The 58273-nt window shown below is 36.7% G+C and overlaps 1 protein-coding gene across 1 annotated transcript; it reads left to right on the top strand.

The window, feature by feature from the left end:
• The first annotated feature begins 17684 nt into the window (after positions 1 to 17684).
• LOC100891371 lies at positions 17685 to 54394 on the top strand. Its single transcript, XM_030989406.1, has 35 exons — positions 17685 to 17786; positions 18862 to 18989; positions 20485 to 20621; positions 21804 to 21919; positions 23447 to 23595; positions 24038 to 24183; positions 24852 to 24970; positions 26431 to 26555; positions 27203 to 27517; positions 28255 to 28536; positions 28929 to 29063; positions 29842 to 29991; positions 30303 to 30434; positions 31381 to 31551; positions 32235 to 32366; positions 33595 to 33891; positions 34414 to 34788; positions 35289 to 35400; positions 36091 to 36164; positions 37106 to 37356; positions 37838 to 37925; positions 38409 to 38485; positions 38965 to 39001; positions 39591 to 39688; positions 40412 to 40531; positions 40978 to 41126; positions 42655 to 42790; positions 43345 to 43500; positions 44063 to 44162; positions 44455 to 44528; positions 45039 to 45167; positions 45965 to 46093; positions 50203 to 50357; positions 50878 to 51013; positions 53355 to 54394. The coding sequence occupies exons 3-35, from the start codon at positions 20532 to 20534 to the stop codon at positions 53646 to 53648; spliced, it is 5049 nt and encodes a 1682-aa protein (XP_030845266.1). The 5' UTR covers positions 17685 to 17786; positions 18862 to 18989; positions 20485 to 20531; the 3' UTR covers positions 53649 to 54394.
• The last annotated feature ends 3879 nt before the right edge of the window (positions 54395 to 58273 follow it).

Genomic DNA, 58273 nt, shown 5'->3' with positions numbered 1-58273 from the left:
CTTGGGCAAGATTGACCTCATCCCTCGAGTAAGCATCGCTTTTCATGCTGTGACTACAAATAACGAATGTATTCGAAAGTAAGAAAAACATCACAAACCTAATAAATATGTTTTCGATATATTGATATTTATAATAGAATCGAATTACCCTGATAGGCTGTTGTTTATCCACGTGTATACACCGTCCCCGTCATCCAAGTCATTCAGGCCAATCCAGTAGTTATATCCTCCATTATCAGCTTTCCGTGTGAACGTATTCAGAAACGCCTTTCAGAATGGATATAAATGTAATCGATCAGAATGGTCAGGCAAATAAACGTATTTTGTTATACAAGGACATTGAGTACTACATAATCATAAACCACGCATACTGTTTGGCTGCGCTGAGGCGACGCCACTAATTAGTGGCCTCCATCACTGTGAAACTCCTGGGTTTATGATTGGGGTGTGTAGCTAATGACACGAATTATGAAAGAATACTTGTGATCAATGTTTGTATCTCGTGCATAAGTGATATGCATTGCACTAGCTCGGTACAATCTCAAGTAATCGGGATAATGACAAGTTTCGTTCATTATCCGAATGTTAATAAATCCTGCCTGTACTTGCAAACATTAACTGTTTGTTTGCAATTGTTAAATTTGTTATCATAAAACCACTGAAATTGTTGCTTCTTATGTTCGTCATTGATGTAGTTTCTTGTCAACTATTGTAATTAATAATATTTACATTTTTACCTTTGTTGTGGCTTTTATCATTAGCTTCATCATTAATACTTTCTTTCTTCCATTGTTAATTAGTACTAGATATTTCGTTATTTGATTACTTGATTATCAACTGTTGGAGCATTTTCGTTAGAATTTTTACGGTTAAAGGTAACAACATTCAACAGCGACGTAGTTAAGTTAAAAGGAAATATGTAGAAAAACAACCACTTACGTTTTGTTCGTTGGAAGTGATAACTGCTAGGTCTCCACCTAATGATCGACAATATGTCATTGCATCACTGTATGATCTACCATAGTTCACGATGAGATACTGGTTGTTACCAAACTCCAACCAATCAGGCGTGTTGCATATCTGAGCACTTCCTGCATCGACACAATGAAGCAGTAAAAGTATAAGAAAATACTTGTTATGGCTGTATATTGTATATGGAAATTAAAAGTATATACTTTGTATCACACGAAGAAAAAAAGATATCTTGATAATAAAAAAAAATCATTTTAGCCCACAAGATCGCAAGAGCCAGTAACCAACCAAATGTTGCTGGCAAATTTTTTTTTTGTCAATCTGTATTAAGTGTTGTTTATAAATATAAGAAAACAGGTGTTCAGGGACGAATCCAGAATTTCCGTAAAGGTTAGGAAAAAAACTAATTAGAGAAACAAAGTATAAATGGGTTATCACATTTTTGATGTGCATTTTGAAGAAAAGGTCCGTGAAAAAGGGGTTATCACTATTTCAGGTGCATTTTTGTAGAGGGGTGGACACACGGTCCCCAATCCCTTATACAGACAGGGCATGCAATTGCTACGAAAAAAACATTACCCAACCAATTCAACAGATTATGCTCAATTGTGAACCATAGACAAGAGGTTGTAAAAACTGTTGGTCCTTGCCTTTCTATTAGTATAGAATTTAAAAACGGACACACACACACACGCACACACGCACACACACACACACGCACGAGCGCACACACACACATACACACACACACACACACACATACTTCTGATAGGCCTATCGCTCATTCTATTCTTTGTATTTTTCATGTTACACCATTTGTAATTAACATTGTTAACGAAACGCTTTGTATTTTATAGATTGATGTCAGTTAAAACATTTTTTGGGGAATTCCTACCTTGTCCTGTAACTAAAAACAGAAGTGGTATGACTACCCATAGTGTTGTAGTAAGAGGTGACTTCAGAAAATGATCTTTCGAGTATAAAACCTTCATAGTTCCTGATACCAATCCTTGCACTGCCTTAAGATGACGATTCAGCTTGTTCTTCTACAAAATCCAGCAGGGTTGAATTAAATTCCATAGCTTGATGAAGTCAGTCGAAGAACAGTCTTGCACGTTGCGGCTCAAGTGAGCATATTCCCAGCTTAACAACTGTTTATGTATTCTTCGTATGTGAAATATGAGGTGTGCATTTAGCCACAATTTAGTATCGTGTATACTTCCTCAAACTTACAAGTACACTCTTGTAAAATACTTTGAAGTGTGGGACAATCTATGGCCGTTCATTCAAGGGGTCGAGTCTGCAGACACGGTTGCATTTCCCCTGAATATGAGATAATGGCTTTGCTGCATGCATTGTGCTATTTACGCAAGGTCATAATATTGTACAACATTGCCCCAAATGCTATGATGAGTAATTGCGGTATCATTTGAACTTTGAAGCAAACCAATTTCATGAAACAAGGACAATGCTTCACGCTCTAAAATTAACATCAGTAAAAAGTTGTGATCTGTTATATTCTTCCGAGCTGTAAAGAAAAGTAACGTGATTAGGGATTAAACATTTTAATGTGGTGTGGTACCTATTTTGAAACTGCGCCAAAAATACCCCCATGACTTGTAGCTCGTGCGAATGTTTTAGAGATGTTGATAATTTCGTTTACTTTTACATGACTGCTAAAGTGAGATTTAAAGGAAAAATTTAGTTCTGGTAAAGTTAAACAGATAATTGAATAACCTTTCCCATATGTATTAAAGGTTTAATGTTGGAGAATGTCATTATAGAAAAAAAGGATCCCCATCAAATTCAAATTGAACGAGAAACCCCTGATAACTTTTAACAGAACAAAGTGTCATGACATATCATTATTAATAATCCATATTGGCCTACCAAATTCAGTGTGCATTGCATGTGATATTTTGCATGAGTGAGCACGTCTTCGATATTTTGATGATTTATTAGACCCCAATCGTATGCAAGAATCCCTTTACCCTACTCACATAACTTCTTATCCCTAATCATTTGATAATTTATTCATATTAAAAAAAAAAATCATTTGGTTAATTTTTATTATATTTATAATAATTCTTATTTTCAATTCATTTTGTATATATATATTTTTTTTAAACGGGGGGGGGGGGTGGAAGGGGCTGAAATCTCAAGTATGTCTTTGAATAGCTAATGTGAGTGGATATCAGGAAGAAATTGATAAGCGACCACTTTCCGATAGTTATAATGCAAATAATAACTCACTCTGATAAACAAAATGTTTGTTCATTCTTATAAAAATATAGATATGAAAAATAAATTAAATCTCTGCACTATTGTCCGAACATGAAAGAATAAGTGAAATAAGAATATTCATTAAACAAAACTGAAATAACATTACAATGCAAGATATATTTATCAAATAAACAGGCAACCAGAACACCAACTTGAATCCCAACTGTATTATTATATGAAAGGTCGAAAAAACGAGATGTTTATATTAGGCCTATCAAATAACCCAATATTGCCAAAGTAGAGTTAATTTATCAAGGACACTTCTTGACACTTCATGACACTCATTGACATTTATGGACACATATTTTCATTTATTGACACTTATGGACACTTATTGACACTTGTGGATACTTATTGACACTTATTGACACTCGTGGACACTTATGGACACTTAATGACCAACACAAACAAAACATATACCTTTCTCAACACATTGTGTAAACCACAGATTTTAACCTTTTATGTATTTTAAGCATTTTGCTCCCCCAAAAATAAAAAAAATCGCAAAGATTCAGAGCCAGCCGCTGAATAAGCGGGGGGGGGGGGGGGGGGGGGGGGGGGGGGGGGGGTAAGAGGACATTTAATTATTTTTTTTTTGGTCTCGAAATTTGCAAATTTGACATTTTGCTCCGTAAGGGGGGAGGGGTAAGGTCACTTTTTTTAGGTCAGCCATTGGCATATTTTTTTTTTTTTTTTTTTTTTTTTTTTTAAGAATTAAAAACAAAAAACAAAAGGGGGGGGGGGTTGCTAAAAAAATACACACATAATACACACATAAACAAACTAAAGGGGGGGGTTTAACCCCCCCCCCCCCCCCGCGTACGCGTCTGCTTTCAGGTAGGTTTCCATACAAGTTTCCCTCATCGGCGCCATCTTGGACTTGGGCGATGTCGTACACGCTCTTACCCGTTGGAGCTGGGGGAGCAGACTTGATGTTCTTAAAGATATGTTCGTCTTCGACCGGGACTCTTTTTGTACTTGTTGGCATACAGATATTCTATTCAGATCAACTCGTAGATGAATACAAATTCGTCCTACATTACACAAGATAGAAGTGAAAATGTATGAAAAAATACCATAGCCGTATAATCATATCATTCTCATATCATATCAGTAGGCCTATCATATCACACCATTTTGTCATAATAAATCACACAGGCCTATTTTTTATATTTCATATCATATTCTATCATATCATGTCATGTGATACGTATCACATTGTTTAATATCATATCAATGATTATGGCAACATACTTGCAAGATGAATATTGGGCATATACCAATTCGGGCTGGGGGGTTCGGCAAATTCAGATTTACTTCATACATGTGACACAAACCATTGACAACCGCAGTAGTAGATAATTCTAACAAAAGGACCTGAGGAAACACATTTTTGTCTTTTTATTTTCCTTTTGGTTAATCTTTCTGCTTAATGTCAGTAAATAATTCCGAGCCCACCCCCCCCCCCACACACACACACACAGCAATATGATCTGGTGATCTTCTAATACCTCGGTTTGTACGAAGTGCATCCTCTCATTTCGCAGGATCTTGACCGTTTGGAAGACATCAACAGCGTCCTCTTCGTTTATCTGTGCGATGCACTCAAGAATTGTACAGAACACACCTGTGCGTTCCTATGTATTGAAATTGACAAATGTATACTTTAAACGATCGCAAATTCTTAACAAAAGTTGAAAACAATATCATTCCCGTTACATTGCAATATGTGTGAACATGGCAATGACTTATTACGCTATCCGAACATAATACAATAAGATATTGCAAATATTCTGTTCATTTCTTGAAAGTCTTTTAGATCGTGTTAAATGAATAGGATGATGCGTTAACTGACCACAAGGAAAAGAATTGGAGAAAGATCTAAAAGTGGAAAACACTCCGTCCCTTGGATATGACGTCGACGGAATGGACACCCCGATGGAGGTTCAGAACACACCCCTACAACTCTTTATCTCTCGTTCTAACTTTCCGGATGATTTGTTGAGAATTATTGGGCACTTGAGTGTTTTATACCATATATCACATGTAGTGGCTTATGCACATAACAAATTAGTTATATTATATTAGGGTGATTTTACTAAAAATACCCAAATAAATAGATAACACTATAGTAAAAATATGGTGATATAGTAAAGAAATATTATTGTATTTATTTTGAAAAGTGCGTCGTTTGTCCAATGTGGTGAGTAAATTGCTCCACCTAATTTAGTGACTAACGCTTTACTTAATCACAGAGTCGGTTTATCAGGATGTACCCCACACATGAATGCATCAGTAACAAATAATTTCATGCTTTATATTACTCATTCACTCAAAATCAAATTTTTAACTGATGACTCACTACATGCACGAATTCACTCCACATGAATGCAATACATGTCCTAAAATGAAAATGTCATTTAAAACAGAGATCTTTCTTCAATTCTAAGTTTGGACAATAGGTGTAATGACACAGCGTTTGTTATGCGCCATCGATCTAGTGAACTATCCTGAGGCGCAGAGGAATAGAATTAGAATGAGTTACATAGAAGAAAGAAAGAAAAAAAACATGAAGAAGTGTAAAACATGAACAGTACTAGGCACTTAACCTTTGTGCACATGACTTTCAGTATTACAACTTGTAATGGAGAGAATGAACAATAATATGCAATAAAATGAAACACAAAACTTGTAAAGCCACAAAGTAATAGCAGACGGCTTAAATCAATTAAAAGTAATATCTACAAGACATCTTGATAAACATAATGTAGGGAGGCAAACTCAAGCTATTTTGCAGGGAATTGCTGGTCAGCTAAATTGCTTCCCTTTAGTTTAACACATGGAGGTGAGCGCCTCTTTGCTCCCCCGTATCAAAATTCGATTCACATTTTGTCTAATGTTTATAATTATAAGTGTTGTTTCTATTGTAAGCACTATAAAATATATTTGATATCATTTCGAAAAGCATCGGATGTACTCTGATGAAACAGTACATTCAACTTTCCTTTTAAGTGCATTAACCTTGACGTTATATCAATTTATTAAAAGATCTAATATTACAGGAAACATATTTGGAAGTTGTGCATTCTTTGATTCAACATTGATTCACTGGAATATCATTGAAAACTATACTACATGGAACATTACGCATAATCTTTACCATGTTTTCAATTACTGTTTAATGCAATGTTAGGTAGTAGGAGATGATTTTCAGCTGGCATGAAAAACATCGATTCTGTGTGTAGTATACATTTAACAGTTTTTACTTATTTGATCAATGGTTGAAATGTAAACATTATGCTAGAAATACAGCCTAGGTTTGCGGGTGCACCATGTGAGAGAGAGAGAGAGAGAGAGAGAGAGAGGGTTGAGGAGTCCTGACTCTGACTCTGACTCGGTAATTATGCTAGAATTAATAAAGGAATACATGATACAACAGAAATATGCAATGTACATTTTTTCTTCTTTCTAGAAGCATACTGAAACTCATGCAATTTGCTTCTGTCTGTTATAATTTGTTGAGGCTAGTTATGTCTAGTTTCCCAGTCTCGTTTGTAATCTTCCCACTACTTACTTTACACATGCCTGACTTTGTAAACATTAAGCATAATTGTATTAAAAGCAAAGTGTGTACATCCTATGACGGTTTCAAGCAGACAAGTGCATCAAATCGCTTGGAGCCTACTAACAATTAGATTGAGGTTTATTAACAACAACAATAAGAACAAGTAAAATAAAATTTATCAATCGTGATTACATAAAATATAACAATATAACACAAAATAAATAACATTACACATGAATAAGATGAACCTTGTTTTACAAAGTATGTTATAAACAAATAAAAGAACAGATTATGGGTACACTTTTGTTGTTAAAGGGAGTGCCAGAAGTTAGCACAAATGCTAGTCGAGTCTGGTTCCATGTTGTTGGTACTATACTATCACGTATATAGAACATAAACTATGTAATGAACGTAAACAAGGAAATTAAATAGTCATTTAGAAATATTCCTTACTGAATGTTTACATGTAAGTCAAATGTATGTCGATTTCCGTATCAGGAAATACAAAAATACTTTATTATCTATTCTTTAGAAATTCTCTACTCTGAGATTTCGTATTCGCCATTTTAAGAATTCTTAACTTTTGTTAAACTCAATACATATTTAGTTGATTCATTAACCCCCTCTAAAAAAGTATATCTAGATCTGTTTGCTCTAAAATCATATAATATACTATTCCATATTTCGCGCCACATAAATGATATTGAGAATTGACCTAGTGTGATTTTGCATTTAGGCACATTTAGTACTTCATTTCCTCTGTTAATTGGGCATAGCCTTCATCACAGTTCCCCGACAGTTGTTTGACAAGCCAAAAAAGGAGTCATGATGAGGTTTACAAGGTTTAATTTTTCTTTAAAGATTGATGAAATTGTAGTAATCTGCATATCAAGTTATCGGTCTTATCATCCAGAAATTGTACACTTTGCCTCACCTCTCTCTTTTCATTTGGTAACTTTGAATGGTAATATCAAAAGGTCAATGCACTTTTGTTTCGAGGTCATAAATATGTGCTAAACCCATTACGATTGGCTGATTTTGGTGGGTTTTTTTCTAAACTTGTTCCCTGGCACGAATAATTGAACCTAACAACTTTAATCTGCCGAAATAGCAGTAAAACATAAAAAGCCCCTATCAACAAAAAAGGAGGGGATGGTGTTACTGAGTTCCAGTGAACAAGAACAACACTTGAGTCGTACAACCTTTTAGCCCTTATTTTATGACAGTTGTTATATTCTTACGAATTGAAATTAGATATTCTAATTACCACTAGACAATATTTTGCTTCTTGTGTAAAGGTGATGTGGTAACACTCTTCCTTACCTCCCCGATAATGCAGTACAATATTATTTGTGTTTCTCTTGTCAGAGGTAAATGGGCACTAAGTTCTAAAATGCACTTCTTGTACCTGAAGACGGGCACTCAACAAAGAAGATAAGGGGCACTTATTACAAAGGAAAAAGGGGCACCTATCACGACGTTTAAAAGGCTGTCATAAGGTTGTAGATTTGGGATTTAACTATCACTCTGAACACTCAAAACATATACAATTTGTTCACGGAACCTGATTTTGCCATGACTCAAAGCATTACAATTGAGGGTCACCTTGACGCTCTTTTGTTTACGTTCGGTATTGTGATTTTAATTTGTAACCGTCACACTTTCAATACAAATATGTTACATCCTCGAACTTTTGTTCGTAATTTTCTGTGTCCTACGATGAGGTACCTGATGTGTTTGATTTGTTTATATAATCCATAAATCCCATACATCACATTTATATCATGTTTTATTGACCAATTATACTCAATAAATTATCCTGAATGTGATTTTTCTTTGCTCATCTTCTCTTGAAATTATTTTCACTTTTTACTTACTGTGTATATCCAGTTGTAAAAGCAAACACAATAATATATTAATTTCTTGATTGTAATACTAGCATGCAGACAGGGACATGCAACCCTCACATTTTATGTATGTACCTGATATTTTGTAATTCATTTAATGATGCTTATATAGATACAAAGTGTATTTTTTCTGCAAAGTTACAATAGGAACAAGAGGAGTGTCAACAGCACACACACACACACACACAAGCCTAACACGCTAACCTGGGGAATCCCTACATTAAATCGGTGATACACGTCCATATGGCAACACACTACTTGCTTTCTAATCGGAAGGTAAACAATTTAAGCGGCGCGTGAATGATACAATATTTTTCCAATTTGATATATCCAAGAAACATGCCCCAGCGACTTCCCTTTCATTAAACGCATCAAACCAGTCAGTAATTACCGTATATAAACAAGAGGCGTACGATGGACTGGCTAGGACTAAAATGATTATTGATCTACGTTTAAATAATGATGTCATGTTGGTGCAAGTAACCGGGGATGGTTTTGAACCAATTTCGTCTCTCTCGCTCTCCCTCTCTCTCTCTTTCTCTCTCTTTCTTTCCGTTTTTTCTCTCACTCTCTCTCTCTCTCCCTCTCTCTCTCTCTGCCTCTTTCTCTCTCATTTTACTCGCCTCTGATTATGAATTGTAAACTCTTTCGTACTTGTGATTGTTCATTTGTCATTATTTCCTGTTCACCGTTTCCTTTGTTTTTCGATGTTTTCCCCTTAAGTTAAAGTTGAGCTCTTTCATTATGACACAGAAACGGTCCCCGGCAATTTGCCAGCATTAATTTTGTAGTACATGTTTTCGTTAAACCCTGTGTTTACTGTGAGGTTCTGGAATCATTAAAATAATAATAAATGTGCAGTATGTAGGCAGTTGAAGAGCAATCGTTTCAGGACATTTCTAATATATATGTTCAAACTGATGTTTAAAAAATGAGAAAGCTCACCATTCCCAGACCTCTAGATACCTTCTAAGAACACTCACGTAAAACTATCCATCTTTTCCACTGTCCTCCTCAGTTTTTCTTGATTAATCAAAATGGAAATGGAGACAGGGGCGTCCCGTGTTATGACTCCCACAATGTAATCGCTTTTCTCGTAACTATTTTAATAAGGTGACAGGTAGAGTAGATTGATATCACAGAGAGAGAGAGATAGCATGTACATTTTGTCCACTTTGATATTTCATTATCTTTCCATCTATCTATGTCCAATAGCTTGGAGGCCGTTTGGGCGACACTGAAATGGACGTGAGGCACATGTTCTCCTTAACTTTCTGTCTTCAGCTGTTCTAGTTAGCTGCTCAAATGACACGCCCGTCCGTTCACTCCCCGTCCATTTTCTTGGTTGTTGGTAAACAAATTAGGTTTGTGTTCATGCTGGGTTTTTGTAAAGGTAAAGACCAGTTATGGTTGCATTTGATTGCATTGTGAAAGAAACGTTGTGGAATCGATCAGAAAAGGTTGATCCTCTAGCATCTAGCATCTGCAAGGTTCTGGAATCATCAAAATGATGAGAAATTTGGCCCATTCTTCGTAAAGTTACAAGCACTATACAGAGAGAGATGTATATGGGACTACCCTATATCTCTCACAGACCATGAGAGAAACAAATTTACCAAATATATGAATTAGTAGGCGGTTTCCCGGCAAATTCTTTATCATCATGTATTAGTCAAAACATATTCTTTTACATGATTGGTAATGAGAGGTTCCATTTCAATTTTTGAAATTGGGGCGTTTCCAATACTGGTCTTTACCTTTAACGTATTTGCAACGATTTTACGTATAATGGTCAATACTTTCTTTGGAGAAAATGGAAATCAATGATAATTTTGTGAACAAATTTGATTTATTCACAGAGTATTAATAGCGATTTGTGTTTGATTGATTTCAACTCCAAAAATTAAGAATATGTTATTTCCTATATATCGTATTTTGCTCAGTGCTCTCACCTCAACTGTCCTTTTCCTCTCTGTCTGTCCTTCTTCTGTATTGAACAACCAACGAAATATCAAGGTGGACTTCCCTTTTAATGGGAAATCCTTCACAAACCATAACGAAATTAGACTTCTGTTGTAAATACCAATTGCCCAAGGGCAAACTCACACTGTTTTTCAGTGTGAGTAATTATTTGTATTATTATTATTATTACCGGAAAGTGGTTGCGGATCTAATTCCTTCCTGATAGTCGCTCACATAAAGCTATTTAAAAATTAGATTGAACGTGGTTCTGCGATTGCGGTTTGACAAAAATTCCATAGGCAAATAAGCAGAGCCTGCTACATATCAGGTTTATTTTTTACTTTTGACGAATCGCAGGCTTTAGTTGATGGTTACCGGGTTTCGTTTTACTATAATTGTATTTGTTGCCGTATTTTTGTCTCGTCTTCTTTGTCATTGTAACACTATTTTATGATCCTGGAAATAAAATACCCCCCCCCCCACGAAATAATTAATAATGATAATGATAATAGTAATAATATTAGGATATAAAGAAATTAATGAATAAATTAATTAATTAATTAAATGAATAATATAAGGTATGACATTTAAATAATCATAATGAATAGAATAAAAATATATAGTTTAGAAGTGTGATATATTTAATTCAGTAGGGTATAGGGATTTCTGTATACTATCGGGCTTTGTAATCATCAAAATGGCTAATTTAAAACTTGTTCATTCTTGCAGAAAATCATGTACACCATGCACCCAGAAATTCGTTCGCAAAATTGAGATTACACAATTTGGTCTGTTAAAACTTATCAGGGGCTTCTTGTTCTATTTCGAATGTGAGGGACTTTGAAGAGTTATCTTTTTTCAGGGGATTCCATTTTGCCTTTAAATTGCACTTAAGCGGCCATTTAAACCTGAAAGAAAGGAGTAACTATCAATGTCTCTAATAAATTTGCACTGGCATACATCACATGGGTGTTTTTTTTTTTTTTTGCACAGCTTCGAAAAAAGTTCTAGACTGCATTCAAGTGTTTTATTATTAATCATTTCAGTCTTCTTTGTAGCTTGGAAGTAAATAATAGATCACAACTTTTCACCGATGTTAATTTTATAGCGTCAAGCAATTTCCTTATTCCCTAATATAGGTTTTGTACAATTATACCGCAATTACTCATCAAAGCATTTATGACCGTGTTTGTACAATATGATGACCTTGTACAAAAGCACAATGCATACAGCAAAACAAATTACTGATATTCGTTGGCAAAATAAACCGTTTGCAAAGACCCGACATCTATCAATAACAGCCATAGATTGCTCGTTCTAAATTCATGTACATGTGTGGTGTAAGTTTGAGGAAGTAAACAGGGAACTAAACTCTGGCTAAAATGCACTTTACACATATATCATATTTTACGTATGACGAATACATACAAAGTTGATTAGCTGGGAATATACACACTTGAGCAGCAACCTGCAATACTGTTCTTCGACTGACTTCATCAAGCTATGGAATTTATTCAACCCTACTGGAGTTTGTAGGAGAACAAGCTGAATCGTCATCTTCAGGCAGTGCAAGGATTGGTATCAGGAGCTATGATGGGTTTATACTCGAAAGATGATTTTCAGAGGTCACTTTTCACTACAACACTATGGGTAGTCATTTCACTTCTGTTTCTAGTTACAGGACAAGGTAGGAATACTCCAAAGTTTCACTGACATAAATCTATAAAATACAAAGCGTTTCGTTTGACAATGTTATTTACAGAATTAGAGCATGAAAAATACAAAGCAATAGGCCCTTCGGAATTGTGTGTGTTTGAGTATGTGCGTGTGTTAGTGTGTGTGTGCGTGTGTGTGTATGTGTGTGTGTGTGTGGGATGTGATTAATATACCCTCCCCTCCTTGGGTCAACACGTGGAGGACGCAAACTGCTGATGACTTTTTTCTGTGTTTGCTGGCCAGAGAATAGTCAATCTGTTCCTTTCATGTGAGGAGGCGTTTACGCTTATAATAATTCGGTGAATGAACCCCTTTTCTAAAGGCTCTTTCACACTAAGAAAATAAAGATACAAATCTGCAACAATATAGTGTCATCCTCTGCCAAATACGCGTTGGTGGTTACGTATCTGCACCCAATTGCATCCTTATTTCTTGTACGGGCACATCGAACAAATATACAAACCAATTATTTTCGATTCTTGCAAAATTAAATTTCATAAGAATGCTACATCCTTTACTTCATTGTTGATATCATTTGTGTTTCAAGTTACAGGACAAGGCGGGAATATGATATTACATTATTGTTCCGATATACAGTGCGTCCCAGAAAAAACGAAACCGAGCAGTATCGATGTTCTATCATAACTTAATCACAACCATAATTAATGAATGATACATATTTGGAAAGCTTAGAGTCTCCTCTTTCATGTGATGCTACTCAGATGATGCATATTTCACGCATGAGTGATTAAAAGCAATCTGAAGGAAGGAAACCAAAAGACATTTGGCGGGCGGTATCTGAATTTCGAAGAAAAATTCACATTTCTAGAAAGTTGAGTTTCTGCCCTTTCATATGACACCTTAATCAGGAAAAATGAGCTACGAATGACAAAGTTCTGTTTGTTTAAAGTAGTGCTTGCATTTCCATAATTTTATTTTCGTTTTTTCACTGGCTGCCTGCCGTATCAATAAACGAAATTAACAAAAGACTTAACTCCGTTTCGTTGACAATCAGCCGTAGACGAGAGTCTTCATGCATGGCTGATTGTCAACGAAACGGAGTTAAGTCTTTTGTCAAATCTGCTTTTTGCTACGGCAGGCACCCAGTGAAAACGAATTCGTTTGTTAAAATTATGAAAATGTAAAACAGCAAATTGTATGAATTGTATGGGTTTTGTGTATTATTTCATCTTCTTCATGTTAACACCTACAACTTTCAGCACTCGTGATAAATTCTTGGTTCTGAGAATGTTTGGGTGCGACATTTATGCTCCGCCGGCAAATGCTCCTCCAGGCTATATTTCGTCAATAGCATAGGGCTAGCGTTAGTGTTGCCATGTGTCTTTATAGTTACGTTTAGGGTTAGGGTAAAGCACAGTTGTTAATTTCAAATTTCGCCAAACTTCTTTGGACCTTGCTTAATTGGCAAAGAGGAATATGATCTTGGGTAAACCTAAAGTTCCACACGCCGTCTTTCTTCATCGACATCGTACATGACTTCCTCGTACTAAAGACAGTCTTAACTTAGTCTAAGTCTCAATTTCACTAACCACGTCTACATGGCACTAACTTACATTGCGTATCTCGATCATGATATCGACGTTCAAATAATGTATCTGATTATCAGTCCAAACGTGCCTTACATGTTACTTTTATTCGTCCTAATTGTCACGATGACGTACAACTGAATAATCATGTGAAGTGTCAAGTATGTCATAAAAAACAAGAGAAGAGGTTGAAAACTGTTGTGCTTTCCGTCTCCAAAGATCAACTTCCCGTTCCATCGTGTTTCCTCCAAACCTGGTATAACCTTCACCGTAGATTGCGTTGAACTATTTGGGTTATATCAACACAGTATTAGATCCTTGGTTAAAGTTAGGATTAGTTTTCACAGGAGCAAGTGTTAGACAACGGTCCTCTTCATAGTGGTTAAATTCAAATATTTATTTTTGAAACATATACCTACATGCATGGGATCTTGTGGACTCGTAGCAATCTCTCAATAGGTGGTGTCACGCAGAAAAAATCCCTTAAAAAAGAGAGAATTTTCTTGCTTCGTTAGAGGATTTTTAATGGGATAATTGGTGACAGACAGCAATAAAGAGGATAACTAAAATCCGGATGTTGGGCCTCTGTGTGACACCGCCTATTGTGTCAGATCGAATCCTGGGGGGAGGGGGGGGGGGTACTTAACCTCGGGGGTAATTGTCCTCGGGGGTAGTTGTCCTCAGGGGTTAATTGTCCACGGGGGGGGTAGTTGTCATCGGGGGGTAATTCTCGGGGGGGGGGGTAATTGTCCTTGGGGGTAGTTGTCCTCAAGGGGGTGGGGTTTTATTCTCCGGGGGATAATTTCCGAGGGGTTATTGTCCTTGGGGTAGTTTTCCGGGGGGGGGGGTAATTGTCCAAGAACCAGTTCTGGAAAGAGGTGAAAAATAATTTGTGAGCGTTATCATTGTTATGTGGCAAGTGTGGAAGAACATCAGATACAAAGTGTTCCCTGAAAAGCGTGGCTCTTCAAATGCCTTAATATTTTAAATATGGCATGTATATAACAGCATAAAGACCGGGACAGATTTTTACGCCACATGTTCGTGTAGTGCCATATACATATTTCTTCGTACAGTAAGTGTAAGTTTACCAAGACCCCAAGACTCGGCCAAATTTCTTATCATTTTGATGATTCCAGAGCCTTGTAGTACACACCAATAGCCTTCTCAACTGGCGGCGCGCGCGCCACTTGTGGCGCTTGCGGTCAGTTGGAGTGGCGCGCGACTGTTGCAACAACAAAACAAAACAAAAACAGAAAGAAAGAAAGAAAATATATATTTTAAAATTAAATACTCAGCTAAATCAAAATGTTGCAGTCGAATTTGAGCCCAAAATGCCTGCTTAACAAACAGGAAGAAAGGGGGAATTTATCATTTTTTACCATTTTATACGACTCTAATTTCTGAACAACAGTTAGCTTACCATGGGCTACCAATGCTAACATTGCCAATCTCTGGAAACATCTTGATTTGTTTGTTTGATTGTCACTTTATTTTGACATTTCTCTTGCTTATTGCACCCCCCAAAAAATACATATAAATTTACCTCCAGTGTAATTATACCCAGGAATTGTACTAATTTGTTCACATCAACATGAAATTAGGATTGAATATATTGTGGAATGAAATGGTGTTAAAAATGCTCCATTTAGGCCTTAAGAAAGCCCTAAAATCCACCAGCTTCAGAGGGCTCCGCCCCTGCTACCCCCATTGGGGCTTCGCCCCTCGACCCCATCCGATTTCGGCTCGGTCGCTACGCTCCCTCGCAGCACAGTCAAACATACAGGGTGGCACTTCAACTACAAGTTCTTTTCGTTTTGGCACTTCTAATAAACCAGTTGAGATGGCCTGACTGATGATCAACCTTTTCTGATCGATTCCACATTGTTTCTTTCACAATGCAATCGCATGACCAGAACTCAACTTTATCTTTCAATAGAAGGTTGAGTCCTGAGGAGAGGTGACAAATTATTTGTGAACGTTTCCATTGTTATTATGTGGAAAAACATCAGAGTAAATGTTTCCTGAAAAGCATGGCTCTTCAAATGCCTTTATATAGTAAATGTGACATGTAACAGCTTAAAATTGTCCGCCTCATTGTTATGCCACATGTTTGTGTATATTCCCTTATACATATTTTTGTGTAAAGTTACTTTTACCAAGACTACATGGGCCAAATTTGTTGTTATTTTGATGATTCCAAAACCTTGCAGTTTACACCAATACTTATATGCTTAATGATTAACATTTTCTGATCGATTCCACATCGTTTCTTTCCATGGACATATATTTAAGTGTGTGCGGGTGCTCGTGTGCGCGCGCGCGTCTATGCTTTAGAACGTTCAATTGTACTTAATTGATAAAGTGTCAGTTTTATAGTTTGGGCAAGCTCTTGTCTATGTGTCACAATCGAGCGTAATTTAATATATTGATTTACTTGGGTTGATCTTTGTTCGCCGTAGTACATGCATGCCAAGATTTAGTGCCGCGGTTTGATCACCCCTTTCACAAAATCCTCCTGAAAAAAAAATGTTTACCCATTTCCACAGACTTCGTATTCAAAATAGTTTTTAAAAAATGTGATGACCACTTTGTATTTTACTTTCCAAGACTTTTCTCAACCTGTACGAAAATCTTGGATTCGCCCCTGAATAGTCATAATCTCCATTTCAGACTAACACTTAATAAAAATTGACAAATCTTCATTTTACCAAGAACGTTTGGTGTGAATACTGATTTGTTATCTTCATGTAATACAGAATATTGATATATATATAACATCATTTTCAAAGAAAATCTATAGCAAGAATAAATCTTTGCATCACTGTTTCCATGCAGGAAGCACTCAGATATGCAACACACCGGCTTGGTTGGAGCATGGTAACAACCAGTATCTCATCGTTAACAAGCCCGGTAGAACATACAGCGAAGCTATGACATATTGTCGATCATTAGGCGGAGATCTGGCTGTTATCACTTCAAACGAACAAAACGTAAGTGGTTGATTTTCTCTCTATACATTTGTTAAAACTTAACTACATCGCTGTTGAATGTGGTCAATTTCAATAGTAAAATTATAATAAAAATGCTCCAACAGTTGATAATCAGATAATGACATTTCTAGTACTAATAACAAGGAAAGAACAAATTAGTGTTAATGATGAAGTTAATGATAAAAGCCACATCAAAGGTTAAAATGTTAATACTATTGATAACAATGGTTGCAAAAATGATACAATGGACAATGATATTGTTTTAAGAGCAAACGATGATTATAATGGTGACAACACGAACAGCAGGAGCACCAGTTTCAGTAGTATTTTAATTAAAAAAGTAGCATTTGCATACAAATAATTTATTTTTGCAAGTGCATTTATATAGTGCTGGCATGTTTTATTCACAAACATATAATGCACGAGTAGTGTCGAGTTCATTATCCTCATCATGCGTCTTGAGACTTTACCGAGTGCAAATATTTGTTTCTTAACACGGGTCTACGATTCAGGTTAAATTCGAGACATTGACTTCAAACCCCAATAAAAAAAGTCAAGGGTTGTTCTGTACTGCTGACCACTATTCAATGGCTTCGCCTATGCACAACCAAACAGTATGAATGTTTCATAATCAGCAGAATTGTACTCAATGTCCTTGTATATACAAAAATGTTTATTTGCCTGACAATTTCGATTGCTTACGTTTTTGTCCATTTTGAAAGGCGTTTCTGAACACGTTTACAGTGAAATCTAGTGGTGGAGGAAATAACTACTGGATTGGCCTGAATGACTTGGATGACGGGGACGGCGTATACACGTGGATAAACAACAGCCTATCAGGGTAATTCGGTACTACTTTAAATATGAACATATTAAAAACATATTTATTAGGTTTGTGATGTTTTTCTTACTTTCGAATACATTCGTTATTTGGAGTCACAGCATGGAAAACGATGCTAACTCGAGGGATGAGGTCAATCTTGCCCTAGACATAAGCGTATAGTAGTGCAATGATGATTGGATGTAAAAAAATGCTTTGCTCTTATAGACTTTAACTAAGAAAACATCAAATCTATGAATATGCTTTGGAATACATCTTATGAATACATCTTTGGCATGATTCTCAAATGGGTATGTGAGGGTAATAAACAAAAAATAATCGATAATGTTATAATTTATTTATTCTTGTCCGCAAATGTGAAAATAAGTTTTCCTCCAGCAATAACAGGCAGTAGGAGAAATCAAGACAGAAAGACGTACATGTTTACATAAAAACCATCTAAACTTATGTTATCTGTTCACAAAACAAAAGGGGCGTAACTTTACCGATTATTATTCATCTTCTTAAACGTCATTCCTCATACACAAATTATTTAGCGCTACTTCTCTTCCTTCATTTCTCGTGTAGTATAATTTTTCTTTACACTTTACATTCTCTGCTGCTCTTGCCTACATCTGCATCTATGATATCTACGGTATTATTCATCTTCGGTTCATGTCAAAAATCCTGTACTTCTGTTACTTAAATGATGGTGTGTAAATAAGTTTAAGGAGATAAATATAGTTTATATTCTCTATTAAGAATTGTGTTGAACGTGAGTAGGGTACGGTGATTGGCAGAAGCGTGTTCGGTTGCTGCGTGGAATATTCAATCTGATACGATTGTAACAAATATGATAATGAAAATATAAAAAAATAATACAAAAGTGGTGAAATAATGTTAATAACAATTATTAAAATAGTGATGATAGTTTAAAATGTCATACAATTATTAATAATAATGTCAATGATAATATTAATACTAAATATAATAATAATAATAATGATTAACGTACTGATTTGAAATAATTCATGACATATTTCAAGCACATAATAAGGGTCATTACTCTATATTACCTATTTCCCCTTTGTATAAGGTATTCAAACTTCCATTCAACACCAGGGCAAGGGAGGTGCATACTGCTAAGAGCTGGTCTTCAAGGACAGTGGGAGGACTTCGGCAGTTGTACCGATCAGCGGGTTCACATTTGCCAACGTCCAAAAGGTAATCTATCATGAGAAACTATCCAACGTGAAGGAGAAGCAAGGAGCAATATGCCTAATGACAGATGTCCAACAAGGAAACTAAATTCAATCACCTTATACAAAAAATTAACAAAACAAGTAGCGATCAGCAAAAAATAACTTTCTTTCAATAAAAGCAGAAAGATCACTAAAGCCAATCAAAAAAGTTTGAGCAAAATTTGGTAACTAATGAAAAAGTTATGTATATTTAATGACATGAAAAACTTTGAAAATCACAAGACAAATTGGCAACTCACTCATAAGTCTGTGACGTCATTGCCTCACGATCCACTTATTGTTTTCTTTATATTGATTATATACTGAAATTTCCTATTCCCCCTAAAAATCTTAATCTTCACACCAGCATCCAAGTTAGATTGATAATAAATTATGTTTTTGTGTGGATGCACTAATAAAGAGTATTTTTCTTTCAGTTAAATCATAAAAAATGTGAGTTTTGATAAACTTTTTATATAAAAATCAATTCTTCAAAGTTCCTAAAAGATTTTGTGAATTGTTATGCACGCAATATGATACAAATCATATAACCTTGGCAAAGGCAAGGGGAAATCAAAACTTTGGGGTTAAAAAGGGAAATTAATGGGATTAAAATATATAAAGCAATTGATAAATTATGAGGACATGACGTCACAATCTGATAACCAAATTGGCAATTTGTGTAGTGATTTCCATTGTTCCAAGATATTACATCCTTTTTTTAAAACTCATAACTTTCTTATTAGTTATCTGATTTTGCTCAAACCTTTTTTGATTGGTTTGTCTGTTTGTTTTGCTTCTATTGTAAGTAAGTCATTTGCAGAGTGAACTTGCCCTTTAAATGTCATGATGATCAAGCAGAACAGGGGAAACGGATCCAGATTATGCGCTCTTTCTCGCCACCATCCCCAAAGAAACGCAAACCAAGGCATGAAATCATGCACCCGAAAATCACAAATGGTTTGTCCCTGCGGAGGCCAAGGTCTGGATCCCCACAATTGAAAAGGGATCAGTTGTGTCGCTTTTGTCTTTGGCTGGGCACTTGACCACTGTGAGAATGACGAGGGCAAATTTAATCTTCAGATATTTCAAAGTTTGCCTTTCGTTTTTGGAGATGTTGTGTGTAGAATTAGATTAAGAAAGCATAGCAAGCCTGTAATTTCAGTTTTAATTTCTATCTCCGCTACGTGTTTTTGCTGCTACTGAATCATTATCCGGGATAGATTCATCGGGGGCAATTAGCAAGTTTCTAGCGCACATACCCACCACGCATGGTATTTAATGCGCTTAATCATTACCCCGGCTTTACCTAGACTACGGAATTCGATGCTCCCAGCATTTAAGGATATTCTTTCTTACCGTTAACAGGTACCTGAGTGAAGCGTGGCAAGTGTATATTAATGTCTTACTGATTATGGACACTTTGATCAATAGAAGAATGATATATCAGAACAAATAATCAGCGTTTCATTTTGCAGATTCACGTTGTTCTTGGCACCAGTTCGGGCATTCATTTTATCGCTTCATGGGAGCTAGGAACACTTTTGATCTAGCCGATACAGAGTGTTCGAATAATGGTGGGAGATTGGCAATTATCGGATCAGCAGAACTTAATGTAAGTATGATTGCAGCTATTACAATGTATAAGGTATGATCACATTTTGTTTCTTCCTGGTAATTCTATGAACTACAGCGTCTATTTCCAGATTAAGCATAATAAAACAAACTTATACACTCACTTGTCGTCACATTTCTTACTTTCATAGCGACTCGGTATAATGAATAACATTATATCATGCATGTGAGAAAAGAAAGTTTTTGATTTATTGATACGATTACTTATCCGTCAGGGTTGACACTCCTGAAGCTTCACAATAGGGACTTTCAGATTGAGTGGACGAGAACGGCGTGAACGTCCACTGATCATGCGTGTCTATGGCAAGCCGTTTAAACATTTATTCCTATTTCTTGATATCAATATATATGATTTTCTGTTGTAAAGCAATGGTAATTCTTGATATTAAGAATTGAATTCTTGATGTCGAGAAATGTGATTTTTTTTTTTTAAACGGCTTGACACGCATGATCAGTGGACGTTCACGCCGTTCTCGTCCATTCAATCTGAAAGTCCATATTACCCCCCCCCCCCCGTCTTTAATACGACTGCTCTAACAACTCTCTAGAAATTGACCTCAGCTGGGTCCAGTGTGGCAAATGAAGCTTTATGTCCGCTAAATTTGTTGTTTCTATGTTTAGGCCTACATGTAAAATATGTACCCATTTTCCCATAATTACTTACAGTTTCGTCCTCTTCGATTCTCTGATGTTATCGTTTGTATCTTTATATTTGTATATTGTTTATCGCAATCGTTTTTAATATCTTGAGACGGAAATAAATGTCAATTTTAATTTCATCAAAAATCAATGTGGACTACATCAAACAGATGATGTTTTGTTTATCGTGATTTCAAAAGAACAACAAAATTTACCTTTTTGTAATTTGAAAACAAAACAAAACATTGAGAGTTCAAAAATGTAAACGGTCCTACCAGAATGTGAAAATAAATCAGTCAATTTGGAAAGATAACCTCAAACTGTGGCGTCCCTTTTTTCCCTTGAAGACTGAAGAAAATATTTTAACAATCTGATGTAAGAAATCAATTGGCTTCCAACAGATTTTCACGAAATCCAAATCGCAACAGTATACGTCGGAAGAAGACTCTATGTTGTATGTCGTATTTAATGCAGCCATCTTTTGATCAGTGTTATGTTAAATGAATTGTTAATTGTTATACAGACGTTCCTAACATCGTTTGCATCGCCTGCCCTTTCATCGCCTTTTTGTTACTGGTTTGGTCTAAGTCGAAGCGCGGATGCTGAGCCATTCACCTGGATTGATGAAACTCAAATAAGGTGATATTCTATGGCTTTTGTGTTTGTTTTGCTGGGCAAAACTGGCAGCGCATATCTATCATGTGAAATGCTGTTGAACGGTTTACAGACACGCACACACACACACGCACTGCCTAACACACCTTTGCCTCAGGCACAGCTTTGCGTATTGACGTGTATTTATGGCAAGCCGTTTTAACATTTATTCTTTATCTCTTGATATTAAGAAATACATTTATTTTCTGTTGTAAAGCAATGGCAATTCTAGATATCAAGAATTCATTTCTTGATATCAAGAATTCAAATCTTGATATCAAGGAATAGAAATATATGTTAAAACGGCTTGCCATAAATACGCAGCAATACGCAAGCCAAATACGCAAAGGTGTGACTGAGGCATAATACACCCTCCACACATGCTCACATAAACACACACTTACACCATGGACCTACAATGAGTGATTTCAAGTACGGTGTCCGGTGTTGGTTTTGGTGTTGAGAGCGTGGAAAGGCTGGTGAACCGAGCTCCAACACCGACGGTCAGTTTATTTTTGTATTAGAAGGACGGAACTGATTACGTCATCGATAGCTCGACACTAACCCTTAACACCGAGTGACGTCCTTCTCTACAGGAGAAAATCATTGTGATAAAAGCATAATCCAATCAGAAATTCTAATAAATTACATCATATCGAATATCAACTATAAAGTCATAATTAAAAAATGAATAGAGAAAATATAATTTCTCTTGAAAAACATATTGAGCGCTCATGATTTACAGTTGCTTTGGCTGGAAAATGGATTTTACCTTAGCTTGATCGTGGGATTCGTAACAGATGCCCGCATAGTTACCTGCGGTATACTGCAACACCAACACCGACACCGAACTTGAAATCATAAATGTCCCAATTCCCTAGGGGCTGGTGTTGGTGAATGGGAAAATAACACGTAAATCGTCAACACCAACCGAGATACTCGGTTCAGTAGACGACATTCAAAACCAGCTCTCAACACAGATTTCCGGAATGCGTCATATTTTCTGCGGTCAACCTCAACACCAGCATGACTTCAAGTTTGGTGTTGTAGTGGTGTTGGTGTTCTCACAACACTAACACCAGCTTTCAACACCGAACTTGAAATCACTCAACGAGTAGATCCATGCTCACACGCCCTTACTAACACACACAATGAAATAAACATACATATACAAGTGTATATCAAAACGAAACACATTTGAAACATGGTAACACATTGGCGATACCCATACAAATCCAAATTAGCAAATACCAAATCATTGGAGGGTATTGGAAAATGCGTGGCATAATGGAATTTTACATTGCCGCCATCTATGCCAACATTGCTGTTTCATATTCATTATTTACAACTGTATTTACATTATTTTCTTCATCCTATGAACTTCTATTACAAATTTGTTTCTCTTATATCGTGGAAACACAGAAAGAAAACAAGTATATGTTGTTATCAACAAGCTCAAGATTATTCATTACATGACCCGAATAACCTTTAATATTTACTATTACATTTTAGTAACCCTATCTGGGCTCCTGATGAGCCGAGTTCTACCGGGCGAGCCTGCGCGTGTTTGTGGTCTGATGGGAATGACGCTAACAGGCATGGTCAATGGGACGGAAGATCTTGTGGGGACACACTGCCGTACATCTGTGAGAGACCACAAGGTAACTAACGGTTAATTTTAGGAGATTATAGAGAGCGTACAGTCAATAAATTAGTGAATCCTGGGAGAGCATGCCTTGAGAGCAGGGACATTGCTAAATCATATCTAAAGAGGGAGGGCTGTCGGACCAATCTTGTTAAAAAAAGACAAGAGAATAGATAATCTTTTAGCGATTTTTAAGAATCTCACTAATCAAAATTTTCTGGCACGTATCATGATAATGCCTCATTTAATGTTGCCAATTTACTGTCCGTACTTTTAATGTCATTTTACCACAGTGTTATTAAAGATGATTTTTCGAACGGTCAAGAAGTCACTCCTGTACTGTGACATGTCGCTTTTATATATTCTATTTCATTCTTCTTTTCTAAAGATGTTGTTTCTCTTTGATTTTTTTCAGGGCCTTTGCTAAAATAGGATATTTTTCATTTGTTCTCTCACAGTACCAACTGGACAATGGACGTATATTACAGGAGTGCAAAACGTGCAGTATTCAATTTCAACCTTCGACACAAGCTTTTTCAATGCAACGGAATATTGTCATCAAATAGGTGGACGACTTGCGCAGTTAAAAACATCAACTATCAATGTAAGTCGTGTTTTGTCGGACTGGATAAAGCATACAAGGCCGCAAATACTCGCTTTTATGCAAGATACATGATCACTTCCGATTAGGCTTACAACTTTTAAAGAACCCGGCCCTACACAGAGTTGATGTTTCAAAAAGGGTTGCTCTAATGCATAACCCATATCTAAGTAGATTTTAAAGCTACAAAAGAAGAAACGAATTAAAGGAGTCATTACCTGATTAGAAATAAAGCGTATTGAACTTCGCTTAACTTGTGTAGTTTATTCCTAATCTTTAGATTATTCAACATGGATACATGATGTTTGGAAATAGTGTCATCACCGAGACGGTAATCAACTCAACCCTTTTCTATCAGTTATTTATTTTATTTTATATCAATATTTGAATATGTTTCGGTTTCTTTAATAAAATAAACACAAAATCAGCCTTGAGCTGCGTGTCATGTTTATTTAAATGATGCAATTCAATTAAATCAACCACGATGTGATTGTCGCCGGACCATGTGTCTTCCAACTGAATATCACGACTCATTTATATCCAGGTCTCCTTGATCATATTGATTGCTATTTTCGTACGTTTTCTAAAATAAATACTTCAAACTTCCATTTATGACGAGAAATTCACTGGAAATAAAATAGAAAATTGTTTTTGTTTTCTTAATAATACAGTCAGCAGTGAGAAATCAATTGGGAAATATTGGAAACGGAAAATTTTGGATTGGGCTTGATGATCTGAGCAAGGAAGGCGATTTCCGATGGGCTGATGGAACGCTGTTAAGAAATACAGGGTAAGATGATATTGTATTCCCTCTCTCTCTCTCTCTTTCCCATCTCTCTCTCACTCTCTCTTTCCCTCCCCTCCTTCCCCTCTCTCTCTCTCTTTTTCCCCTTTCTCTCTCTCTCTCTCTCTTTCCATCTCCCTCTCCCCATATCCCCATCCCCACCCTCCCTCTCTCTTTGCTTGGGCATTTCGAGATAGATGTATAAACAGTACATGGTTTATAGTCTTTTTATCTACAACCAGTTCGTCTGCTACCCGATTGGTCTATATGGTCTATACCCGCCGTGTGTACTATCCACATGGTCTAATAATCATTTTGTCAACCTATCATTTTGTCTAATGACCATTTGCGCTAATAATCACGTGGTCTAAATTCAAATCGGTCCAATCTCCAATAAGTCTACTACCCTTTTGGTCTATCGCTCATTTACTCTAATTTCAAGTCGGTCTAATTCCAAGTTTGTCTAATGTCAATTTTGTCTTCCATTCACAAGGTCTAATAATCATTTGATGAATATCAATAATTATGATTGAATGATTATTAAACCATATGGATAGAAGACGAATGGCCATTATACAAACTTGGAATAAGACCAAATGATAAGTAGCCAAAATGATGATTAGACCACATCGGTATGAGACAGACCTGGTGTAGACCATATGGGAATAGACTATTGGCTGTTAAACGAAACTGGTTGTAGAGTAGACAACGATTCATCCACATTTCTTACTAATTTCACACTTCACCTCTATATCTGCACGGTCGCCCGTTTACCACACACGCATTTCTGTACAAAACAATAGGTACCAATTGGAAGAAGGATTGCTTTGTGCAACATAATGCCACTGCCCATTAACCATAGCCGGTCTTGATTAGTAACTATGATATACCTCTCTTTAGGATGTTGAATAAATCTAGTCATCTGGTTGGTCGAATTGGAGTATTGATTCTATCGGTCAATAGTTTTTAAAAGATGCTCATTGCCAATGGTAACGGGCCACATAAATAAATTTTGCTTAGATCCCCGTTAGTTTACGTGTAAAAAGTTTACGATTAAAAACAATAGGTAGGGGGGGGGGTGTTCCAAAATACACACATAAAAAACTGAAGGGGGGCTGTTCAACCCCCCACACCCCCTCCCCTCCGTATGCGCCTGCATTGTAGTAACATATTTACAGCTCATGGAACCAATTTTCCCTTCTGACGATTACTGTTGCGTAGATTAGGGCTTCAGCTTTTTTTTCTGTTAAGCCACCCCTATAAATTGTTAATTGTTATTGTTCTGGATTGATTTACTAAGAAAACTGCAATTTCGCTAGTTTTAATACGTTGTTTCCAGCATACATCTTCTGTGTTTGCTTGTTTAACATGAAAGGTAAATTAATTCTTGATATTTCATTCTTCACAGTACCACAAATTTTAAACAAATGTAATATAAAGAAACGTTTATAACTTCGAATGTGCAGATTCACTGGCGGGAATCTAAATAATTACCGTGGGAACGAACACTGTGTAGAAACGACAAACATTGGCTGGAATGACCTACCTTGTAGCGGAGATTCAAGAAGGTTTGTCTGCGAGAAATCAGAGGGTATGTCATGTTATTTAAATATCAACTAAATAATGTGATAGCAGTGATAAAATGTGACCTAACTTTTTTATTTCTACTAAGGTGTCTGCTGAAACTTTGAATAAAGATAAATAAATGACATTCGTATCCATTCTCACGTAAACATCAATCGAATAAATGCTTTTACATTTAACGAAGTCACTATTAGTCTCAAATATCAGCTGAATTCGATGGCCAAGCCATGTTTAAATTTTTTTCTGCAAATTGAAGACAATGAATATTGCGAAATTAATAGATATCAGCATTAGAATTACCAGAACTTGGGTAACGATTTGGAGTTTACCGTATACATTGACAGGTGTTGTCCACTAAACTTTCTCATTCCTATGCATGATAGCCGTGACACAGGAAACATATATTTTTTTAATGACTGAAGGGCGAAATAGGCAGATATTTTCAATACACTAAGTGACGGTTTTAGAGGGGAGGGGTGGAGTTGGATTACATATTACAAATGAATAATAAGCGAGGCACATGTAGAACTATTTCATCGGTAAGAATATGAAATGCCCTTCTTATTCTCAACCAATATAGAAACACACTTAAGAGAGAAATTGGGTAATGCATTATTACCAACAATCTTTCTTTCTGATAATCTCTCTACCCAGCCCCACCACTCCATCTACTCGCCATGACGTCAACACCTTTCGGGAGTTCGGGAGCTACTCCACGTTTCTCCTGCATTCTCAGCCCTCCTAACAACACGGAAGGCACTCTGACCTACACTGAGAGAGTAGTTGTACAGAGTCTCACCACAGATGGGTATACACTGGACGTCCCGGTCACGAAAACAACTCAGACAGGTAGATTAATACAGGATCTACCTGGTGATGTGACATCCGTTGGTCTTTATAAGTGCTCGAGTACATCTACAACTACTGGTATTTCAACATCAGCAGATGTAACAATTCTCTCAAAAGACAGTAAGTATAATTAAATTTGCAATCGAGTAAAGAGTGCTTGAGAATAGAACTGACATATTAATAAATAACTTTTAAAAAACCTTACCACATATTTTGTTCTTAAACTTAGGACATTCTGAGTCTTTACATATATTTAACATAAATATGGCGCCATATAAATAGTCAGAAGCACTATCATCATAACCGGCATCGACGCCATTGTCTTCATCATCCTAACCACTGCATAAAGCTCACACTTATGAAGTTCACATTTCGAAACTTGTCATGTTTTGTTTTGTTTTTTGTTGTTGCATGATTGGAGTGTTTTTTGCACATTGAGAGAGAAGGCAAAATATATATCAAGGTTCCGACTAGCAAAACCTCTTTTTAGAATACTAGTACCTAATATGAGCTTTCTAGTTTTAATTATTCAGACAGTTCATGACAGATCTGTGGTTTGTGTCATTACCAATCGTACCTTTTCCACGGAAGAACAGAGCCATTAGGTTAATGGCTCTGAAATGGACTATCCAACCGTTTTATCATTCTATCATTGTTATATAAGTCTTTGATTTTGTTATATTGTGTTATTGTTTTTTATGATGATTTTCGGAAATAAAACAAACAAACACTTAGTACTTATAGTAGGAAGCCTTTTTTTTTATTTTTTATAAATTATGTTTCATTATCAATCATTTATATAGTTCATACTTTACAGTAAGAAGCCCTCTTCACTTCTTCCTTTCTTCTTTTTCCAGGACATTTTCAACCAACTGACGGCCGTCTCACGAAAACGATTTATCCAGGTGACGACATCACACTCTCAGTTTCTACCACGGATACGTACACAGCAGGTGAAGATGAAATCCGATGGAGGACTTTCTCAAACCTCGCTGAAGGATCTTTGTCTCCAGAGGGAGACGGGACTCTGACCTATACCATTCGATCGGCAACGAAGACAAATGCTGATATTTACGGAACGGTTGAAAACGGCATGGTTGAAAATCTAATGTACAGCTTGATTCGCGTCATTGTCAGTGGTAAGACTAGAATTTCGTTTTATCCATTCCGTTGTTCTAATAATTTGAAAAATATATAAAGGAAATCTCTCTGTAATTTCGTTCCTTTCTTCAAAAATACGTTTTATTATAATTTGAAAATGATGATACTATCTGAAGGAATTACGATCATAACATTAGTTTCAAACAGTGTACTATAACTAGAAGTCGATAAAGCTTTCTTGAACTTTACAATTTGTTGGTATTATTGAGCTCCATACACTTTGAAGATTGCCCTACGTACAGATAAAAGCACTGTAACTGTATTTTCTTACTAGCCCTATACCCAATCATTATACTTTTGTGAGACAAATATATAAAATTCAAGATTCAACCAAAGATTATGCCATATTGATTCCACTTTATCCCTATAGATTGTCCGAGTGGCCGATGGAATATCCCATCCTGTGATCGTCTATGTGATAATTGCTACAATGGAGGGATTTGTCATCCTCAATCAGGAACCTGTATCTGTCCTCCAGGATTCATGGGCAAAAACTGTCTTACTGGTGAGACGTCCAAATGTTTCCTCTATGGCGAAGTAAACACCTTAGTATACACAGAAATCATAGTATGAGTCCTACCTATTGCACAACAAAGTGTTCACAGCTTATTTGTGATATGCAATGCTAAACTCATGAACATAAACACGCACGGAAAGAAACGCACACATGCAAACACACACGCTGTTACGCCCACACCCTCTTTGTACTTTCATTGCAACTGAAGTTTGCAGTTTCAGTTCTGAATGAAAACGCTCACTGTTCAGTTACTCTGGCTTTTTGCGAAAATATGAGAGACCACATATTTTTTCTTGATGTATATTGAGTTAATGATATCAAAAAGAAATATTCTATACATGTTATGTACACCTGAGGTATTATCAGTCTAGATTTCATTGTATGCAGTCCAAACAATGAATTAGACAAAACCGGTAAACCTTGACCAATAATTATTCTCAGCGTGCTAATGTTTACAAATCCTTTTTGTCCTTCTCCCCCCCCCCCCCCGCCCCTTTCGAAGGATGGGGGGCGGGGGAGTATAGGGTACCTTCATATGTACAAATAGTATACAAATATACACTGTCTTGAGAGGTTCTGGTTAAAACTATGCGCAAGAGGTGACTCCAATAGTACTATTTGCTGAGGGGCGCAGGCACGAAGTACCTCGAATAGAAGGCATGGTATATTTGTTTGATATCTTGCATCAAAAATTCAAGTGCAGGGGCTGCATATAGTAAGTAAGAACATGATTAAGTATGTTTTTCCTAAATTTGTTGTTACACAGCATGCGGTGAAAACCGATTTGGATGGGAGTGTGAACTTGAATGTGGAGCTGGGAATGCTCTACAAGAATGCAGTGGAAGCCAGGTGTGTCTACCCGATCCCTACGGATGCAACTGCCTGGCTGGTTATACAGGAATATACTGCGATAAACGTAAGATACATTAATGCAACATAAAAACGATCACAAGATTTTCAAAAGACTAACACATCGTTTGAATTGTTTAATACAATTACACAAATATTTTTTGAGACCGCTGTTGAAATTCGAAGAGCATTACTTTTCTTATTTATATCATTTTGATGATTTCGAAACCTTGCAGTAGGCCTACACGCCAATAGTTATTTGCTACATGATCAACCTTTTCTGATCGATTCCACACTGTTTCTTTCACAATGCAATTGCATGACCAAAACTCAACTTTATCTTTAATTCCGTTTTTACTGTCATGAATCTAATTTCAGAATGCATTCCGGGTAAGTTTGGTGTTGACTGCCTTCAGGATTGCCACTGTGCAGGAGGGATGCCATGTGACGTCTTCAGGGGAAGATGTGATGGAGACTGTGAGGATGGTTGGTCAGGAGAAGGATGTCAAGGTATGCCTACTTTCTTTGGTGGACTTGCTGGTATATTATAATATAAACACATATCTTCTGTATCCGTTGGTCATGCATGTTAGGTAGCTGAAATGTACATGATTGTATTTAATGGGTTGCAACTATAACTTTGTCTTAGACTTTCCCTGTTTAATGACAGGGTAGGCCAGGTCGCATTAAGTTTTGGCAGGATGTTGTGGTGTCCATATTGGTCGAGAATATCTTCAATCGTGATTTCCATTGGTGGGTATACAATTTAATACATATATCACTGGACAATACTGTCAGATCATTGGTCTCTTTATCCCTAGTCAGTCGTAATGTGGAACAGTGTCTGAACTACAAGACTATGTAAATTGCATGGTATACTGCACTCCATAGGTTCTGTACTGTATCTACCTTTGGGACAGCATTAAACTCTCATAGCTAGTCTAGGTATTGAAAAAGAAATGTAAAATTAGGTTTATCAAAATAGAATATGTGCGTGCAGACAAAGATTTCGCTGCCCTCCCATTTGAGTATTCTCCTTTGGTAAGAACAGTAATGATGGTGAAGAAAAAACAAAGTCTTTTCTCCCTGAATCGAATTGATCGGGAAAGGCTGTACTTAACATTATGCCATAGTTTTTCGTAATGATAGGCCAAACGTGAAAGTTATTGTGGTTTATTCAGTATGTTGGACGTCTCTAAAAGGGTGCCTGGCTGGAATGCTTTCATTGGAGTGAAAAAGGTGCCTCCATAGTGTGTAGGCAAACCTTGAAATGACATCTGGTAAATGACTATCGGGAAGGGTTTTTTCTAGAGAAATTTGAGATCTATGCATTCACAATAAATGTGTCGTTTATATTCATTATTATTGGTATTGTTTATACTATTATTATCATTGTTATTGTGTATGTTATAATAATAATTATCTGTATCTTTGAATACACATACCATTTTCGCAGTTCCCTCTGTCTGTCCAGTCGGATATATTGGAATAAGTTGCACAGAGTTCTGTAACTGTCCAGAGGACTCGGAATGTGAGAAGGACTCCGGTTTCTGTACATCATCGGGAGGACAATGTGAGATTGGCTATGTTGCTGACTCTCCACAGAGACCAGATGGATGTGTCACATGTAAGACATTTTACTTTAGCTAAGGACAATTATAAAACATCGATTGATATTGGCAGTAACCTAGAATATAACGGGGGCTTGTGAATTTCACATTCGTGTATAACCGCTTATTTTATTTGTGTGCATCATGAATTGAGACTAACCTTGCGAGAACTACCTTATCAAGAGTTATATTGTCACAAGAACCTACATCATATATAATTACTTTACTGCAGCAGCAACTTATTGCCCATTGATGTTAACTGTTTCAAATAAATTTGCCATGCAATACCAGCTTCAGCGTAAATGTTGGTAATCAAACTAAAATAACAACAAAGACAACAATAACCATCAGTCTGGGAGGTTGTTTAGTCACCGCGAAGCTGAGGACATTGAAAACGCACTGCATTCTGGGTTCAAGATTATAATGAATATGGGAACCCCATCATTCACCCTCGTCACACCTGCATATCTCAATCATTTGTACAGGAAGGTGGGACCCAGACGTTCCAGTGGTTTAGCTTGCTATTCCCCTCGTGCAATATTTAATTCTGTAATTAATAGTATTAATATTCAAAATGCACTTTAAAGAAAGTCTTAATAAAAACTGAATGTTGTGAATGCAACATTGTGAAACTGCTTTTCTTCCAATCGTTTTTGCTCAGTTGTTCTTTCCTCCCATCCGATATGTTTACTTTCTTTAGTTGCTGGATGTTTCGAGTCTTGTTCTAAGACATGCCACTGTGCTGGTGGTGTCGAGGACTGCAACCAGGCAACCGGAGCCTGCTCTCAAGGTACATGCCATCCACGATGGACGGGAGACAAATGTCAAACTGGTTAGTACTATTTACTTATCTATCTATCATGGTATGTTATCCCAACTCGGAGGTTAATTGAAGCATTTGTTCACACATCTCTGTTCTCTGCCATTCTAGTACACCCTGGCAGTGTCATTCGACTCCATGTCTTTAATGTTCCCATCCTTGTTGGTTCTTGGTTTTCGTCTTGGTCTGCTACCTTCTACCTTTTCTTTCAAGAAATCCTTCATCTCGAAGTGAGTCTGATGTCTCTTAAATGCGGTCAAAGTATTTAATCTTACTATCTTTAACAATTCTTTTCAGCCTGAGGATATTTTGTTTCATAAACCCTGTCGCTATTTTACTTTGAATTTATCTTTTTCATGATATTCTCATCATTTTCCTGTACACCCAATTTTCAATGCTGTATTTTTTTCTCATAGTCTTTGTTTGGTCTAATGTCCATACAATATTTATAAACAGATAACGTAGGTGGGTATCATTTGTATTCTCATAAGAGAAACACAAAGCCTGAACTTAATTGAAATGAAATGAACTTAGAGATAACATGATAAGTTGAGGGTTGCTTATTTTTTTAAATAATTCAAAGAGATGACTGGTCACCTCATTTAATAACGAACGAATATTTCAACTTAAGATTTTTAAAAATACATGCTATCAATTCTACCAGTGAATAACACTGCAGCGCTCAATAAAATGCAAGAAATGATATGCATAAATTCCTTGAAAAGTTAGTTATAACTATTGATTACAACACGAAGTTCAGTAAGCAGTGCAACTAATACTTATAGTTTGATCCAATTTTTTTTAAAGATCAAAATGCTGTAATCGAAAGGCCAATTTATTTGGTTGAATATAGAATAATAATAATAATAATAATAAATAGTCGACTCCAAATTTTATTAAACCGAAACGGAAATTCTTTTTGCCCAATTGATCGTGAGCCCGGCAGCCACTGAGCAGCGCCAGATCGACGTTGCTCTATCCCTTATTGTTGAACGCCAAGCAAGGTAGCAACAACTCCCATCTTTTAACGTCTTTTGGTATGACGCGGCCGGGGTTCGAACCCACGACCTCCTGGTTGTGAGGCGGACGCTCTACTGACTGAGCCAAGACTCCGGTACAATGGACTGTTATATTAGCGACTCATAAAAAGAGCATAAAATCTTATCATTTTCTTTTTTCAATGAATTAGTTTTTTCCATGTATTTGTAGACTAATATTGTACAAATGTTTGTCTTTGAAGATCGCTTTAGCATTACACGAGAAAAAACCAACCCAGGTGTTGCGATGTTTTCCTGCACATTTTCTACCGACACAAGTGGCAACATCCCTTCCATTAAGGCTACTGTAGGGGATTTCTCAATGGAAAACTGGAAAAATGCACAGGCCGCAAGTACTGCTTCTGATCAATCTTCATTACAAGCAAACTTTACGTTTTCCGTTAATGTCAACGGGAACCAACCCATCTACTGTTTAGTTGGCACATCAACAAGTGGCATTGGATTTGCTTTTATCAGGTTGCCACTGCCTGAAACATTCGGTAGGTGCTTAAATGATGAATTTACGAAACAGATGATAAATTATTTTTGGTTACAAGTATCAGTAAACTGGAAAAAAGGATTCAAACAATCCCATCAAAGAGAGAGAGAGAGAGTGCGTGTGTGTGTGTGTGTGTGTGAGAGAGAGAGAGAGGGAGAGAGAAAAAAAACACCTATGTTTGGTGAGAAAGGTAAAATTCAATTAAACCAATTTTATCTTGATTGCCTTGTGACTTTAAATGAATTTACATTCACATACAAATTTGAAATGAAATAGGGACAAATGATCAATTTCATCCAAATGGATCATATCGGCTACTGCCCGAAGAAGTAATACCTTTTTAAATTGAAAATAAAAATACTGTATTCAAAGAAGTTGTACCTAACTTTCGATCAGGGTCCCATATTTTAAGTTCAGGAGTCCTGTTTTATCAGGAACTTGGGATTTACAACCGCTAACATATCATTATATTGACACTGTTATTTTTTAACTGCATCCTTGACGTTTGCCGTGTTCTTTTCAGTTCTCCCGGTCTTCAACAAGGCGCCTGAGGTAGCAGACCTAGGTTTCAACTATGTCATCATTGCTTGGGATTCTTGGACCGTAAACGTTGATGTTGGCGAAGGTCCTATCATTGGGTACAAGGTCTACGTTACTACTTCAGATGGGAACGAAACAAACACCTTTATAACATCATCAGGTGTTCCGATGGAGATGGTATCCTCAGGGACTGTATCTTCAAGGAAGAGAAGACAAGAAGATGAAGGGCTACTGATGTACAACGTGACTGGTCTGGATGAAGGTCAAGCATATGAGATTCAAATTTCAGCAGTTCGTGAGGGACTTAACGGTGAAGGGGAGAAAGGACCTGCTCTGAGTGTGATAACTCTGAAGATAGGTGAGTCCTTGGTGATCCGATAGTTGCTCCGGCTACAATCGATCGGAATGTATTTCGTCGAAAGTTTAGGGTTTGGATTAAGGTTGCAATTGGGCTTTAGGATATAGGATGATGTATAGTAAATGTCCCAGGGTGTGATCCGATATTTGCTCTGGGCTTAGTCCTGTCAAAAGCGTGATGCTATAGGGTTTCGGTCGGAACCAGATTTATATAACACTGTTTTATGTGTGTGTATTTTCTTTTTGGCTGAGTGTATTTCACCATATTTATGATTATTTTTATAATTATAGCTTTAAATATTGTTAAATTTCTTTGATCGTTATTATCATTATTGTTATTATCATTATCATCATGATCCGCGTAGACTAGTTAATGAGATTTCCGAACATTTTCATAATAAAATGGAGACAAGACGTCAGTTAGCAAATACCATTAATCGATAAGTATCCTTAATTTTCTGCCATATAAAGTTTGTATTTTACACCTTCTTTAATCCATAGCACTACCTCCCGACCCTTCTGCAATTGGCGCCAGTGTTGGTGGGGCAATAGGAGGAATAATCTTTGTTTTATTGATTATTGTCATCATCATCATTGTACTACGGAGGAGAAGGTAAACCAATTATCTAAAAGAAAGTTTGGACGTCTATAAACCCTTACTCATCTCACAACTAATTTCCAAACAAGATCACGAAGACTTTCAAGAAATCATAAAACTGCGATGTCTGAACATTTCACAATGTTGATGGTTTGCCTTATGTTGATTTCTCGGCAATGCTTGAGACCCTGGTTCCTAGCGATATGTACATGTAGATCATTTTATAATATTAGATCCAATAATTACAAATTTAATCTTAATGTTCCATCAAAGTCGCCGCGCCTATTAAAAAAAAAGTTAGACAGAAACGGGGAGCAACTAAACACCTTATAACTTCTCTCGCCAAAAGGATCCGATACAACATATCTTTTTCCTACCTGGTTGTTTGATTTAATCAATTATTTTGTATTGTTTGTATTTTTCTGTCAAAACACTTTTAGCCATTTTGTGCCTGTTGTAAGAAGCGCCTTTAATTATTCGATATTGATGTGTATCATCATAGTTAGTATTTGATTTGTTTTTATCATGATTATTATGAATATTATCATGATTATTATGAACATTATCATGATTATCATTAATATTCGTGTTACTAGTAGTAGTAGTAGTAGTACAGTGATTAATATTATTATAGTTTCTGTCATCAGTGTCATTATTGTTATCATTGTCTCTCTTGTCATTTTTATCATATATTCTTGATTGTAGAAACCCACGGAACGAAGTCTCCAAACCGGTCACCTATAGAGATGATAATGTTTACATCGGTGGTTTATCCGAAGGTATGTAAATCACATTAAAATGACGGACAAAGAAAGAGGACAAAATATACAGTCCTCATTCTACCCTCAACAATTGCTGTGGTAGACAAAGGAACATTCCTTCACTGCTATTATGTAAAAAATGTGTAGAACATGTGTCACATGCATATTCAGCAGTGAAGAGATGTTCCTTTGTCTACCCCAGCAATTGTTGAGGGTAGAATGAGGACTGTATATTTTGTCCTCTTTCTTTGTCCGTCATGTTCATAGTGTCAATCACCTTATCTTGTATTTGCACAGCTGACATCCCTTCAGTTTGAAACGCCAACGCACATTAAAGTTCTACGCATAGGAGTAGGGACGGCCTAACAGCTATTACTATGGACAATTGATGAGGAAATAAATACACAAAAGCAGGACCGAAAGGACGTTACCTGGCGGTATACCACATTGGTGCAAAGAATCATATTAGTCCGCCCTACCATAAACATAAAAGGGCCGTTCTATGAATAAATATTAAAACAAAATTTCGGGTCAAATTAAAAGTATGACATGGCTTCATACGGAGACAATTATAGACTATTATTGCACCCATCTACCATTTTCTGTTTTGGAGGGGTGAGCCCCAAAAGTCACCAAATCCCTAAGAATCGCAGATGGCAGCTTTGGTCCTATCACGCACATTAGTTTCAGTGCGTGTATGGAAAATACCCGGTATCCAGGTCTAAATGGCAATTCAAGGGATGCTAACAATCAGTTGGGGCAATGATTTATTATTGTAAAACTAATACTCGCCGTACAGAGCTTACAAAATACATGATTTTTTTTCGAGGTATATTTCTGCCTTACAAGATACTGTAGGCTAGCCTAGCTATCGTTTCGCTAATTAAAACAAATGCAAATTATGCTTGTCAGATACACTGCCTATACACCCACCTTCTCGCCTCTTTAAACATATCCAGAAGTTGAAACTGGAAAATCAGATAAACCAAAGACGTCTCCAACCGTGACACCAAGGAAACCGGTGGTACTACCAAAGCCATCCACCATGCCTGAACCACAACTGGCTCCAAACGGTTTGGACGAGGCTGATGTACCGAAATCCAGAAGGTCGGAGGAATCACCAAAGGAGCGTCGCCCGATACCCCTCTCACAGTTTGCTACCCTCGTTCAGAAGAATAGACACACAGACGTGTTTTACGAGGAATTCCTTGTAAGTTGTTTTCTTTAGACGTTTTCTGTCCAGGTTTCTTGTGGCCTTTGTCTCTCCTGAATATCCACATGCTCACAATGGTTTTGAAGACTTAGAAGAACTAGAGGATACTATTGTAGCCTTTCTATATGACTGAAATTTACCGGTACCATGTTTACAAAATTTGGCAACCACACATTACTCGATCGCCACCCAGAACGTCGTAAATAAAAAAAGCCTTTTGTACAGGAAATTGCTTTTTTCTAGGCGCAAACAATTTGATCACAAAGATCAAGTTAATTGTGTTGACGGACATTATTGCGTAATCCATTGTAGGATACTAAAATTTACCATTGAACTGATTTCTCGAAAGTATTTGGGATCGTGTGTCATTCCAACTCCTTGGTACAATATAAAATCAAATAAACTCGACAAAAACCATCTTATTTGATCTTCTGTATATGAGTACGAAAATATTGTAATCGAATCTCTCTTAACACAGTGTTTACCAAAGGCAAATATCTTCCCACAAACCGTTGCGGAGAAGACGGTAAATTTCGAGAAGAACAGATACAAGAACATCCTGCCATGTAAGTTGTCTCATCATACATTTTTTCAAAACATCAATTCACTTTCTCTGGAGGTAATGAGGCATTGTTTTACAATTAGAGCCTCATAAGTACAAGTTTGCTAAAATCCCTTTGAAACGCGGATAATATTTAACTAACGTCGGTGACATAATTATGCGTGCTTGTGAAGCGACATAACAGTTTCTAGCTATCGATTATGTTATCAATAATACGGATATGCCCTCGTTGATGTGGTTTAATCTAATGCACTTTAATAGTGGGGGGGGGGGGTTCACAAAGATCCTAAGTCGAACTTTACTTTTAGTTGGACGTTTAGCGGATCTTTGTGAAACACCCCCCTCCCCCCTGGCTATACAAATAGTTGACAAGCGTATGATTTCGTTTTTTTTTTCATATAAAATTATGAGGAAATGTGAAGTCCATGATGTGTCCTAATTTTTATACTAAATATATCTCTATATCCATCTTTAAACTCCATTATAGATGATTCATCAAGGGTTAGGCTGACAATAATCAACGATGACCCGGATTCCGATTACTTCAATGCTTCTTACATACCGGTAAATAAAGAATCTGTTTTTAAAAAAAAAGCTTCACCCTCAGAACTACATTCTGAGAGATAAGTAGGCCTATTATTAGTATTCGTATTTCTCAATAATGTTTTCAATATACTTTTTTCCCCTTCTATTTGTTTACAATTCCCCCTAGAGAGCTCTCGAATTCAGCATGAGTACATTACCTATTAACTCATAGCCTGCCATAAGGCTGCATGCACGCTATTGTTATAGTGCTTTGTATACCTCAGCAAGCTACTGCTTCTCTGCTTCATGTTTGCACGCATTCGTAAAAGCAGTAATTGTTCATGCCCATTGGACTGTGTCTAGTGTTTTGCACGAGCTATTGATATAGTACCATCGCTTTAATCCGATTATCTTGTTATAAACTTGGCACTGGGGAATTTGTGGCTTGGCACAATGGGGATTAGCCTTGTGGCAGGATAAGAGTTAACTCTTTTTTTCTCTCCCTCTATGCCCTTCAGAGCTTTCGAAACCAGCGTGCGTACATCGCGTCACAAGGTAAAGTTATCTAACTCTACTTATGTATATATTTGTTGGTATCGTTTTGTATAAATTGTTTTGCCTTCTAATATGACATAAAGACGATGATAAATCACAGCAGTTTTGTGGTGCCATTTACTCTAAAAACTTTCAACGGCGCAGGCTACTGCGATGAAGTACGCATTATCTTTAATAATCGTCAAATAAGTCATCTTTGAGGCACGATCTGACGTGTTATAGACTGCTAATCTCACAAAGAGATGATGGTGCAATGTATGACAAGTCACGGTCCCCATATTCCTTGAGATTTGATTATCATCTTCATATCATGTATTGATTTGTCAAATTTACGTTTTAACACGGATATTTCCTGCACTCACATGTAAATACCGGGCTCGAACATAGTTCACAGTGAACAGAAATTGGATACAGTCTGTTAATGACATAGCGAAATTTATACACATTTTTAATCTACGTTTTGTTGTGGCCTGTTTTTATCTCCATAAAATAAACTTGTTTTATGAATATAGGGATTCACATCACAATATATTGAAAATGATGCAGTCCGTTGGTTTTAATTAATACATATCTCCGCTTTATGTTATAGGACCAAATAATGCATCAATGGATGACTTCTGGCGAATGGTGTGGCAGGAGAATGTAAACACAATCGCCATGGTAACAAAACTCCAAGAGGGAACAAAGGTGGGCCGCATTATTTGTCCAATTATCATGATTTGGTTATACTCAAAATTGTCATTTTCAAAGTCTAAATAGATCTTCGTTTAGCCCAAGGTGTCGTATTTATCATTGCGTATGTGTGCGTATATGTGTGTGTGCGTGCGTGTGCGTGTGTGTGTGAATAACATTTACAATTGACATATATATTATGTTTAGGTATTTATACGTTTACTTTGTTGCTAAGTTATATATACTGCAAATAAGTTTTGTTTAATTATGTTTATGTAAAAAGCAATCAATATTGAACACGTTTATTTTATTCAATTGTATGTTATGGTTTGTATTACACATTTGGAGAAATAAAACAAAATTGCTTTAAAAAAAGTGTATGTGGGTATGCATAATTATGCACGTGTGAGTTGCAGATGGTAGTGGTTTCAAAAGGCTGATATGTTTCAAATAATTAATGGCAATACTGATCGGCTATTGGTATAACACACATTTCCCCTAAAATCCACTGTTATCGCCCATGAGACCGACATCCATAAGACCGTCATATCGGTCTCTTGGCCTTCTGGCAATGATTATGAAGGTTTATTATACCGCATTGACCCTCTCATGGGCTTTCGGGCTAGCGGGATGTCCCGTCAGACCACGTACAGTCCACTTTATAGCGGCCATCCTAGTAAACTACGATGTGTAATAATACTAATCGTATAACATTATTATTATCACATTATCGACCAGATTAAATGCCGTCAATACTGGCCGGAGTCGACATCTGTAAACTTTGGGGACATCTTAGTGGCATTGGATTCTGTCGCAAGTTGTTCTGGAGGTTTAAAGCGAACACTGTTCTTGACAAAGGTTTGTGCCCCCTTATTCGTCAACTTTCTGCCAAAAGACACTGCCACCACATACTGTGAATTGTTATATTGTTCTTTTTACACAAATGTGATGTTTCATAGGGTCCATGAAGTTTTGTTTTGTTTTTGTTTTTGTTTTGTTTAGTTTGTTTGTTGTTGTGTTTTTTTTTTTTTTTTGGGGGGGGGGTAGGGGTATCTTTTATTGAGAATTTTCATGTATTCATTTTGTTATTTCAAACTTTGACACGTCAGAATCAAGGCTAATATGACGTCAATAGCTTTTCATGCATCACATTATTGTGAACAATACCACGAGCAGACATGATCCGACTAGGCATCTGTTGATCCGACCATCATGATTTATACGTGCCATACGAGAGGGTAGCCAGTCACATCAGTCGAGTTCTATCTCGAAAGTCTTTGGAATAATTATTTGCGTTTTTTCAGGGGGCGAAGACCAGGGTTGTTAACCAGTTTCACTTCACGGAGTGGCCAGACAAAGCAGTTCCTAACAGCACATCTACTCTGCAGAATTATATCTCTGAGGTGAAGAAGGACCATGGAACAAATAACTCTCCACTTCTGGTTCATTGCAGGTCACTATACATATTATCATACAGAGGTCGTTTCACAAATTAGCCGTTCGAAATGTTACCCCTCCCCTCCCCTCCCCCTCCCCCACTAATTCGACAATTTGTTAATAAAAATAGTTGTTTGTTTATGTTTAAGTGCATGTAAGTTTGTTATAGGGAAACAAATGAGACACCTAACCACCCCCACATACACACCCACGCACACACACAAATAGATGAATAATAATTATTTTAAAAAATCATATCAAATCAATAAAAGCAGTATTTTGATTTCTATTATTAACACAATGCCATGATGCAAACTTATAATTAAGTCGAGTAGTATTACAAGCGATTGTAATGCGCAAGAAAATGGAACCAATTAGGGCAGTTTGATTTCGTAGTACATACTAATTAATGAAAAGACTGTAAAGTTGTGAAAGAATCCAAGTAAAAAAAAATAAGCGACTGCATTGCGAAAAAATAAGGAAAGTTGTTTTCGTAGTACATAATAATGAATGCATATACTGTAAAGTTGTAAAATAATCTAAGTGAAAAGAATAAGTTAATTCTTAATGACAAAAACCATGTACTGCACCCACAAATTAGATGCTGCTTGTAAGTATCGGCTTGCATGGTGATTTAGATAAAGAGACTGTATATCTATAATACAGTAGGCTTGCGGGTGCACCATGTGAGAGAGGGGGAGGATTGAGGAGTCCTGAAAAGGACTCTCGGTTATCTTTCTTGAGGGTGTGTAGTCCTGAAAAGAAACCTTCCGATTGTTTATCATCTTTACGAGAACCCTTCCTTCCTTTGAATAATTATTTATTTGGTTGCCTGTTCCTATTAACCATTTTACACATCGGTGCTGGTGTTGAACGGACAGGTGGCCTCAACGCGTTGTCAAAACGTTTCAGCTACAGCTTCTCTTCATAGGAAATTGTATATATTTACTGTGATATTCTTTCAAAATGATCGACATACAAAATGAGAGAGGTGGAGGTGTTGTTTTCTAGGAGTTAAACCTCCAGACTGTGGACCATACGGGACGGGTTTCGAATCCATGCCGAACCAACACCTTTTTGTGGTTATTAAGATATCAATCTATAATCGCCATAGCTGGCAGGACGTATTCATTGAATACACTGAGCGCAACGTTTAGCAGAGCTAAAGTTTGGGGTAATAATATCCAAAGTCATTTGGAAGCGCCGAAACAAAAACGTATCACGAAATGATTTGCGCTATACAGGGACGGAAATGTTGTTATCGTTGTTCCCAAATGAGAAAGCTCTCAAAAAGATTTGTATTTATTTTGTATTGTTTAATCTATACCAGGGCCCTGTATTACAAAGAGTTGATATCAACCGCAACTTATTTGTGATTGATATCAATCACAACTATGTACATAAGAGATGGGAGACTGCAAACTTGTGATTGATTTAGGGACTTGATATTGATTCGGATCAATATCAACTCTTTGTAAGACGGGGCCCAGAAGTCAATTTTAATATTTTCTTGTGCTGTTCTCATCCACCATTTGTCCCTTTAGTGCTGGCGTTGGTCGGACTGGTGTACTGTTGAGTATAGACAGCGTCGTAGCTGAAGCGAAGAGAACCAAGGAAGTCGATATATTCGGTTACGTCACAAAGATCAGACAAAACCGACCTTACATGGTGCAAACAAAGGTAGATTATAACGTACTTACATTTTACTTTCTTATTTCTACAGGGATATATGTTACAGGTGACATATAGCGATGGGTTATGATAGAGGTGTCGTGGTCTAGTGGATACATGACCAAACTTGGAATCACGTGGGTCTTGGTTCGAGTCCCATCGCGACACCGTTGTTCTAGGGTATTAATCTATATTTGCCACTCTCAACACAGGTGTCATAAATGGATACCTGGCAGGAATCCACTCCTTGAACCGGGTGAGGGCAGCTGGGCTAAAAACAGTGTAACAATACTACTATGCAGGTGCCTTAAATATTACCTTTGAAATAGTTTTATTCATTTTTGAATATTATTATTTCAACATTCCAGTTTAAACACCTTTACGGCGTCTTTTGGAGGAATCCTACCAAGTACCAAGTAACAAGAAAAGTATAATTAAAAAATGGTACAAATATTGAACCGATTGAATGCTGATTCCGACTACACCCCACCCACTTTATTATGTTAATGTTCAAGTACATCTCGCCGAACAGTTATTTTGTTATCGAATCTTTGGAATTGAAGGAGCAATACCAGTTTGTGTACGTGGCTGTGCTCGAAGCTTTGCTGTCAGAAGATACCAGGATCCAGGCCTCCTACTTCGAATCTACACTCATGCATCTTCAGGAAGTCACTATAAACAACAAACGGAGATGCACACCATTGTCTACACAGTTTGAGGTATAGTGTACCATTTCCCTGCCGAAGAAGAATTTAACAGCCCCAATTCTATAAAGAAAACAACCCGCAGTTCTACTTTATTCCATGTAAAAGATATGTAAAATATAAAGTTCTGCTCCGGTCAAGGATAAAGTGACAGAAAATCTCTGAAGCAAACGGGAAGGATTTGTTAAGTAGTACTCACAAATCGGTATACCCGGTGAAGTGTTTTTCTTTAAAATGAGTGAAGGGTATTTTGGATAGGTCAAAGGCATTATTTTCTTCACAATCTGACAGAAGTTGCACTGATATTTGAGTCCATAAGTAGAATTGTTCTACCAATGCTTCTGTCCACGGTTATGTTCTAGCCTTAACCAAATCATCAACTGCAAAACTGAGACCAAACATTGAACCACACCTTTATAGCCCGATCCCTAAACCTAAGCTAATTAAAAACAACTGCAAGCCTAACCCTAGATCTTTAACGAACACAAAGCCCAGAATAGAATAATGTCAAGGAGTAAAGTTCAGGTCACCATAAATACCTTCATGGTTATATCTCTCTCTATTTTGTGCTTTGTAGAACTTGACGGTCGTTTGTCCTGATCCTCCAGCCTCGTTGATCAGAACTGCTACGAAGACAGAAAATCGTTCGAAGAGCCGTTACGCCAACAGTCTTCCAAGTAAACAAACATTTTGAATATTCCTATAACGTTTCAATGTTACCCATTCAGTGCTTTCTAACTTATCATATGTACTCAATATTATGCACTTGTTCATGACTCCGAACATGGTAAAATTGAATGCAATTTAAGAGACGGATGGCGATCTTCATTTGAAGGTGGGATGTTCATATACTAATGTTAAATTAATCCTTTTGAGTCGATAAGCCCTCATGGAAAAAAAGGTTAATTCTTTATTGTTTTACTGTTCTTCAAACCGTCTTATTTCCAAAATCAATTTACAAACTACTAGTGGAAAGAAACCGAGTCATTCTTCAGTCTAGGGGCTCTTCAGATTCGGACTTCGTCAACGCGAGCTTCGTGAAGGTTAGTTTACCGATAGCACCGCGTCAGAGGTCTAGACTAAATTCGTTATTTAATACAGCGATTGATATTTAATTCGGTTAAAATCAACAAATAATTTTGAATTCAATCTACAGTCTGAATGTTGATTTTAAACCTCCCCAAACTAAAGGAAATTTAAAATTAACAAGTATATTAGCCTTTTATTCAACATGCTCGACGCGATCTAATTCATGAGTTAAGATAAACCAACTTCATGAATTCTAGCAATTAATTTTAGGAGGATTACCATAATTTGCTTCCTCCAAGAGTACCTACGATGCATCAAAATTAAATAATGTAATAATTGACAATGGTAAATTATAGTATATTATATAAGAAGACATGTTTGTGCGGGGTGCGTGTGTGTCTTTGTGAGATAGTGGGAGTGAGTGCTGGTGGGTGTGATCAATGAATTGTTTTTTTACACAATTTCTTTTCGTCATTTTACAATAATCCTCTTATTATTTATTCATGTTTTTTTTCGTCGTACAGGGTAATCGATACAGGTTCATTACCACCCAGATGCCGATGCCGAACACCGTAGCTGATTTCTGGGCCATGGTCATCGACTACCAACCATCCACCATCGTCATGCTCAACGATGACAATAAACGTGACAAGGTACAAACATGCAATAATTCGAGATTTGTTTACAATAATTATGATACTTCTACTCGTACTATTTATACTACTACTCCTACTATACTACTACTACTACTACTACTACTACTACTTCTACTTCTACTAATTCTACTACTTCTACTACTTAAAGTAATAATAATGATAATGACTATTCTGTTTAATGCTTTAAGTCCAGAGGGCCCATTCTAACACCCCGACACTAATTAATACAAAATAATAATTTATACCTGGTGGAGAGTGGCCAATGTGCATTAGGGTCTTGCACGACACCTCCGCCAAGTTTCACTTAGTTTAGTTAATGTGTATATGTGCTGACGGTACATTTTATAATGTACAGGTGGAATTATTCTTTTAAGGCGGGCGAACAAAAGGTGTTCATGGAGCACCATGTTCACTTTGACAGTAATTATTTTAAAATGCACAAAGTGGGACTTCTCCATGTGTAATAGATCTGTGGATATGTGTGTATAACTCGTAGAAGTGCTCCAAAGCGGCTTATTGGTTAATTAAGTGACAGACTTGATAGATTACAAAACGTATGAAATAATAAGGAAGGCTCACGATAGAGCGGACCAAAGAAAGCACTAACCAGATGGCTCTAGTATGTGGACACTGCTTGGTAGAACCAGGCAGCGACTTGATAGAATATGCGTGAGAGAAATCAGTAGATTATTTGAAGAAAAGGTTTCATATTTAAGTATATTCCTAAGCCTATATAAGACCACACCTTAATCCTAATTTTTCTTAATGGATGGGTATTCTTAACTCCTTCATAGAGCTGTGCACGATACTGGTCTGACAAGGGTGTAAAAACCTTTGGACCTGTCTCTGTCACCACGCTGTCTATCTCAGAGAGAAGAGGTTTCATCGAGAGAGAAATAGAGGTTACTCAGAACAAACCAAAGGTAAATACCCCCTCCCCCATTGTTGTAAACGTAAGTAAAATCATGAATTCAAATATTCCACAATATGCATGTATTTATTTTTTGTGCACGACTCGCAATGCTTTTTAACTGACAACATTTCAATTTGGTAAAAAGATTTATAGGCTGGCCTCGATCCTAACTAGTATAAGGTTTACGATGAAAATGAAAGGCAATATTTAAATGCCTAATGATTGTGTTAGAACAGCGATAATATAATCATGGTTCAGAAACTTGTAATGAAACGTGTACTGTGAAGCAGGCGCGGATCCAGGATTTCTTGGGGGAGGGGCCCAATTTTTTTATTTTTGTTTTGCTCCCGAAAAATCGAAAATTGCGTCGGCCGAAAAGTCGCTCAGTGGGGGGGGGGGGGGAGGGGGGGGGGGGGGTAGTGAGCACATTTTTATTTTTTATTTTTTTGGTCCTTGAAAATTTAAAAATGTGCAGCCCCCCAAAAAAGGTAAAAATCACGTGTTTTTACATGATTTTTTTTTCTCAAGGGGGCCGCCCCCCCCCTTGGATCTGCCACTGCTGTGAAGACAGTAGAAGAAGGTATTGAGTAGAATAGAGTCATGATACGGAAGATGCGTGGTGTGGAAGAGGGAAAAGAAGACCGAATATTTTATGGAAAGTTCTCGTGAAGAAAATAATAAGTGACGTTGTTCTAAATGAGGAGGATGGGTGAAACAAGAAAAAGCGAAGGGGGGGGGGGGTAGGGTGAAGTCCCCCGTAAGAGAGAAAATGTTGAATGTAATAAATGATGATGATGATAATAAAAATCAATACAAATCTAAGACGGATAAAACATGACAAAGAAATAATTAAAATCTTTTTCATCTACCAGTTGTACACCGAAAGTAAATACTGCCAACTGAAAATATATCATTCGGTAGCAAAACAAAAAAAATCATTACAACTAACCTATCGGCAGGATAGTTGTCAGAGCATAAATGCGGCAAACTTAGCAAGGAATGTTAGGCTGCAAAGCCCGACGGGCCGATACCTAGTTGAAGGTCCTGATCATGTTACACGTATTGTGAATATATTAGTACAAGAGAGAAATCCCAATAAACAGAACACTAAAAAGTAACCTCTTTTGGGAGTGTATTTTAAGTGATTTTAAAGTATAGTGCCTTTTGAACTAGATTTAAACGTTATCGACACGTGCCTTCATTTAAACAAAAAAGGTACTCCTGTTCACGTTTTCATCTAACCTAAAAACCACCAGTTTATTACGCGACTGGAGTAACGTGATTCCACTTACCTCTGTAAATCAAGTGTTTATGACCAAATAACCACTTGACCAAGCAACGAGTTTTTTGTCAGTTAACCGATGGTGGCGATAAATACGTAATTATTTGGTCGTGTAAGCACCTTTATTGATTGGTTTCACAGGTTATCTAAGGTTGATGGTAATAATCACGTTACTTACACCGGCTAATCGTCTTATTGTTCTGTCCGTGAATCTCTGGTTATATTCAACTAGTAATTCTGAGGTGTCTTACACACCTCTTCAAAAGGTTTCAAAGTTACCATAAATTTCTTGGTTATGATCACGTGGCTCAAGCTGATTACTAATCTAAGCTGTGAAATCGTGATATGTAGGTGTGAAAATTAGTAATTATTAAGTGTTTTAAAACACCTTTTTAAATGGTAGTCAAAGTTTCCATAAGTTCCGCGGTGATGATCTCGTGACTCAAACGGATTATTGATCTAAGCTTGTCATACGTGACTTTTAGGAGTGAAAAATTAGTCATTATTAGGTGTCTTAAAACACCTATTTAAATGGTTTCAAAGTTACCGTAACTTTCTTGGTGATGATCACGTAGTTAAAACTGATTACTAATCTAAGCTGTGAATCCGTGATATTTAGGTGTGAAAAATTAGTCATTATTATGTGTATTAAAACACCTATTTAAATGGAAGTCAAAGTTGCCATAAGTTCCGCGGTGATGATCTCGTGACTCAAACGGATTATTAATCTAAGCTGGGCATACGTGACTTTTAGGTGTGAAAAATTAGTCATGATTAGGTGTCTTAAAACACCTATTTAAATCGTAGTCAAAGTTTCCAGCAGTTTCACGGTGATGATCGCGTGACTCAAACGGATTATTAATATAAGCTGGGTATTCCGTGTTTTCCATGTGTGAAAATGAGTTATTCTTGGGTGTCTTGATGGTTTCACAGTTACTATTTAAGTTCCGTGGTGATAATCCCGTGACTGTTGGCATATTTCTATGTTCACCAGTTGATAACTGACTGTTGGCATATTTTCATTGCACCAGTTGATAACTGGAGTGTGCACATTTCCAGTTGCACCAGTTGATGACTGAGCGTTGGCATATTTCGAGTTTACCCAGCTGACACCAATTCATTTGCATATTGAATATGGGGTGCGTGCAGATCTAGGTTTTTTTTAACAATTTATCTGAATTTACAGCATATTTCTTAATTACTGATGATTTAGTTATATGCAATTCATTTCGAAAATACTACAAATATAAATTACCAGTTATTAGGACATTTCGCTACTTCGTATAAATAGTTAAACATGAATAAGGGAAACATTAACTGTGAACTAAAATAATTTCAATAAAGTACAAGTATACGAAATTTGTTCGATCAATTCAATTATGTAAGTCTACTTATTACCAATGCCTTTACATTGGAAATACAGACGTACCAGTATTGAAGTATTGTTGTTCAACTGGTTGGAAGTTAACCAAATGGTTCTAATGGCTCAGCTAGACCAGTTGAATTATAACTGGCCTGGATCATTTAGCCCATTTCAATTTCCAGGGTTACCAGTTGGCATTAAATGGTTCATCAACTGGACCAGTTGCAACTAGCTTTCTCTTCTGGGATGTTTGCACCCCCCCCCCCCCCCCCCCTCCCCAACCCCCTCTAACCCCAAACTGCTTCCGGCGCGCCTGGACGTAATTATGGAAGATCCAAGACACGATGTTCAGAAACGGGATGATTATTATTATTTTGGTTCATTTATTGTAACATTTGCGTAATTATTGGGTTGAACGCGGGTTACAGTAACATACTTCCTCTTCGACGTAAATTTCACGTGAATGAAGAACATGATTCATTTCAAGTCAGCCTCGTAATATTCACGTGAATTTCACGCAGATATTTTGACTAAAACTATTACTAACGCTTCACGTGTTTCTGTGACGCGATAATTTCGTTTATGAAGATGTAATTTCATAACCAAACAAACACGGGAGTATTAGGTTTACAAACCATGGTCTCCAAGGTAGGGATAATCACGTTATTATAATGGTGATATTGCAGTGACAATTGCGTGATTTAGTGTACGTGTGTTTTAAGTTACCTAGTGCAATAAACGTATTAACACATTTACGTAAATGTCAGGTGTTTGAAGAACGTAACTCTCCTCAAGTCGATACCTTGATATTGACGTGATTTTCACGTGATTTTGTTTATTGGGATGGAGTTTAAATAGGACCCCTAACTGGATTTACTTGGTACAGATTTATTTTAAAAATATATTGTAGTACACTGTCGCAAAAAAATCCTCTGGACGGCCATGCATTATGGCTCAAGGCATGGGCACACAGAAAAAAATTTATGTTGGGAACCGGGGTAAAATGCAATAAATTATTGAAAATTTATTGCATTTTTTTTTGAATTTTTTTTATTTATGGAAACTGCCCCCTACCCTAGCCCCCGCTGCGTACAGTCATGATTCAATGACAAAGCAATGGCTTCGTAACTGTGAGGCCCCAGGATGAAAACCGTGTCGATGTGCTATATTAGTGCCCTTTTCCTCATTACTGTCAATTGTGACTTAAGGTCATAGGTCCCCTAGTTGATAAGCATAGTAGCATACACATGCTTTAGCAGTCACGCAAAACACACATTGGCAAATTATTAGTCAATAAAATCTGAGAATGTATACTATAATCTAGATCTATTATTTTTAAATTATTTTTAAAATAATTCCATAAATTGGGATAAAAAAAAATATTCCACCTTTATGAGCGACAGTGTATAATAATACACCATGTTGAATAAGTATAAACAGACATTATTACTATGATGATTATTTCTTATACAAGGCTCGCCATGTCGTGAAGCAGTATCAGTTCGTCGACTGGCCTACTAAGGCAGAGGAACGAAAGGACCACGCGCCTTATCTTCTGAATCTTATGACAGAAGTGGAGGACAGTTTTAGTGGAGTTGCAGAGGGGTTTCCAGTCCTAGTTCACTGCCTGTAAGTTAAGAACCATTAGAACATTACTTCTTATGAGACATTTCTTCGTTGACTTTCTTCTAAAGTATTTTTAATAGAATGGGAAGTTTCCCAAATTCTTTTTTTAACCTTTATCAGAACCCACCCTTCTCTAACACTGCTTGCCGGTCTATTATATAGTTGTATCTTTGTTTAAGTACGAACAAAGCAGATCGTACAGGTGAGTTACTTACATCCACACGGGTCCTCCATTTAACGTCCTATCAGAGGGACGGAATGTTTTCCACTGCAAGACCTTTCTCCACTTCTTTGCCTCGTGGTCAGTTATTGCGTCATCCCATTCTCTTAACACGATCACAAAGACTTTCAAGAAAATATCAGAAGACAAGTTTCAAAATCAATATTGTTTTCTGTTCAGACTGCATTATGTCATTGTCATTTTCGCCCATTTGATGTGTAACGGTAATAAAATTGTTTCCATTTTTTGTTAAAATCTTTGCGATGATATTTAATCTAAATTTTTTTATCTTTCAATACAAAGGAACGGAGTGGGTCGAACGGGTGTGTTCTGTACCATGCTTGAGTGCATCGCACAGATAAATGAAGAGGACGCTGTTGATGTCTTCCAAATGGTCAAGATGCTGCGAAATGAGAGGATGCACTTCGTACAAACCGAGGTATAAGCAGATCATTTTGGTGTGTGTGTGGGGGGGGGGGGGAGGGGGGGGGGTCAAAAGAATTTACCGACATTCAGCAGAGATTTATAACAAGGGAAAAAATTGAGTGCTCAGATCCTTCTTGTAGAATGTTGTACTACTGCGGATGTCAGGTTTTTTTTATCATATGATTAATAAGTGATAAGTGATAAGTAAGTGATTAATAAAGTAAGTATTACTAGGGACTGCTACGTGTCAAGTCCTTTTAAGGCAATGCCATTGCCTTTAAAGGATGTCACTATGTCGACGTGCATATCTAAAAGTCCCTATTATGCGATTATTAGCGGCAGAATAAATGATGAGAATATGCCGACCCCTTCCCCCTACAAACAAAATTAATCTTGCAAGTATTTTGTCATCATTGATATTATATCATACAATTCAGAGGTGGCGGACCCGGGGGGCAGGGGGGAGCACAGTGCCCCCCCCCCACTTTTTCAAGTACCCAAAAAGTGCCCCTTTAACTTTGTAAGAAGCGCCCCTTTTTACATAAAAAGTGCCCCTATTACTTTAATATGTGCCCCTATTAATTTTTAAAAGTGTCCCCTGCCCTTTCCACCTCTGATATGTGCCCATTTTATTTTGACGCGTACCTCTTTTCCCTGACAAGTTTCCAGTTTCCTTTGCAATAAGTGTCTATTTCCATTCTTTTTAATCTCTAGTAGGTGCCCCTTTTCGGGTATGAGAAGCGCCCCTTTTCACTTTTGTTAAGCACCTCCTTCAGTTCTGATGATTGCCCTATTCGAATCTTAGAGGTGCCCCTTTTACTTTGACAATTGCCCTTTTTCCTTTGTAAGAAGTGCCCCTTTCCCTTTTAATAACTACCTCTTTTAACTCGGATAAGCACACCTTACACTTTCACATGTGCCCCCTTTCCTTTCTAATAAGTGCCCCTTTTCCTTATGATAAGTGTCCCCATTTAACAAAGAGCCCTTCGCCTTTTCATAAATGCCCCCTTTTCACCTATGAAAATAGTCCTTTTTCATTCTCCTTCTAGTGCCCCTTTTCATGTCTGGTAAATAACCCTATTCAATTCTGAGAGATACTCGTTTTATTTTGACAAGTGCCCCCCTTTTCTCCTGATAAGTGCTCTTTTCATTTCTAATAACACCCCCTTTTATTTTGACACGTGCCCCTTTTCCTTCCTAATAGATGCTCTTTTTCCTTCATAATATCCATTTTTCATAAAAGCCCCCTTTCACCTCCAATAAAAGTCCCTATCAAAATCTGATCGGTGCTCCTTTTCTTTCAACAAATGCACATTTCCCTTTATTATTAGTGCCCCTTTTCCATTCTCATAAGTGCCTTTTTCATATATGGTGTGTGCCCCTCTTCAGATGCGATAAGTGCCCCTTTTCACCTCTGATAAAGTTAACCTTTTTAACAATGATACGTGCCCCTTTTCCTTTCTTATGAGGAACCTATCCCTTTTTCAGAAATGCCCCTATCAAAATCTGATGGTTGCCTCTTTTCCGTCGACAAATGCCCAATTTCCATTCTCATAAGTGCCTTTTCATCCCTAGTGAGTGCCCCATTTTCACCTCTGATAATAACCCTTTGTACTTTGACAGGTGCTCCTTTTATTTTCTAATAAGTGTCTTATTCCTTCGATAAGTGTCCCCTTTTCCTCTCATCATTAAACGTGTCCCTAATTTCAAGCGACTAAGAGCAATATCTCCCAAAGATCGCTCGCTACGCTCTCTCACATTTATAGATGTTATAATTATGTTTATTATCAAAGGTCTTCTCAGTTTTACTATCATGAGAATGTGCTTATTTATAACCCGATGAGGATTGGTTTTTTTCCTCTTTATAAGATGTAGTTTCGCACTGCGACCTCACAAATCTTATATTTTTCCTCGCTCGCAAATGATTTTTTTCGACCATCACACCCAACTGCAAGGTTTGATGCTTAAGCAGTATTTTATACGATGTATAAAGAGAAACAAATATTGAAATCATCCCTGATAATGTAATCAAATTATACGGGTATATACCAATGTCTAAAAATAGTATATTTTCGCTTTGAGATTTCCCTTTGTAGGTGCCCCTTTTTCCAGAAAGTGCCCTTTTTTGTTGGTGCCCCCCACTTTGGAAGTCGCTCCGCCGCCTCTGATACAATTGGATAAGATATCACATGACATGATTATACAACATGATATGAAATAGAAGTAGACCTGTGTGATTTATTTTAACAATATAGTGTGATATGAAAGGTCTACTGATATGATATTCTTAATTATATGGTTGTAGGCCTATAATGTATTTTCATACATTTTCGCGTTTATCTTGTGTAATGTAGGAAGACTATGCATTCGTCTATGAGTTGATCAATGAATACCTGTCTGCCAACGAGTACGAACAATTGCCAGTCCCGGTTGAATACGAACATACCTACGGGAACGTCGAGTCTGCTCCCCTCGCTCCGCCAGGCGATAGCGTGTACGAAATCACCCAAATCCAAGATGGCGCCGATGAGGGAATCTCGCATGGAAACCTAGCTAAAAGGAACTTTACTATGGACGTAGTGCCTCCTGCAGCTGAGGGAGGTCAAGCACAAGGGAATTCCGACTATGAAAATGTTAGCTACCAGTAGTAAGAATACAAGAAGGTACAGGAGAGAACAAATCGTTTAAAAAAGACATATGCCCAATAAATATGCTTCTTTATCATTTGCCTCTTAAATCCACCATGCCCATATTATGATTTTTCTAATAAATACTTGCAATAAAAACCGGTTAAATCGGTGGTTTAGATAGTATCTTGGTGGGACGATTTCTCTTTCCTCGAGAAAGGAATATGTTATGTTTTTGTATCCACAGCCCATGATATATTAACTCTTCTTTGGCAATATTGGGTTATTTGTTAGGTCATATATTAAAATCTAGTTCTTCTGCGACTTTTGATATAGTATTGCTGCTGGGTTTCATGTTGTGGTTGCCTGTTTGATTATTTGTTTCATAAATGTATCTTTCATTGTAATGTAGTTCAATTTGTTATTTGTTTCAATTATTCATTGATGTTTGTATATTTATCTGTCTTTGTACTTCGTGTAGAGATGTTATCTCGCTATATAAAGACATTTCAGAATGAACAAATTATGGTCAATTTTAAAAAGGAAAACAAAATGATGAATTATGTTTCTGTCATTCCCATGCAATTATATTAATGTTCTTGTTCAATTATGTACAATGTTTATGAAGATGTTTATTTTTATCAATCAAAACAACATAAGTATCAAATGTCGTAAATTCGTTCATGAATTGCCATGTTAAAGGTACTATGTCCCATTCGTAGTCCAAAAAAATGATAAGGTTAAATTCCAACGGCATTTGAAAGATAATACTAATTTAGAACTTTACTAAAAAAGGTGGGGCTTGAAAATGTCTTCAAGTGGGAAAATAAAGACTATTAGTTGTCAAATCGACTTAGGAGCTATAGATCCAATAAGTAATAGTCTTGATTTTCAGACCATTGTACTGAATGGTCATACGTTTTATGCTGCGCAAAGATTCAATCAGTTAAATTTTGGCCATCACAAGAAGTGGGTTATTGATGTAGACAAATGCTCATGTACCCTTTACAGCTCATTTTATGTATGTTATTATCAAGGAAGAATAACAAGCCAGTCGGTCACTCAATAGTGTCTGACAGTAAAGTCTAGCAAGTAAACAGGTTTCCTTGCATAATTTAAATAATAGGACACTGTTAAAATTTAAATTTCACAGATAGGACACACATGACATATTCATAATTCCTGCAAAGTTCTACAGAATTTGAGGTTGGCTGCAAAAGGGACATAATACCTTTAACATAAATGTTCCTTGTTTTTTTTTTAATATGTAGTGTATGATATTTTGTATTGTATTACCTTTAAAAAAAAAGTTTATCATGTTTATAATTGCGATTATGTTTAATGAATTATCGGCACTTGTAAGATGATGGCCCAATTATTCAAGGTAAAGACCAGTTTTGGAAACGCACGCCTCTCAAAAAATGAAATGGAAGCTCTTATTACCTATTATGTGAAAGAATATGATTTCACTAATACGTGACGATACAAATGTTGCCGGGAAACCGCCAACTAATTGATATATTTGGTAAATTAGTTTATCTACTGGGACCAAATAAATGGTTTTTACCTTTAATGCATGACAACTTTTAAGTGGTATAAAAAAAAATTAAACTTACTTAAGCACTTGAAAAAGAATTGGTCTACCTAATAATGAAAATACATTGGTTTTGGTATGTGTTCCCCTTCTGAACATTATGATCTGCCATGTAATCAATTAATTCAGATAAAGGTTGACCTGGAGTCGAAGATAACGTTTACTGAAAGTAAAACTTATCACTCAGACTAATCCCCCTTGTTAGACCATAGCATCGGGTTTAAATTGTAGTAGAAAACGAGCTTAAGTTTACCAAATCTGTGCATTATGGTTTAAAAGCAAACAACTAATCATTTCGAAATTTAGATATGGAACCGTCATGTATTCAAGAGTTTAGGAATATGTTAAATTAATATAGAAATATACGATAAGTAATATTGAGAAAGAAATCTTAACAATCAAAGCCCGTCTTTTTCATGGTTGCACAGCTGATCATAAGCCCCGTGCTCAAAGAAAATCGCCCCCTTTCCCAAAACTTGAAATTTAAATATTGATTTAATACTCAATTAGTACAAGTCAATATTAAATATGTTCTCAATCTTAAAGGTAAAGACCAGTTATGGTCATGCGATTGCATTGTGAAAGAAACGTTGTGGAATCGATCAGAAAAGGTTGATCATCTAGCGTCTAGCATCTGCAAGGTTCTGGAATCATCAAAATGATAAGAAATTAGGCCCATTCTTCGTAAACTTACAAGCACTATACACTGAAAGATGTATATGGGACTACCCTATATCTCTCACAGACCATGAGAGAAACAAATTTACCAAATATATGAATTAGTAGCGGTTTCCCGGCAAATTTGTTATCATCATGTATTAGTCAAAACATATTCTTTCACATGATTGGTAATGAGAGCTTCCATTTCATTTTTTAAAATTGGGGCGTTTCCAATACTGGTCTTTACCTTTAATATGCATTGACTTTTCGGTCATGTGGTAACGATCAAGTCAGACTGAAACTGTCGGTTTCGTGATATTATCGGTTTACTGCAGGGCCGGGATGCTCCCAACATACCGCATCGGAGAAAGGATGTTACCGTAAATATGGCTTGACCGGGGTGATTCTAGTAAATTGACAACCAATGATACACTCAGAAAGATCGAGAGAACAAAGAAACGAATATTAAGAGAAAAAGAAAAGATGAAAGTTCAATGAGGCCCATGGGAAGGGAAAGTGTTCAGATTCGATCCCTCGGGTTGGCGGTCTAGTGAATCATGTAGAAAGTGGTATGAAGTCCCGATTCTTCTATGTTGCCGGTCTCCGGTGCTGTTTGTTTAGTGGCCTGTGTTGTCGGTGCATACTTCATTCTTTTACAATCAATAGAATGTGTTTCATGTTACTTTATTCGGAAGTACGGCACGAGAAGCATTGTTCGGTAGTTGCAACACAGACGAGGTGTGTAGAAACAAATAAATATGGGTGTTCCAGTTGCTAGATTCATGTAACGATATTTTTTCTTTCAGTAAAGAAGTTTATATCAATAAAGAGTTTTTTAATACAAAATATGGCATTGTCGTTGTTCATTCGTTGCGTGTTATATGTTGTTATATTATCACGGTATGTGTGTTGTATAACTACAGTGTATATCTTTATGATTGAATGTTTTAATGAAATATGAAAATTAGATTTCGTATTTTAGTACGTATTTTACCTCTCTTTTTTAAACAATGTTTTGAGAGAGACTAATATTTAATAAACTCTTCAATATATCTGACACTTAATAGAAAACCAACTTCCTCACCTCGTGACATGTAACAGCTGCAATACGGTAATGTAATGGTACGCTCATTTGGGCATCTCATTTGACCTAAAGGGGGCACTAGAGCCATAGAAGAGCCGGGCTGGGTTGGTTTATTGTACTCACCTAAAAGTTAAATAGCATTAATTATGTTTCCAATAGTATGCCGGGAACGGGTAAACAACCCCTGGTTTTGAATTCTTGCATTAGATTAAAGTGTTCATTTCGAAAAGCACGTTGGAAATGAATTCCTGCATCAAGATGTACAGGTGTTCATTTCCAATAACACGTTAGACAATAGACTGTTTTACCGGGGACGCGACATTCTCGCGAAGAGATATACTCCTCCCATTCTTATATATGATGCTTTGTCGTTGGTTATAATCAATTAAAGGTATAACTCCTCTCTTAATTGGTCGGATGACCTAAGGGTAGTTAGATATATTCCGTCTTGTAATTGGCTGTCTTCATAAGGGTCCCACTGGTTGGCTGGTGATGTCTAAGCCTCGTCGGGTGCCGCAGTATTTAAATGCCATGTGCGGGGTTTTGTAGTCATATTAATTGAGAGTTTATTTCATTTCGTTAACATGTTTAGGATGTGCTGCTAGTTTACTGTCAATATGGCCGCCCAGCCTCTGAGAGAAGCAGCTTATTTGAAATGTTTATACAATAATTACTCATCGTTTGTGACGATTGGAGCTTCGGCTGACTTATAATAAAGTGGACTTCAACTGTAATTCCGAGCTTCTTTTGTTTTCATTTATATTTGAACTTGTCGTCTCCAACTCAATTAACTGGCCCACCACAGTAACATACATCTTGCAACCGTTGACAGTTTTCAAACACAAATAAATATAGGTTATTGTAATAATCAACCCCTAAAAACATTTCTGTATGATATTGCTTAACAAATAGTGACGAGATCAACAAATAAAATGTTGTGGACTTTGTCTGGACTTTTCTGCACTCGACTTCTCAATCGAGGCAAGTAAATGTAAGCGTGATAAGAAGTTGCATTTTAATATCGGTCTCTTAGTAAAGTAGATGTGTTAGATAAAGACCAGAGAGAGATTTTTTTTTTTTAAAGCAAGGAAAGCTTTATACCCACGTAGGTTGTGCGCGGGCGTGTGTTATATATATATATATATATATATATATATACTGCATATGAGTTTTTGTTTAATTATGTTTATGTATAAGCAATCAATGTAGACAACGTTTATTTATTTCATTCAATTATATGTTTGTATAACACAATAATATTTGAGGAATACAAACAAATTATTTTAAACAAATGTGCACGTGCGTGTG

Source organism: Strongylocentrotus purpuratus, unplaced genomic scaffold (genome assembly GCF_000002235.5).
Source record: "Strongylocentrotus purpuratus isolate Spur 01 unplaced genomic scaffold, Spur_5.0 spur5_contig_842, whole genome shotgun sequence".
NCBI classification, from domain to species: domain Eukaryota; kingdom Metazoa; phylum Echinodermata; class Echinoidea; order Camarodonta; family Strongylocentrotidae; genus Strongylocentrotus; species Strongylocentrotus purpuratus.
The sequence above is the reverse complement of the archived record's forward strand: the minus strand, read 5'-3'. Positions and strand labels throughout refer to the sequence as shown.

What these genes read in the sequence shown, in the direction of transcription:
- LOC100891371 (XM_030989406.1), top strand. Translation starts at nt 20,532, where the DNA reads ATGGGAGCTAGGAACACTTTTGATCTAGCCGATACAGAGTGTTCGAAT. An exon ending in ATGACAATAAACGTGACAAG is followed by an intron (nt 45,168 to 45,964) that starts GTACAAACATGC and finishes ACTCCTTCATAG; the next exon opens with AGCTGTGCACGATACTGGTC. An exon ending in TTACTCAGAACAAACCAAAG is followed by an intron (nt 46,094 to 50,202) that starts GTAAATACCCCC and finishes TTCTTATACAAG; the next exon opens with GCTCGCCATGTCGTGAAGCA.